Source organism: Lipophrys pholis, assembly GCF_963383615.2.
Source record: "Lipophrys pholis genome assembly, chromosome: 11".
Lineage (NCBI taxonomy): Eukaryota > Metazoa > Chordata > Actinopteri > Blenniiformes > Blenniidae > Lipophrys > Lipophrys pholis.
The window spans coordinates 13,687,846-13,759,934 of record NC_137631.1 but is presented as its reverse complement, the minus strand read 5'-3'; the positions used below and the strand labels follow the sequence as shown (position 1 = coordinate 13,759,934).

Below are 72,089 nucleotides of genomic sequence, written 5' to 3'. Positions count from 1 at the left end.
CTCACAACCTCACTGATCAACCTGTTCCTGCGGGAAGTGGAGATTTCCATGTGAATGGGGATAACAAGGGGTCAGCGCAGCAGGAGGGCCCGGTCAAGTTAGGCTCCCCGGTGGACGACGGGATATTCTGGAGCCAATGGCTGGAAGACCTCCTCCCTCTGGGATTCTCGGAGGAGTATGCACGAGCGTGGCGGAGGAAAGCGAGGACCTGCCGGGTGGTGAAGCTGGAGCCAGGATGCGGCAGGATATCCAATCAGCTCGCCACGTTCTCCGACGGGACCAAAGCGTGCGTGCGTTACGGGATAAACGCTGACCAAGTGCAAGGAGAAACTTTGACTTATTACCTTGCCACTTTGCTTGGCATCACGAATCTGCCCCCTCTGATACTGTCCCAGCTGAGCGGCGACAGTGAGCAGTGGGCAGACGTGAGGACGCGAATAGACGGCTTACAGTGGAGCGACCGAGCCGTGGTGTCTCTCACCGAGTGGATCTCCAACCTGACCGGGGTGGTCACCCCCGCGCCCCTCAGGCAGGACAGCAGCGGGCTGCATCCTGTGCTGGACGAGCTGCGGAACAAGACGACGGCGGAGCTGCTGGAGCTCATGCAGTGGAGCGACCTGATCGTATTCGACTACCTGACGGCGAACTTCGACCGGCTCGTCAGCAATTTGTTCAGCCTGCAGTGGGACTCCCGGGTGATGGAGAGGGACACCAACAACCTGCTCAGGACGCCGCGCGGGGACCTCGTGTTCATCGACAACGAGGCGGGACTGGTGCACGGCTTTCGGGTGCTGAACATGTGGGAGAAGTACCACAGTTCCGTCCTGAACTCGGTGTGCGTGTTCAGGAAAAGGACCACGCAGCGCGTCGCGGAGCTGCACAGGCGCAGAGACTCCAGGCACAGACTGCTGGAGCTCTACAGAGACAGCGAGCCTTTGTCTCAAGAATCGGGATTTCTTTCAGACGAGCACGCGGGTGTTCTCCAGGACAGGATAGACAGATTATACAAACACATTTTGCATTGCAAAGGAAAGTACAGCCAGCTGTGAACAGTCAGCGCGCGCAGGTGATGGATTCGTTGTCTGCATAGCATAATGAGCTTTGCAAACGCGATTGGCACACCTGTGCTAAGCTGCTGCGCATTACACAGAACTGTCTTCAATATCCAGCTGAACTACCTCCTGTGAATAGAATGTGTTGCCTACTTTATAAATAGGACACATGTTTAAAAGCTTCCTGCTGACATTTTCACTGTAGGTCCCTCTAAGAGGAAACATTAAGGCCAGTTTATCCGTTTTCACTTCAGACCGCTGATGTTCACCTGAGTAAATGTTAAAAAATAGGCTATATTTGTGACTGTAGGGTATCATAATGCACCCCTTTATGTGTGTATGGATTCTTGCCTTGTTTTCAGTAATCCCAATGATAAACTCCTAAGCCTTAACATAAGTTGATACTGTATTTCTGTTGACACCTGGCTTGCTTTTTTTTGTTTTTATAAGGACAATTGTTTGCACATAGTGTCACAGCCAGCACCTGCACTCTTTTACTTGTGTTTGGACTGCATTTTCAGCCTTAAAGTCATACCCATTGTGCATTTGGTTGATGTAAATATTGTCAGCTGAACTGTTTTGCAAATTCGATGCTGAAACTAATTTAATGTGCATTGTAACATTCCAGAATCTTGTTTTCCTTTTGATAAAGACACTCGAATTTATTTTAACCGTTGCCAGACTATGTGTGTTGTTCATAACTGTCTTATTAGAGCGCATCAAATATTTACCTAGTTTGTGCCGAAGCCTCCTTAGCCACTGTACTTGTCTATTCAATGCGTCCATTGTGCTGTAGAGATATCTTGTACTGGCACACTGTTTCCCAGGAGCCATTCTGTCAGCCACAGGCATGCTACAACAGAAACCTCTAATCCTTTTTATAATCTCACCAGAATGATAAACTGAAGGAAATGACCTACAATATTTGAAATAATTTGAAAAGGGTTTTTTTACTTCTCCCATACTATACTGTAAGCAGAGCATTTGTCACACACTGTAAATGATCAACCTATGGCCAACGCTGGGTTGCTTATTGGTTCAAGATGTTCAGCTAAAAAAGTAACAAGGGTGCAATTGGATGCATGTGCAGCTGAGAGGCCAAAGCAGCAATTAATGGGAACCTTGCTCTCTGAGGAATCCTTTGTTTACAGTTTTTTGCTGGTTGAATTTATAACTATGAAATGTTTGAAAGAGAAAAATTACAGGTATAACAATTCAGGCAGCCTTGAGGCCAGGTGTATTATTTAGCTCTAGATGTCAGGTTTTCCACTCACGTCATCACATCAGTCTTTAATTTGACCTTTATGGATGCATCTTTTTCTCAGTCGTTCCAGTTCTGTGTCTAATTTTTGGTTCTTGACTTATGAGCACATCAGAGAGAATGTCAATGATCAAACTTTTGAAGAAGTAATTCTTTCCAGCCTTTTGCTACCCTACACCTCATCTGGTTTCTTTTACAACCTTTTTTAATACGTAGCCAACTTCTACGCACACTAACTGCACAGCTTTAAGAAGCATGCAAGTGCATCTTCAAACGTTTCATTCTTCTTCTTCTTCTTCTTCTTCTTCTTATTATTATTATTATTATTATTATTGTTATTATTATTATTATTGTATGGAGTGTGTGTCAGTGACTTGTGCTTCTCTTGCAGGCAGCAAAGGTGTGAGTATGTGTAAGTGGAGGCTTATTTTCCAGCCTATGTGCTTCAGCTGTAATAGGGACTTTGGGATCAATAAGTGCATAGGCGAAAACAGGTCATGTTAATGTGCTGGGTGCAGGGTTATTATACGAACATGTGTGTTTCGGGTGGGCGGGGGGGATTGGAGGGACTGTGCTTGCAGCTGGGCATGGTCCTCTAAGCATGCCAGACACCGCAGGGAGATTTACAACGGGCTGCACACACCAGGGATTAAAAACAATGCTGAACTGAGGTCTGCATGTCTTAACCAGACTCACAACCTTTCTTTCTTTCCTGCCTCGCTCGATTTGTCCCCTCCATATTTCACCCACATCTCGTCCTTCCTGGCCTGCATCTGTCCTCATTGTTAGCATCACTGTCTACTTCATTTATTGCCTAAATGGAAAAATGAAAGTTTCATTTTACTAATTAGTTTTTTGGGGAAAACCTTCACTCAAGAAAGCCATCTTTTATCCATGGACTCAACAGCTGTAATCACACAAACGTTGGATATCAAAAAGGCGATTATATCACGTTTTTAACTGTTCACATATGTTCTTTCTCAACTCTACCCGCCTGAAATATATCAGCTCACAACAAACTCCTTCAAGCTCTTTTTTACCCGCTCAGTATACACTAAACCCTCATGCACACCACTGTGGGACGTGGTGTAATGATTACAACTTGCCCCAGCATGTGGTGTCAGTTCAGGAGGTTATTATGGAGTATAGCACAATCAGTTATGCCGTTATACTTGTCAGTGTACTGCTGTTCCATCCAGATGTGGTTGCTTTCTGTGTCAGCGTACGCTGAATCAGAGGCTCAGACGGCCATAAAGCCGGGGGCCTATTGCAGGCTGGAGCACAGACCCCAGGTACTCAAACTGATCTTCCTCTCCTTTGTGCACATTGCAAACATTCCAGAGGAGCTGAGGGAGGATCATCTCCATGGACACACAGACGCTTCCCAGGCACACAAGAAAAAAAGAGTCCCAGCTGTGTACATAAACCGTTGTCAGCTTTGCCTTGGACTGTTTTTAATCATTTTGTATAGATTAAAAAAATAAATAAAAGAAAAAAAGCAGTGAATGGGGATAATTAGTAGGCGGAATTAAAAAAAAATGTTTCAAGTTGCAGCAACATTTTATTTGCTAAACCTTTTGGTAAATGCAAGTCAGTGTAGGACTTTAGCTGTAAGTAAAATGATCACTCCAGTGCTTTACTAATCAATAAAAAAAGGTACAGCTCGCAGCTTATTAGAAAAGTTCTTAGATAAATTCGGACTGGAAACCGCAATCTCCCTAAAGTCTTCATTGTGTCACCGCTAAAATCAAATTTAAACTTTTCGGTTTATCCAATCTCGACACTAATCACCATCTGGAACTCTTTTGTCCAGGAACATGACCTTTTTAAAATTTCTTTTAACTGTTAGGCAAAGTTTTAGTAACACACAAAGATCACACAGAAAGTGATCCTTCAAAATGTGTGTTTTTAACCTTGGTTTTATCATGTAAGTTTAAGAAACTGTCACATATTTAGAGTTAGTATTCAGACTCATACAGGTTATGCAGTGGTTTGCAGCCTCAATGCTGAGCTGAGCCAACAGGATCATAGCTATCGCCTGATTTTGATCAAAAAGCCTCAGCGTGTGTTCATTTTCTCATGTTAACCTGGGCAAGGAAAAAAAAACCTTACCCCTATTAAAATGCTCAAATAAAAAAATTGAAGAAGCATATTAAATGTCTTTAAGAAAAGATCTATGCACAATTGTGAACCTGAGTAAGATGCTTCACTTCATTTCATGATTTCAAGTGAACAACACTGAATGTTTTGGCTCAAATAGTAAAAAAAAAAAAAAGGAAAAGAGAATTTGGTGCTTTGCCAGACACCAGGTGACAAGCTGACCAAGACTTTCCCAGGGGGTTTGCCATGTGCGAGTGGACGGACATAACTAGCATTCTTTCAGGGCTGCGCAGTCCAAAGAACTTCCTGCGCATGACTGAATGATTTCATTATGAAACACGGGAAGAGTCACTTAGTCACAGCTGAGTGGCTCCGGGCCATGATAGATAAACTGGGGAGGGGCTGGGGCAACGACTGGAGGGGCTTTCCCTGTGTGAGGGCTGGACATCCAAACTTCTGTGGGCCCAGGGGGGGTGTCTGGCACAAAGCTGGTCTTTGTCCAAACCACTGTTGTAAGCATGAGTTTAGCCCCTTTGTGTATCCCTGCTCAGGACAAAGTTAAAGGTGGTGAGTTAGAGGCAGACAAGAAGACAGTCATGCATTACCTAATTAAAATTTTACTATTTCCTCTACTCATTCTTGTCTTACATTAAAACTTTAATTTACTTTAACAATAAGCAAATAAGTATGAAAAAGACAAAAGCTAGACCAGTGGCAAAGTGGTTAGAACTGTCAGTCAGAATATCCAGTTTGAGTCCATTCATCTGGGCCCTTCTGTGTTTATAGAGTCTATATCCTCTATCTGTGCATTAAAGGATTATTTTCCTCAGGCTTTCTCATTAAGTCCAAAAATGTATATGGTTGATTTACCGGTGTCTCACAAGCCAAAGCGTTATGGAAGATGAATGGATTGGAATAGAAGGCGAAGGGGAAGGAGTAAGGCTAAGGTAGATTCATGTAGAAAGGTTTTCATTTTGAATAAAATATGTGATTCTAAACAACCAATAAACTTACACCTCTGCTTTCAATGGCTTTTGTGAAGAACTATTAAAGCAAATCACATACAGGGGAAAAAAACCAAACATTTCTATTTATTCATACTCACATACTTTCAAAGAGCTCTGACTCATGTGTGTTTGTGGTCTTTATTATTTATTTTTAGTCAGTCATTAGTCATAAACTAAAGAAAATTAGTCTAGTTTTTAAGACTTTCTTTGTTTTCTTCCCTTGAAGCGATGACACAACCTACACAATGTATATACAGACAAAAATAGAGATCCCCATATAATCCCTTAAACTGTTTTAGAAACAGGAACTCTTTAATCTCAATTTGGATTTTCTCTATTTTCCCTTAACACGATTTTCTTCATGCCAGTCAAACCATACATAAAAATAAATCCTGATTAATTTCGGCACTTAATTCCATCCTATTTGTCATGCTTTGTCCCTCTAGGTCTGTCTGCAAAATGTCACATCACCGCCTTCGGTGAGTGGAAAAGCATTGTATGATTTCACATATTTAACGTTTGAAATGATAAACATTTACATGTTGATATCTTTTGGGCGGCGGGTCTCTACTATCGGGGTGCATGAGATGATTTTTAATTCTATGATGCAATGAATAAACAAAGTGCAAATGATTGCCATCTGCTAACCAGGAGCACTTTACGATGGAACATTTCCTCTATTTCATGACTAAAAGTTACTAATGAAAATTAAGAATTGCCCAACGTAGCATATATTCAATTAGACTATCACAATGTATGCATTAATGTTCAGTTTTATTGATGCAACCCAGGAATTCTCAGGCATGACATAATCTCCCTTGTTTGGTCCTTGTTAAGAAAAGTCTTGCCTTTCGCCTTCTCACTTTAACTGAATTGCCGTGCAGCTTTTGACTGACATGCTTGATGGATTTTGATTCTCCCTTGGGTGATGCCTGTTGATGCCTCACGAGAGCCAGGGGACCTGTTTCAAGCATGTGCCGTTTCACTCATTTGCATCTGGGTTCATCTCTATGTAAATTAGAATTAGTATGCTCATGGAAATGTCTGGGTTTTTTTTTTTTTCAGCCTTCTGTTGGAAAAAGAAAATAACTGATCACATTCATGCAGAGATAATCTATCATTTTGCTGCTGAATGTTTCTTTCTCATGGCCACCTGCACCTAGCTCAGATTGTGGCCGTAATCAAGATATTTCTATGCAAATGGCATGAGTGGGGATGTTATGAATCAACCCCAGCTCCAGTCAAAGAGCTGATTGGTCCAAATTGGGCAGCAGTGCATTATGTCTGCCTAACTATAATGAGGATGTGACTTTTATAAGTCTGGCAGGGTGTATGCAAATACTGCACCACAACAAACACCAGTGTTCTTTAGATTCTGAACCAAAAAAAAAAACTTAATCCTGGGCAACATTCTTGTTGGTCTACCTTTTTAGTTTATTGCATATTGTTTAATTTGTGACAATGTTGAAAATGCATTATTCTTTCTATGCCTGTGGTGGAGATTCGATACACAGAAGGGCAAGAGGACGTGTGATACTTGATGAAAAAATACCTGCTGAAACAGCACATTCCTTCCTGCTGGCCGATCACTTGAATGTTAGTGTTGGCTGGAGGCTGTACCCTGTCAGAGTCCTGCGTGTGGTCGCTCACAGCATTCATTCTGAATTATAGCACCCCTTGGCTGTGCCAGTGTGCCGTAATTTGATCATTTCTATGTAAATTGCACTTTATGCCGCCATAGTAGGCTGTTGTACCAGGCAAACGCTCCGGCTCGCCTCGTCCCATAATGGTACACTGTTACACTGAAATGATTAAAGCTAACGGTGAGAAAATGTCATGACGGTCAATCAGTTGCATCGATAGGGTGACTTGAGTATAGACAGGAGAGGGGCGCGCTCAGGCATGCATTGTTGAAGACAAAAGAGGAAGGCATTTTGGGAAGCATCCAGGCGCTGGCCCTCTCGCTGTAGGATGGGGGGAGAGGGAAGAGCTCACTGGAGATAAAGATTAGGTATAGGGGTTTATGGCTGACTCTGCAGTATCATTGTCATCTCTACAAGACTGGACATGCCTTAGTGAAGGAGAGATGGGACAGCCTCGTACATGAGCCGGAAGAAAAGGAGAATGTATGAAAATGGTGACGGTTATTTGCACATAACCTGATGGAGTTAGATCTCATGACCGTTCGACCTCAAGGTTTACTAACTTGAGATTGGGTGGAAAACTTGGCAGCATTGCAGAACCGGCAATTTCAGCTCACACAAACATTATCATCCCCTCTCTGTCCTTGACAGTAATATCACTTGATGGCATCCTTACCTTGAATTATCCTAAAGAAATCACTTTCCTGAAAACTAGGAAAAAAGCTCTCATTTTAAACCAAAAGCCACAGGCTTGGCAGTATTTTCTTGCCTTTTCAGAAAAAAAAGTTTTTTTGTCCTTTTAATTTAGTTACATTATACTCTAAACAATTTATAGCTTGAACATTCTTTAATGGACAATACTTACAGTGAAGAACATAACTTCCCAAGAACCATAATGTTTCCTGGAATAGAAGGTAAATATATTTCTGTTGTATTTTATCTTTTAAGCAGGTCATCCGACAGGATTTCTAAGGTTTAATTTATCAGGACAGAGCACGTTTACTGAACGCATCTACTTAAACAGTTTTATAAAAACCTTAGATCTCTGTACGACTAAATGGAAATGAACTTAACAGTCACATTCACCCATTCATGCATCTACGTGTGGCATCAGTGGTACAATCTCTGTGTTTTGCAGCTTGTTCTGGTAGAACATGGGGTTCACTTTACCACATGGACTGAAGGGGGGGTGATCAGGATTTAACCACTAATCTTGGAATTGGAAGACACCCCACTCAGCCACATTCACCATGATGTCGTAATGCACAACAAGTAAAGTGATGCTCAGCTTTATGCAGCTTTGTTTGCACTATATCAGCCACAATATTATATTGTTATGTATATGTATTAAAAAAAAAAAAAAAAACATTTTGAAATGTTGCACTATTGACTGTGCTTTGATTTTCTTTTTTCCTGATACTTTAACATATAAACTTTTTTTTAAATAAAGACATTTCTTTCCTTTCACACCTGACTCATCTCAAATAACGAAACTCAGGCATGCAGGCCTCCCACGCCAGCAGCAACAGTAATTATACACTGGCAGGACTGCAGGGTGAGGCTTAGTGTCGAGCGCTTTGTGACACCCTCACATTACCCTGACCAAAGAGAGAACAATGCAGGGTGTAGTGGTTCACTTCCTTCCACACTCAGAGGCAATCCAAGCTGTAAAGCTCTGTATTTTAACCTTATACTCTGCATAACACGCATCCTTTGGCAACAAACGTGAAATGACAAATTCAAAGAGGTTTCAATATCCTTTCAGTGGAAAAGAGCACTTGACAGACAAGACAGGGTTACAGGAAATTCAGACAGCAGTATCATTTTGCGAATCGGCGAAGGTGAAGTCACAACAAAAACAAAGAGGTTTTGATGTAGAGATGTGACAGCTGTCCTCGACTTGGTTACATAACATCTTTTTCCCCCCCTATTTTTTTCCATTAATTTATGACTACTCTTCCTCAATCTATGTTTCCCATGTATTGGGCTCGTACACATATTGCCATTGTGAGATCCTGTGAGCGTTGATTGATTGCATGCAGGGTCTAATCATTTGGGCTGGTTAGAAAGACATCTTCCACATAATCAATGACAGTGAACGCGCAACTAAATCTTCTTTGAGGTGTACGGTCCTCTGTGATATCACCCTGTCTACAATGAGGGGAATATCTATTTTCTCTCATTTTGACTCGGTTCGTTTTTTTTTCTCACCCCTTCGATTTTTGAACCATTTAATTTATTGTATATCATTTATCCTTTAAGAGGGGAAAAGAGGGGAATTTATTGGACACTTGGGAATTGAAATATATCATTGAGATCAGCTACTGTATATGAGGCCGTTTTAATGGCAAGATTTACTGCCTCCCATCAGGAAATGGAGAGCTACAGAGATTGGCTGTGATATGGTCTAAGACAGAAAACCTGCATTTCCTGCAAGGGCAAAGACAGCGCAGCAAAGAGATTTATTAATTTGTGTGTTGACTTTTATGTTTCCACTGTAATTGCCTCTTCTCGTGGAGGTAAGAGGGAACAATATGGTCATGTCATCTGGATTCTGTCAATTCAAACCTGACACACACAAGGTCATTCAGTGAGATGACGAGGAGACATCTTGCTCAAGAGGGAGATAAATACACACATTTTAAAGATGACTGAGTCATCACAGCCTATTTTGAAATATGGGGAATGGTTGGGAGTGATCTTCCCATAAAACTAGCCGCCAAAGAAGTCGTATGAGTTCAAACAAGTTGGATATTTGTCAAGACAATTCTCAGTCATTCTTAATTATTACCTACAATAACTCGGCACAGGAGGTCTGTCGAGTCTCCTGCAGTTGTTCACGCAGTTCTCATGGGACTTTGTTTTACAGTATCCTCCCTCCAAAGCATTCAGTTTAGTTTCTTGATCTGTGTCCTGCAATGTTCTTTAACCAACTAGAGGGGGGTTTCATTCAGATAAATAAAAGACAGAATTATGTTTTAATACTAATACCAGTCATTACTTCTTACAATGTTTTAAAAAAAAAAAAAAATAAAAATTATTCATTGTATTAATGAATACACAAGGTCATCAACTGGTCAATGCGTCTTTTATGCTGCTTTGTACGAGTTCACGTTGGAAGCACAAAGAGGCAGACACACCTACAGGCAATTTTAGAGTTTCCAATTATCCTCAAACGTATGCTCATGAACGTTAGGAGGAAAACCGGAATACCTGATGAATACTCTTGTAGAGATTGTGCAAACTCCTCATGGAAAGGTCACCAAGCCTAAGCCTGGGATATTGTTGCATTGAAGCAAAAGTACCAGCTACTACTTGCCTCCATTATGCAGCATGTTGTTAGACCTTCACTGCAAAACACAGTTTTTTAAAAAAAATTTTAATGAAACATCCTTTTTGGAGTATTTTTTTTATCTTCAGGTGCAGAACATACTTCTCTTTCTGAGTCATTTATCATCCTACCCAGTATGTATCTAATTATCTTTTGTATGTCTTTATTTTAAAATTAAATGTTTTAACTAATTCGTAAATGCGTCGCTGCACTTGAATTGAACGAATTAAAGCTACAGCGTTTTAGCAGTTGAAATTGAAGGTCTGTTTGTCTTCAGGAAATCAAGTGCTCATTGTTTCTGCAAGCAATTGTGAGTGGTACTTTACCTCAGTTGATATTCTGTGCTGCATGTTTTGGAAGTGAGAATGGGAATTTGACAGGCGTAAAAACAGCAACTCAAGCAGTGGAAGGAGTCATTGTGAAAAATATTTTCTTTGCTGTTTTCTGAAAATTCATCGTCTAAACAATTAACTGGGGAAAGCAGCGGGAACAAAAGGGAGGCCCTCCACTAATTACAACATTACTGCCGCTGAGCACTCAACACACTTTACCGCATGCGCTAAGAATATGAGGGAAGTCTAAAAGAGAGCTTAAGACAATGCACCTGATTCACAGATGAAAAATAAATCATCGCCCTCAGTGAGACAAACTGAGGCGACAAGGACAGGCAAGTGAGTCATTCCGAGCATGCAGAGGTGGAAAAAATATGAGCTTGATGCACAGGAACAACGGAGTCAGCACATGTGCTATGACCTCGGCCATGTTTTGTTTTTATAACCCTTAGCCTTTTCAAAGGCAGCCCTCTCTCTGACGTCCCTCAGTTCATTGCAGCGTATTTCCATCTGAAGTTGCCGTTGGGTATGTTGATCCTGCGTTAGACGTACTAGTAAAAACAGTAGTGGCATGTGCAGGCTTATATTCCCTGCTTGTTCAATGATTCCAAGACATATTGCCCACTCCGAAGATAGTTGTGCACCAGAACCAATCAATCAGCCTTGTTTGCTGTCAGCATGTTGCCTTCATTGGTGTAAGTATGCCTCGGCTCCCCGCTCCCGCCTTCTCCTTGTCCCCCTTCACCCCTCCCAGGTGTTCCCATAACTCACCGGGCCTCAAATCCCACTCGGGCATTCCTGAACTTCAGAGGCACATCGGCAGATGAGAGCCTGGATTTATGGCTCGCTGATGGACACTGAAGGGGGGAGTGGAGCGGAAAGGGGAGGGCGATAGGGTCCACTTCAAAGAGGAGGAAGCGTTTGTTGTTGTTCTCTCCTACAGTCAGCGGTGCGCGCATGTGCCCAGTTCTGTCTTATCCTCTGTACCTCTGACAGCTGGAGCGCTCGCTCGCTGCTTTACACACAGTTATCTCGCATTTCATTAATTTTTTTTCATATCTCATACGACCGGATGTAAGCATTGGTTTGCACCTTTTGAAGTTTGTCTCTCACACATTGACAGACACACAACTATGCAAACATGATTTTTCTCTTTTTATTTGTCATAATATCAAAGGTGACCCATCAAAGCCTGCCTCCAAGCTTTTTTTTTTATTACAGCGCCTGGATAAATTATTCCTCTTGAACTTAAATGCCACCTTGTGTGGTGCTGTGAGAATTTGTTTGTTTGACTTTGCATATGATGTAACGGGTCACACAGTAATGTGTCGGTGTGTTTGTATATGCCAGTGAGGCGCCCACCGCTCCCAACCGGCTAGTGTTACTTCGCAGGGGCCCTCGGTGTGTGAAGCTGATGGATGTGTGGAGCGCTGTCATTTCTCTGAGCGGATGTGTAATGAACCCCGCTTTGCTTCTGTAACATTTGGCCTGATTGATTACAAACAAAGACCATTTAACATACCGGGACAGCGCCTCTTAACAATGCAACATAGCATCGCAGATGAGATTACACATATAGCGTGAGTAAAGACGCCCTGTTTTTTGTCCACGGCGGGTTGCTTTTTAAATTAAAGCTGCACTGTTATCAAGCTTTTCTCCCACCCACATGAGAGTAACCACCCAAGATGAGAATAAAGCTTGTGATGATTCATGAACATCTAGTTCTTAAAAAATCAATTGAAAGTGTATTTATTGTCGCTGCCTTAAAAGTTCAAATCGTCTCTCTTTTATTGTGTTTTCTACTTCCCTCGGCCTTTTCACTTGCTAAGATTTTCCTCTTTTGAGTTTCCCCAACACGGCGCATTGCGAAGGTGGAAAGCTGATGTAACTCGTGGCTGTTATTTCCAGTAACCAGGGCGATTCCAAAGGCCCCGGTCCTCCCGCTGCTTAATCAGACCACTGTTTATTCACTCTCCCTTTTCACATGGTGTGGCCTGCCAACGAAAAGCACACAGGCATTGATAAAAAAAAAAAAAAAAAAAAAAGTCAAACCGGTGTCTTTATCCTCGCCCGCATTCAAGTTTCAAGTAAACTTTCAATTTGAACAGTTTCGCAGACAAACGGTATCATGTATTTTCAGTTCCTATTGTGTGTGTGTGTGTGTGTGTGTGTGTGTGTGTGTGTGTGTGTGTGTGTGTGTGTGTGTGTGTGTGTGTGTGTGTGTGTGTGTGTGTGTGTGTGTGTGTGTGTGTGTGTGTGTGTGTGTGTGTGTGTGTGTGTGTGTGCCCTCGCATTGTTATCCATCTCTACCCCATGCAGCGAGGTTCTCCAACCTGCTTCATTTCAGCCAGGCAGGGGAGCAGCCACAGCCTGATGGTGGATGTGTGCGCGCGTTGTGAGTGTTTTGCTGGCCCTGAAGTGACACAGAGAGGGTATAAATAGAGCAGGCCCACAGATCACTGTGCCAGACAGAATGTGGCATCTGCTGTGCTGGGAGTGCAAAGTGTTTGAGAGCCTCTAAACTCCTCTCCATTTCTTTTCCCTCCCCTCCCCTCTCTCTCTCTTTCTCTCATCTTTCTTCTCCCTCTGTAGGCCTGTTGGTCGAATGCCTTCCTCTCTCTCTCTTTTTCCTGTTGTCATCTTCTCTCCTCTTCCGACTCGTCCCATCTCTCCCCTGGTGCCATTCCCTCAGTTTCCCCCTTCTTCTATCTTATTCTCCCTCTTGCCCCCCCCCCCCATCCTCAAATATTGCTACACATCTGCTGCCATGTGTTGAGCATTGCAAGGCAGTCCCGTTTTCAATTTAGGGTATAAGATCCTATTTCTAAACACACAGAGGAACCAGAGACGGAAGAGAGAGAGAGAAAGACAGAGAGAGAGAAAGAGAGAGAGAGCGAGAGAGGAGGAAAATATCAGTGGCCCTGCAGTCGTTAACATCAAAGCCCTGACTTCATATTTACTGTGGATAAAAGATTATTCTGCTGTGATGTTACACATGTTCCATGTGGAGAAAAAAAATAAATAAATAAATTTAATCCCACGGGATTATGTATTGCACTAGCAAGGCAATCTTGAGCAAGATGAGTAACTCTGTAAGCGCAGGAGATAAAAGCAAAGTCATTGTGATTCTCTGCAGGTTATTTCCCACCCAGAGCCGATTATCAGTCCAACTGATTTAGTGATTCATTTCCATGCTCTCAGTAAAGCCATTACGAAGTGACGGTAACCCCACGGCCCTGCTTTGTCACATGATGCAACATACTGTATACTGTTATGCAGCAATACTACAGAGTGCATTCATACTTTACTCCCACATTCTGCCTTTACACGCACGCACACACGCACACACGCACACACGCACACACAGGAAAGAAATTTAATTAGGAGTAGCTTCATTGTGACGCTATTGTACTTGAGAGATTCGTTCATATTGCATTTTATTCATTTATTTCTCAGAAGCCCACAACTTAATCTCATAATCTCCTTTTGCAGCGACTGGTGTTGGGTTCCTTCAAAGACAGGAGACAAAACAGACTGCACACACAGCCACACACATGACCGTACACATTTGCAGTGTCAGCCAAATTATTAAGCCGCTTAACAGTTGCTAACTTTTCATTTTTCACGTGATTCATTCTTTCTTTATTCTTGAGCTTTTTTTTTTTTTTTTTTCTGCATCCTGTACCCTTCCTCTCAACTGTTTCCACAAAATTACAGGTGGTCTTCTTCGTTTGTTTGCTGACTCGGCACAACGTCAACCCTCAGGCGGTCCAGTAATTGTTTTGAGGCCCGATGTTGGACAGCGGCTGTGGGATACTTACAGCGAGAGAGTTCAAGAGAGGAGCTGCCATCATGAAGATGGGGGACTGTCCAAGCGTCAGTCAGAGACCAGCGGCAGGTCATCCTTTCATCCCTTTGTTTGCTCCCAGGCAGTGTTCTAGCCTGTGAAGACGAAATTCAATCTTCATCCTTTCACTCACCGTTTTCTCTCTCCCCCTCACATCACTCCACCCTTTAAACTAAAGCAATTCTCTGCTTCTAACCTGCTCTTCCCTTCTTCTTCTTCTTCTTCTTCTTCTCACACTCCTTCACTTTCTCCCTTTCCTATTCTTTCTCATCATTCTGTCAGTCACCTCAGCGCCACACACACAAAAGTCCCCCCCTTCATTTTTTTCTGGCCCCGGGCGTCGTTGTCTGAGCGAACATTGTGTGAATCTCTCTCGCTTTTAAATCTGTAATTACCTCAGTGATTGAGCCAGTCTCAGTCCCTCAGCCTCTACCTTTCCTCCTTTTTCCTTCCGATCAGGCAAAGGAGTGGGATTTATGTTGCCACCTTTTGACTGGCAGGTGCAGTGTTACTGTACTTTGAGATTAATGCTCGACTTTGATTTGAGGAACCAAATTAAACGAGACCAGCTTCAACATGAAAGGATAATGAGAGGTCTGTGATGTAAAAAGCTTTGCTTTAAAGACTGGTTGTCAGGTTCCGTGGGAAATATGTTTCCTATTTCTTTTCCAAACAAAAAGTGCATGGAAACCCTTAAATCATCATTGGGACATTTTATCAACAGATTCATAGAAGGCCACCTGCTTTGGCAGCCAATTGAAATCCCTTTTTTTTTTTTTTTTTTTTGCTTTTTTTTTGCTTTTGCTTGATAAAACAGGCCAATTTTCAACTGTTGAAATTTGACTTTTTCTTTTTCTCATATTCTCTGTCTATCTCACCAAACACATTCACCTTGGAGGTGTCTGTAATTTTGGAAGCTGAGCCCCAGACAATCGAGCGTGAGCCACAGAGGACGCCATCCAGGGATCTGGATGGTTTGAAGGCTTCTGGCGTGACGATTCATCCTGAGAACCTTCCAGGGCCACATCGGTGCCAGGATGCCATACGTCCAGGGGCACAGAGGAGCATTGTGACCCGGCGCCTACGTTTCTAGGCCTGCTGAGAGGGACGACAGAGCAGCACACAGTGTGTCATTGTTGTACAGCGCCAGCGATCTGCTCCGTATCCTCGGCTATGATGTCACAGCAAACTGTGGTCCAGCTGTGGCCAAGCATGCATGACTGTTGTAAAAGGTCGTTAATCTCTGCGTCGTACCGTCGTTCGTTCGGACGTCCCTGCACGCGCTCTGTATTTCGAGTTAGTTTCACGGCGCAGGCACTTTTTTTTTTTTGATGTCGCAAACTTGCACTCGGTTTTAAAGTTTGAAGTGATCAGAAATCACAAGTGGCATGACTCAGTTGCGAGTACACACTTGTTTGGCGTTGATGAGGCGCAGATGTAGTCAGAAAAGGAGCATGTTGTGAGTGAAGCCAAGACACAGCAAACCTTGAACAAACCACCCATTGTGTTTGGCTCACTGTTTTTCTCCCGCTTGGCCTAAAAGAAGAGTTCCTCAGTTCATATCCAAAAGGTTTAAACCAGATTAAAGCAAAAAAAAAAAAAAAAAAAAGATTTCAGTAAACAGTGGATTTTCTATTAGTCACAGACGGAAAAAAATTTCACTGTTTAAACATTTGGTTTGATATGTTATTGTGGTAATCCAACATTGAGTGACTAACTAACCCAAAAAAACAAGTAATTTTTTTTCTATTGCGTCATTGTGGAGGTCTGCATGCTTTCATCTGTACAACTGTACTGTGCACCCAAGGTTTGTGTTTAAATGTGTGACAGCTGGTGGTGTCTGCAAAGTCATACGCCATCAGTTGTTTTCACAAGAAATCTGAATCAGCTCAACTAAATAAAAGTCACCCTACTGGTCCAGTTCATTGCGTTCCTATATTTTGGACTCCTGCGCTGGACTATCACATTTGAGATTCCTTGAGAACTTTTTCTAATTACATGCACCTCTGTTCTCACAGGCCATTACCAAAAACCCCAATAACAAGTTCAAGGTTGGTCAGCTTTTCAGATTGAAATTTTCTTTTATAAAAAATGATGATGATTATAGACAAATCATCTTCTATATTCCACAACTGACATTTCCAAGTGAGGAGTGGAGATGAAACTGGCCCATGTCCAATGCATGTCAACAAAAATATATCATCAGCAAAGATACGGATGGCCAATAGCTCTGCAAATTCAGGATCTTAAAAATAATTTTGAGAAGGAAAATCTGATAGAATGAACGGGAAATATGTGTTGCTGGTTGTGCCTGTAACATAAAACAGACATTAAAAAAAGAAATTTCTATATATCCTATTTCCAAGATAGTATTATGAAGTCAGTATTTGTGTTGAGCACACAGTGTTAGCAAACATGTAAGGCCTGTGTGTTTTGGGGATACAGCCGGCAAACAAGACTAGACCAGCTAGACCAGCTACAAAATGTTGTTTCTCTGGTGCTGATGGCTGTTATTCGCTTTGCTAATTATTTCTTCTGCGATAGGGTTTATTATGCTATACATCATTTTCAAAATGAAACATTTTCACAAAATCACTCTAAAAAAACAAGAAAGAAAATAATTGTCTCCATTTGTTTCCCACTTTTTATAACTACCAGCTGCTCAAATTCAGCTCTAAATAAAAAAAAAACAACCAACAACCAAATATTAAAAACAAAGCCAATCTGTACATACTGCCTGAACTTCTCCTCCAAGCGTGACCAGTGAATGAAAAGCCCACTGATGTATGATACATTGAAAATTGCTTCAGGAATACGCGTCTAACCTTAATTGCTTCCTCGCGCAGAGCTGTGCAGTGAGAATTCAAAGTCATCATATTGGGTGGGGTGTGTGTGTGTGTGTGTGTGTCTGATGATTCTGAACAACATTATTAGCGTCGCCCCTCGAGCCAAAGTTGGACCAGTCGGAAAACTGCTGGGTGCACATCGCTGCTCCAGGACTGCTGGTGTGAGACAGTTACTGTGATCCCAGCATGTGTGTAAGAAGCTGATAAGAGCCGGGTTAGGTGATGAGAATGTACGCCAAGGCAATGTCGCTTTACCAGTTTATCAGCTTTGTGTGTCCAGTCCCCGCATGAGATTCATTGCACATGTGCACACAAGATACATGTGTATCCAGAGATACACTGTATAAATAGAGGATGAAAAAAAATAATAATAATCAAAGTATGCAAAGTGCTGACTGTGTGAATGTCTGTGAAGAATTTCCTCTGATATCCTAATAACGGATACATGAATAATAGAATAATGTTTTTTTAATCATCCAAGGGCAAATTATTACTATTAAAACATTTATGATCATAGTTTAAGTTTTTTTTTTTTTCATTGTTAACATGCACAAATCCAGACATTAACTATTAAATACTTTAGAAACACCATGGATTTTGTCTCACTCTTACCACATGCCAGATCGACCGTGGTTTAAAAAAATTGCGAATGTGAGACCCAACTCTCATGGGATCAACCAATCCATCATGTATTGTTGGTAGGACACATGTGCGAGGCAGCGCTCTCATGAGAAGAAAAAAAATTGCATATTGATAGAAAGAAGCTGCAGCCACCGTTGTATTTGTGAGAGAGCGGCGGAGCGCTGGGAAGACATTTTGTAGCACTTAGCACCTCACAGGAGGTAGCAAAAGATTATTTGTAATGTAGCACCATCTTTGAAAGGCTGCATGGTTCAGAATTGGAAATGAACCGAAAAAGTATTTGCTTCTTTTTGTTTTTTTTAGTTTGTTTTGTTTTATCACCTCAACAGCCCCACAGAGAGCGAAGAGCAGCACAATTATCTCTATTCGGGGAAAAAAAAGGAGTCTTCAATCCAAAGGTGTGGATTTTAGGTACAAAACAACATGAGCATGCATGTAATTGCAGTTGTGAATTGACAAGAATAGATTTCTATTTGCACAAGGGAGGGCTCACCAGTCTTGGCTGTGTCAGCATGTATTTTGTTCAAGGTGGTTACAGTGCCAATGCAAGTCAACGTAGGTTAATTGAACTATCGCTAATGAATTAAAGCTGCATATCACAGTGGAACATGATAAGATTTAACAATCCTATCTATAGACCCTATATAAGTATGTAAAGGGTCACAGGGCACAAGGTCTTCTCCCATAAATCAGAATATCCCTGATTCTCGTCTGGGCCTCTGGTTTCTATGTGGATTAAACCCCATGCACTGGAAAACATGCAAACTCCACACTCTGGTTTCCTCCAACAGTCCAAAAACATGCATTTGAGGGTGTTTGGTAACGTTGTGCGACTGTTGCTGATTAGGCATATGCTAAATATTATTAGACTGTAGCAGATGCACTACATTGCTCTTTATAGTATAAAGACCATGGTTTCTCATTGCATATTAGAACCAATTCACAATATACTTCAACCTTATCAATGTTGGCATATTAATGTTGATTGAAAAATGTATTGGATGTTTCAAGACAAATATCTGTCCTTTATGTGTTCTGTCCTCATGCACACCTTGTGTGTGTTTGGTTTTTTTCCTCTCCGTACCTGTATCTCACTCCTCACTGCACGTCTGATCCAACTGGACAGCTGTCCTTTGCCTGACATGACCTATAAAGACATGAACAAGCACCCAGGGAGAGGAAAGGAAGGCAGAGAGAGAGAGATACTACACCAGTGATATATTTAAAACTACAGCATATACCTCAGATGGCGCACCATGCCTATAGGCTCATCACATTTTTATTTGTTATGCAGTTTTGTTTTTTGACAGGTTTCAGAACTAGTCAGTATGAAGAAAAAAAATAAAACAGCATATTGATTTTGAGTCATTATTGCCAGCAATGACAGGTTGAGAGTCGCAGGAAAGTCAAGAGCATCCAGAAAATGGCCCCCAGGGCAAATGAGTAGCTCAGAGAAGGAGTGAAATATCAAAAGGGGGGAGTTGGGGTGAGAGAAAGAGGGAGAGAGAGAGACCAACACACTTCAAGAAGTACCCCCCTGACAGACTGGTATTGCATCGAAGGACATTCCCTCTTGCGACCAACGACTGACCTCATGCCAATAAAACAAAGGTAAAAGTGAGACATTAGGTAAGTGTTTTCTGTCTGTCTGCTCGTCTGCCAAGGCTCCCTCCTTCACTCTTGGCTGGCATTTGTGAGTGCTTGATGTTCTTTGTGTTGCCAGCATCCATGCACAAGCTTTTCCGAGCCGCAGAAACACAGTTTAGGTAAACACATTTAGCTCCCATTGCGCGTCACATTTTGTTTCCCCACGATTCCTCAGGAGAGGAAAAACACACCAGCGTCCCAGTGGCCACATATTGTATTTATATTGAGTGCTCGTTCTAATGAATTGTAAGTCAATGAGGCTTTTAATTGTTTTCCCTTTTATGCAGAATGCAAGATGACGCAATGTGCAGCAGAGTTTAACCCGTTGGGAGATATTAAACCAATTCATACATCCATTTAACTTACAGAGAACATGTATAGGCAACGCTATTTGTACTTTCAATTGCAAATCATCTGCAAATCTAATCACATTCACGCATCTCGTATGAGTAAATGCCCTCTGGTAACATTTTTCAGCCAATGCGAGTCTATATGCCAAGGCAAAATCGAGTTAGTGTTGTCACTGACACGATCCTCAAGTTTGTATTCTTACAATGAATCTTTTCTGGTGGCAGCCTCTCCGTGACAGCTCGGAAACTTTGGCAAAAACCAGCTGCATCATCCATGCTGAGTGGCGGCTGGAGGCTTTCTTGGAACGTGCTTTATAGTTATTTATGGCGTGCCATTCAAATCAGACAAACAGTCAACAATGATTTGCCAAATACTGTTCGTGTGAAGCCCAGCTCAATAGCCATTTCAGATCTCTCTACAGAGAACAGCTTGTTTTTCCTCATCTCTGTGTATCTCTCCCCAGACCTCTAATCCGCCTCCATTGTCTCTCCATGCTGCTTTATGAAGGGTAAGGACACAAACACAAGGGGAAAGCAGACATCATAATTAGAAACTCCCCATTAACACTCGTGGTAAAATTCACAATATGTTTACTTGTCGCATTGCACCTCCTATAGTAGTAAAATCAATACATTTGGTCACGCGGTTATTCCCTTTGTTCACATTGCTTACAAAAGTATGCACGGGTAACGATATGCACTTGTCCTACCGTTATTAGAATGGTCACTGGGAGAATAAGATTATCTTTTCTGCACAGTTTTGCTCACTTTACCTAATGTTTCCAAGATGATATACAGACATAGAGGGGTTTTCCTCATCCCGAGAAGCTCTTAGAGGAGGGACAGGCAACTGTGATCAGGGCTGTAAAAAAGTCCTCCTCACTCTAAGAGTTCCAAACGGGTACCAAGCACATCTACCACAAGGATTTATGACCATTTTGAAAGTTAAATTCATCAAAGAACTAACTGTATGTCTCTTATCCTCATCAACCTGCAAATATCATATATTTGATCATTTTTTAAACCTTAAACAAAACCTCTGGAGTATAGACATTTTGGATGATTTCAATTGATACCAGGTTCAAATTTGGTTCAGATTCATTGTATTTATTTATTTATTTTTAATCAGGTCATTTGTTAAGTGTCTGGTTTTACTCTTGCCTCCATTCCCATTTAGACTCATTTTCTATGTTGTGGGTGGTGTGTTGACACGTCTCTTTTCCACTTGTTTGAGGTCAATTGTTTCGATGTCTTCTCAAACTTTCCACTCCCTGCTGTCTATACAAGTGGTGTGCTCTGCCTAGTGAGTCCCCAGTTTGTCTCATCCCCTGTCAGGTCTCTCCTGTCTGTTTGTTTGCGTCATTCCAGCCTTTTTCCCAGTCAAGTCACATCTTGTCCGTCTGCTTTTCAACCCTTTTACTCTTGTCTGGTTTTTCTGCCTGTTGCCTTACCCTTTATGCTGATCATCTGTGTACTAAAACCGATCTACACAACTATCAATTAACTGTCTGAACCAAAGTCTGAGTAGTGTGTACAGTATATGTGTCCCGCATGTTCACATTCAAGCCCTGATGGAATCAGATCTGAGTCACAGACACAACTCTTTGTTCAGCAGGATCCTTTTTAGTTAATGTGCAATACATCTGAGCTACTTTTTCAAGTCTTTAGAAAAACTTGCATTGTGATTTTCTCGATGAGGCTTTTTTCAGTTTAATGAGATGAAATCAGTACGGGGTTTTAGAGTGTCAGTAAAAGTTGCACTATTGTATTTAAAATGTTTGTGAATTTAAAGTGTTTCTGGAATGTGTTTTCATCACATTGATCCTGTTGGACTTTCACATTCTTCCGTTTCTATTTAACATGAATAAAGTGCATTTATCTCTAAAAAAATATATATATATATTGTAGCTGCTGCTCATCAAGCAACGTGTATTTCTATTGTTACAGTTTGTTCATAATTACTTGTAATGATGTCTTTGTATTCTCTGGTTTTATTTGAGCCATACATTTTAATAATGCTGGTTCGGTGAACAAAAACAAACAAGCACACATTTTTTTGTGTCAAAGGCAGGGAACCTTTATTGTTTCAAGAAGTAGAAGGAATAAAACATGAAAATCAAAGTATCAAAGTAAATGCCGGTTACATGGAAACCGGTGAGTCTGTGTTTGTTGTGCCAAGAAAATGTTTTTATTTGGAAATACTATGGGAATTGTACTTCAGTTGTTTTTGGGGCATATATATATATTTTTTTTATTGTTAGCAAACACAAAGCACATGAAACAATTCTTAATATGAGTTAGAAATAATCCGGTTGGAAGAAAACACCAGCTGTATAGAAGCCGATTCTGTGATCTGAAAATGATGAAGTCAAAAAAAATGACATTCAAAGTATAATAATGATATGCTGAGGCATAGTTATTAGACAAACTCAGACTGGAACTTACAATGATGACAATTTTCCTGATTGAGTCATGTCCCTCGCTGCAATCGTTTTATATTTCATAAATATGTCTTGCAGTGTCCTGATTGGCTGCATCCAGTGTTTTCTCAATGTTATAACAGCGTAGCTCATTATGACCCGGTAATACATCCACATATATCATTGTTGTTTTGACATTATGAAAGTCTTATTCAAGAACTATTGCTATGTATGTTGCATCCATGAAACTGGAAATTCCTAACTCGTCCTAATGACAAGAAAACTACAGAAAATTCCCTTTTTTCCTGTCTTTTTTTTTTTTTTTCAAACACCAATACACACCAACACACATATGCTAGAATCTTCTCTGTGAGGTCTATATTTTTCATGAACTATCTCAACACATTTTAAATTCCTGTTTTTAGTTGACAAATTACAAAGAGGTCAGTCGAATAAAGTCTGGAAATATTCAATTTAACGCTGATTTATAGGTAAATACGATCATACTGCACACTGCAAATAAGCCAAGCTTGGGGACAAGGTACTTCCACTTCACCCCCCCCCCCCCCACACACACACACACACCTCCTAAACTCATGCCACAGAGATGTATTATACCCAGAAGACATCTGCATCTGGAGGTGAAAATAAACAAGCTACCTGTGCAAGAGGTCCTTTTATTTCAATTTAATGACTCGAGTTACTGTCAACCATGACAATATTTGCAAGGACATAAATAAACCTAATCAGTGTTGATTTGCTCTACCGCTGTATATCATTAATTCAGGTAAACAGCTTTACTGGCTTCAAATGAAGAGTGGAGCGGAGTATGTTGATTGCGCCCATGAAAAATGTACTAAATTGTCTTAGCCAATGCAAAACAGCTTGTATTTACTGACGCTATTCAGAGGTAATTTGAACTTCTTGAACCGAAAGTGTTGACAATCAGGTGTCTGATTGCTACCTGTGAATGCAGACATTCTCAACGCCACATCGCCACAGTACTCCCAGGTGAAAACACACGGGAAAAAAGTTGATCAACAACTCGCCCTACAATTTGGGAGAGGAGATGAGTGAGCAGATGAACCGTCCATGCCAAAGTGACCGACATGACACTCTGCAACAAAAGCTGGTTGAGGAATGGGACGCCATCCCACAGTGGTGTGACACTTGGCTTGTGACCACGAGGGGGAGGTTGCCTGGCTGCTGTAATTGTGAGCCATTCCTTTCCGCTTTGTCAATGAATAAAATAACCAAGCCACAATGAGCATTAGCAGATACTATTTGACAATTTGTCGATGGGGCAACCCAAATCATCAGCTCTGCCGCTTGTTCCACAAATGCATAAAATGCATCTTCCTTCCAAGTAAAGAGGCTTTCTAATAGTATAGGATGCATTGTCAAGAAGCATCCTTATGACCGACCAACAATCCTTGTTACCAAACACATTTGAACATGTTTTTCAATGTACATGGCCGTTGTGTTGACCCACGTAAAGGTTTCACTGCACTTTTTCCGCTTTCCAGTTAATCATAAATTCAATTCGAGTTATTTACAGAAAAAAATATATATTCTGCTAACTATTCCACATCCTAGACACACACACACATAAATATGTACTATAGCAAGATACAGACAGACAGACACACACACACACACACATATGTGCTAGAGATAGATAGATAGATAGATAGATAGATAGATAGATAGATAGATAGATAGATAGATAGATAGATAGATAGATAGATAGATAGATAGATAGATAGATAGATAGATAGATAGATAGATAGATAGATAGGACGTGCCAGAATGTGCCTCGATGGGTCTCGTGTCCTCAAAATATGGTCGCATTATTTTGTGCTTGTTTTGATCATTTTTATATTTTTCTCTAAACTTCCTTTCATCATTCTCTCTTGATTTCGTGTTTTTAAAGGGTCTATTCAGAAGGCGTGTGGAGCAAATGGTTTGAGTGGCTGGTTTTCTCTCCGCAGCCTCTGTGTGTCTCTCTCACGGACTCAGAACAGGAAATAGAAAAAAGAAAAAAAAGAAAAGAGCAGACAGCAGCTGATAAAAACAAGGAAGTAAAAAACGCAGTCGGATTGGAGCTGGATCTGCTGTTTTCTAGCTGTAAAGTGAAAGCAGAGCTGTCGACAGCTCTGTAATAACGTTCACTGCACAACAGCTGAGCTCAGGAAGTTAGCCCATCGGCACAAAATCTGAAAACAAGCCCAAAGAGAGAGAGAGAGAGAGAGAGAAGAGGCTCAGACCAGTGAGTATCCGCCGTGTGTGCGTGAGAGAGAGGGTGTGAATGTGTGTGAGAGTGAGTGAGTGTGAGTCAGTCTGAGACACAGACAGCAGGAAGGGGGAGAGAAAGAGAAGGGGGACGGAAGGTTTACCTTGTGTTACTGCACCTTTTCTCTCACTTGTTGGTGTCAACTGCATAGAAACACACGATACTCCGTGTGTGTGTGTCCGTGTGTGTGTGTGTGTGTGTGTGTGTGTGTGTGTGTGTCTTCATCATGGCCTGACCTTTACACCCACACACACATAGGGGTTGAGGTTATATTGAAGGTGCAGGAAACACACTCGGCACTTCTTGTCCTGGAGTCTGTAAACAAAGTGTGTGTGTTCGCATACAAAGGCGGGCTCAGGGCTGCTGCTAATCGGGGAACTTGCAGTAGTTGTGCACCTCTTGTGCAGTCTTGTGTTAAATGCAAAACTTCAAAATCATTCTCGTATCATTTTTTTTTTTTTTTACTCATGGTAATTGTGATATATCTATGGTGTCCATGATGCACCTTTCACACAAACCAGCAGCATTAAAAAAAGAAAACTTAAGAAGACAAGCAATGTGTAATAGCAACATGCAATTACCATTTTGAGGCCGATAGAAATGAACCTCACCTCAGATTGCATAATTCCAGACTAACTGGGTTGAGTTTCCTGTCTCTCGTTTTGTCACTCCCCCCTTTGTACTGGTTGCAGACACTTTTTTGATTCATCCTAGATTAGGCAAAAGATCGATTTAATCAATTTATCGAATTTGTTGCTAAAAAAGATTTTTATTTTGTAAATTCGAGCACATTGTTGCGTAAATGGACACCCTTAACGCAACAAAAATATTCAATTTTCACTTCTAAACGAGGCTTAAACATCTGTTTCATGGACGTCGGAGTTGGATTTACGACACATCTGTGCGTATTAACAATTTTTACCAGTGTAGTAAAACAGTAACAGCAGAATAACAGGAATATATATGAAAAAAAAACTAAATTGAGCAGATCAAACTGAAATATGAAAAAGTTGCAACAACTAAGAATGAAATTTAATTTGATAAGATACCCTCACATGTTCACGTCTGTAAAGGTAGAGGAGTAGTGGTTAGAGCTGATGTCTCACAATGAGAAAATCACAAGTTTGATCCAATCAACTCCACTGTAAAGTGATGTGGGCGTTGGATGGATGGGTAATATCTGTATTTATATTGCACCTTAAAACTAAATTGACAAAGTTGTTCAACAGAAATCAACTAACAAAAAAACTAACGTCAACATATAACAGTAAGTGTAAGATGATAAAATAACAGGAATAAACAAAAGGCAAATAGAGAAGAGTCACAATCTAAAATATTAGTGTGGACTAACAGAGTGAAATTAAATTAAATAAGAAACCATTCCAGCTTAATCTGAATGAAGTTCTTCTAAAGTCAGGATGTAGTGGTTCTCTGGCACAGCGAGAATATCTGCTTATTTCTCCCCCGGCTGCCAAAGAAACATGAATTTCTGGGATACTGTCAACTCTAAATTGCCTGCAAGTGTAATTATTGTGTGTGATTAAAGTTCCAGTTCAAGAATTATTATAACGCCCCACAAGGGCAATTAGAGTCACAGCCAGTGACAGAAAAAAAACAAGAAACTTAAGACAAGAAAACCTAAAACTGGACTGATCATAACTGAGAGAATGCTGTTTTAGTCTTTTGGTTACGTTTCTGGGCATCAGGCATCCAGATGGGAGCAGCTGGATCTGGTGGTCGATCAGGCGAGCCTGTGTTTGGGGCGACCTGTCCAGGGTCACTCAGTGAGCTGGTATCAGCTTTAACTGGATGAAACAAGACTGGATCCCTATTTCAGTATCTGGTTCACGTTTTCTGTTAAGCCACACACAGCCACAGCATTTAACAGACACTTTGCACGAGCTGTGTGGACCAATCCTACAGATTTTTTGAAGAACAGTTTTGTTTTGTTTTTCTGACCTGAACTCATTTACAAATTACAATGCGAGGAAATGTAAACAAAGCAACTGAGATAACATTCAGGCAGCAGCTTACATTCATTATGGAGGTAAACTAATGGTAATCTAACATTGCTAATGCATTTCAGGTGGAGCGGATGCAACATTAATGTAACGTACTGTCACACATCTTTTCTATTGCTGTCAGATGGAATGAAATAAATAATCTCTAGGAAAAACACATTAATATTTAGAGCAAAACATATGCAATTATTCTTTTGAAGCTGGATCTGATGGCTTTGTATGATCCGTTTGTTTTACAGACATGTGACCAATGAGATGCTTTGTAATCTGCAGATGTATACATGGAGGGATTTAAGGAATCGTCTCACGTCCAGCTTTTTAATGCAGAAGCACACAATGTTACAAACAGTCATAAAGGAGGAGAAACAAATGTTGCCCCGAGTCTTAATGGTTTATTGATGGTGCCGCTCTCCAGTGGGCAGGATTTTAGCGGAATGGGAAGCAGTGCTGCTTCTTAGTAGAGAGGACAGGTTCAGCTGACGCCTAATGTGCAAGATGAATAGAGGGAGTATATCAGCAGCTGTTAAGGATTGTTTTTATGCAAGACAAAAGTAATGGGCAGCGAGCCCGATAATTGTGCCTGTTTTCGAAAAATAACAATTTACATTTCTCATTACTGTCAGACGCAGTGGAATTACACAGATATTCCCAGCTCGTGTTACAGAATGGGCGCTGGGTACTGTTTCCCTGGACTGTGCCTCCTGGAATCATCTGTTGAGGGAATATTATATCAGAGAGGATTAGACTGAGGAATCTTGGACTTTCCCTTGTGCAAATATGAGAAGTGTTCACAGAAGGTCACAGCTATTAATAGCCTGTCGTCCCCTCTTCCTGTGTGTGTCTCCTATAGGGCTTACATCCTTGATCCCGACAAGTTTTGTTTTTGTTTTTTTTCCCATCAGCCATCATGGACCACAAAGGGGACCGTCAGGAAGGAGCCATGGACCCGGAAGATGACGATCTGCCACAGATGGACGGGTCATGTGACGCATGCGAGCCTGACGAGGCCAAGCCAGCGACACAAGTGTGCAACACCTGCAGCTTTGCCTTCTGCCCCGTCCACGCCGAAACACACTCCAGCAGCATACATCATGTCCTAATGCCTTATAAATGTGAACAGGGGACACAGGCTAATGGCGTTGGCGCCAACAGAGGCCTGGGAGCCGAGGCTGAGGCAGATGAGGCAAATGCAGATGGCTCAAACCCAGGAATGGCACCACTTGGAGTGCCAGTCGCTAAAGGGGATGAGCCCGGCGGCAAAGAAGAAAGGGAACAGGCCCAAAACCATGCACACGACGGGGCAGAGGGTGCAGATGCAAAACCGGAGGCTGCAGAGGGAAAAGCAGAGGCTGGCAAAAAGGATTTTGTGACAGTTGAGAGACTGCGTTGCAAAGAGCACGGAGAGGAAGGCTCTCTGTATTGTAAACCAGACGAGAAAATCATCTGTGTGGTGTGTGCCGTGCAGGGTGAACACAGGGAACACGAGATCATTACTCTGCGCGAGGCTTACATGTGGCAGAAGGTAAGAGGCGCAGTCGCAACATGACGGGTTTATACCAGCAGTGTGTGATTTACTGGAGGCTCTATATTGTCCCATAATCACAGTGGCATGCGCCACAACATCTGTAGTTCCACAGCATAGTGTATTCGGAGCGTCACCTATCTAGTTTGCATTTCTAATTCAGTATTAAGTAGTGTGCCAATAGCTGTAGGCCCTGTAGTCTTTAAGTCAACTCACCGGGGCTCTGTAAATTCGCTGTGTAATACTTTAAACTTAACCATGTCTCATGGTCACCCGCATGATTGCAATGATGACACAATTTAACATAAAGGCTTTGTCTGGAAACTGTGAAATAGGGAATACAAGGTTTCCAATAAGCGGCCGTACTGTCCGTTTGGCTGGCCTCCATTTATGGCTTCACCCCTTTCTCCATTTTCTCAGATGGCTGAAGACTTTTAAGCTCATTTAACAGGTCCAAATGGGTCACCAGTTCTTAAGTGCAGAATTGCATTTGGACCAATAAAAGGGGTTTTGCGAAGGAGTCTTATCACCACTTTGGGTTCACTGAGGATTATTGTGCCATTTCCAGTCAGATGTCGAGCACGCTGAACCACATTTGGACCGAGTTGTTGCAATGAGGACCCATTTACAGAGACCTGATCTGATTCATAACTGGGGCTGAGTTTGGGATGAATTCATTTTGAGCAGGCAAACTTTGTTGGTGAACACAAACTAAATCAGAAGCCTGATTAGCAAATTATCCCACAAGGTCGGCTCATTTCGCAGCAGAGACCCCGTTGTTGTCCTCTGCCCCGTGGCTATACGTCTGAAAAACAAAAGTAGAACAGTACACTTGACTGACGACGGTTACATCACAGTCACATATGGATTGACAAGAGACAGAGGGTCACATGTGAGCCCACTGGCTATGGTATTTACTCCAAACCTACCCGGGCTTTAATCCTACATCTTTCATTGGTGTAATCAAGTTAAGAGCACTTTATCTGTTGGATTTACGATGATTTCCCCCGCCTGTACCTAGCTTTGAGGATGTCAGTACATAAAATTTTATATGCAAATGTACTTTTGATTGACTGAGTTTGATCATCTTCCCAAATGTTCACCACTGAATATTGTCATATCATCACGACTGAGCTGTTCCATCCTTTGTTTCAGCATTGTTTAAATATTTATTTTTGCCTAATCTCCCTGGTTTTCTTCGTATCTGTTTTCTTAAATAATAAAAAAAAGAATACACATTTACTTCGCCCTTCGGTCATGAATATTAAGTCGTAAAGAGAAAATATGTGATTCACATACTGACGTTGTCTTGGTCCTGTGCTTACTGTTTCTTTGTCTGTCCTGCCTGCAGAGCAGGGACGGTTACGACCTGGTGGGCTCCACGCAACAGATGGGTGAGAGGATCAAGCATAAGTGGACCAGTGGTGAGGTGAGTGCAAACTCACCGTGTATCCAACTCTGACTTCAACCCTCGTGTGAGATCTACTCGGAACCACCATTTTTAGAACACCTTTGCCATGTCCCTGCTGCTCTAACTTAGTAATGAGCTGCAACAAGTCCTGTCAGGTAAAATGAGAATTAGTCCACAGCTATGTTTGAAGAAAAGGGATGTGACATTCTTTCAAGGACATGCAACATGCCTTGGTTTTCATTGGATGAGTGCGCCGTTGTATTTGCTGAGGATTTCCTTTCAGACATACGTCTCATTGTGAAGATGTCATGCTCACTTACATTGTTTGCCCAAATTACTGAGTCTGACATCCTACCTCGAACACGTATTTGCTTGCTCTTTTATGCTTTGAAAAGTTCAGTGATTGTGTACATCTACTGTCTCGTCAATGACTTTTTGATTTATCCTGTTATTAACATGTACAGTGAAGTTACACCACAGTTAGTTCCTCCAGATGCTTGAAGGTTTGTTTCTATGACTTCTAGGGCCGTCTCCAGTAACGTGTGGGTCAGATTTCACTCAAAGCCACTGACATAACTCAGCCAAGCTGTTACTCAGTTACTCCCAACACATTAACACTGAAGATCCAGCTTTAATATCGCAGATGCAAATGTGTATTTGCGTTGCCCCAGTTCGGAAAACCTTGATTCTATAGGAAGTTGGGTTTTTCTCTGGGGGGGATTCCGAACCAAGATTTAAAAGAGAAAAACAAATGTTTACAATGAGCCTTGACTGATTTTTGACTCAGCCGTTACAGCTGTAAGCCGTGCAGCCGTATAGAAAGTGAGTGGTGCCGACACAGCAGTCGAGAACGAGATAAAGAGGGATTAGGAAGAGATTATGTCATAAAAGCATTCGTCAGCGAACGCGATTGGCAATTATTTCAATTCATAGATTTATCTTGCCGCCTCCTTCACAGGTCTTGCGTGTTGGTTTGAGTTTCAGAGGATATAATTCGACTTGAAGCATGGCAGCACTGTGTGGTCACTGACTCATGACATTTTGATGCGTAACTTGATGTCACTTTTTGACTCAGAGGTTGTATTTTTTTTTTTTAAAGTGAATCTGAATTAGACCGAGTGATTAATGAGCTGCTGAATACCCTCAGGTCTTTAAACTCTTGTTGAACTCGGTGAGTTGACTAAAACTTTTGGTAATCAGCCCAGGACTCAGTGGGTGGATATGCTATATTATACGCCGTGTTAAATTAGAATGGGTTTCCGATAGTTTCAGACTTCCACACAAATGAATGAGATGAACAAAATGTAAGTAATGCATTTAAACATATTGGACCGTGATTCAGCATACATGTTTAAAGATTATCTACCAAGAGGAATAAGTCGTCTTAAAATTCATGCATTTCAATCTTAATATATTTCTGCTTTTTCGGTTCTTTATTGAAATAAATCCCTCCATGCTCACACCAGAAACATTGTATGTCGTCTTACTGGAGGTGGATCAGTATTCAGTGTGCTGTTTTAATTTTCTTTTTTAGGGCTATGGAAGTGTCTCTCAACACATTCTAGTCATCAAGCAATGATTGAAACCTTGTTTCAGTTTTTATTATTTTTTTATTGAACCTTCCCACTGTTGCCATCATCCCAAGGTTCATGCTACGACTCATATGCAGTCACCTACCAAACCCGCTCAAGCTGCATTTTCAGGACAAGTCAACCTTGAAAACAGTTGCTGTATTTCCATTACGGATGCCATAGTGGGGTCATGTTGTGCCGCTGAAAATAAATCTCGACCGCGTAGAGTTGCGGGTTGTGCAGTGAGAGATGCAACGCTGAAAGGCAGGCTTGGGAACGCACAACTACGGTTTCATTTATTTACCAGTGAGAGCAGCAGCACCTGCTCCCTCTCTCTCTCTCGCGCTCTCTCTCTACCACCTCAACAGCCCCCGTTCTGCCGCGTGCTCTTGCCTTTATAACGGTGTCAGAAACCATCGGAGAGCAGTGGCACCCAGGAGCATCGCTGAATACCTGCAGAGATGTGACCCCAGCTCAGTGGCATAATGTAGAAGGTTAATTTGACTGGCCGGTGAGAGATAACACTTCTTTCTGGCAGCCAGCAGCCGTCGCGAGTTCACGTCTGTTATCGTACTGAAATATCAATGGTGCCCCAAGGACTTCCTGGACATTTAGTCTTGTGCTGTTTCACTATAGAGGTGCACTGCGCCTGGTGAAAGCCTCTTCCCTGGCTCTCTCACAGGGGCGCTACGTTTGAGACCGGGATGTGGATTTGTCGGCGTGTCCCCTCTGCACTCTCAAATGTCAGCGCCTCTTACTATGCATGACAGGCAACCGTCAGAGTGACTCCTCCAGGTGAGAGAGGTGTGTGCTTGGGTGTGTAGTGTGCGCACAACAATAGAAAGGGGAGCTCGTGGTGGAGGTCAAATTGCTTGCTATTGACTTCCTAAAAGACTTCAGAGAGGAAGAGGTCTGAGCCGTTGTCTGTGAGGAGGTGAGGGGTAGATGAGTGGATTTAACCCTTAGCTCCTGTTGCCTATTAAATCCAGCCCATCTAATTATGTACTTTGCCACGGGCACAGTGATTTTAATCTCTCAAAGCACATAATGCATTTTTCTACTAAAGGCTGGAATATAAGACAAAAAAAAAAAAAACGTTCATAAAGCTGCATACATGTTAATGTGGGACCGAAGGCGTAACCTATCACAGCAGGGTTCTAGATTGGTGTCATCCAGCGAGTCAGCTCGTGTTACCTATTGTCAGAGAGCTGGAAATAATATGTGAAGCATGTTGTGGCTTCAGACTGGGACAGCAGGTAGCTGCATATTTACCACATCTCATGTTTTATTTACCCATGGCTTATTTCTGCTGCACAGGGTGTTGTCAAAGCCACATACTGCCTGGAGAGCTGCACTCTGCAGCTTCAGAGAAAGGAGCTGCGATATTTGGAAGCAGCATAGCCGCAACCCGGTCACAAATGTGTGTATATATATGTGTGTGTGTGCGTGTGTGTGTGTGTGTGTGTGTGTGTGTGTGTGTGTGTGTGTGTGTGTGTGTGTGTGTGTGTGTGTGTGTGTGTGTGTGTGTGTGTGTGTGTGTGCAGTGGCTACACCCATTTTCCCTGCCTCTTAAAATCTACAAGAGCAGCAGACACATTAAAGCCGTCTTAGGAAGACGAGGCAGAGGAACAGACAGGAAAAGCATGAAAAGACTTGGCTGCTGCTACTGTTCATCCTGCTTTCTCTGGTCCTTCTCCACCTTATCCTTTTCTCTCTACTCTCTCCTCCCGTTGCTCTTTAAGCCCGTCTCCCCTTTTCTATCTCAGGCATTTTAATTGAATTACTCGCTATCATTCCCCAGAAAGTTTCTTGGCTGACATTGCTTCACTCTAAACCAATAAAAAGGTGCTGGATATTGAAACTCGGCTGTTATAAAACTGAAGACCATCGCTCTCATTTTTCTGCTCCTATTTGCACCCTTGCCGCTCCTTTTTATATTGCTTCACTTCACCGTTGTAGAGCTCGTGTTTTTACAAATGAACTTTCTGTGTGTCGCTCCGTCTGTTGTAGGCTAAACTGGAAAATCTAATTTCTAGGACAGATAAAAGAGAGTGTGAGACAAAGAGAGAGTGGTGTTCACTTGGAACCGGGCCACTATTGCCAAAGGCAAGGACAGTTCAAATCCATTTACTCCTAATGTTCTATTAATGCTTTTTAGGCCTTTTAAAAAGGCATCACACAAAACAGAGCTCGGCATAAGCAACAGGGTCAGCTCAGTTTTTGGAAAATCATCACAAGAAGTTAACCCTTTCAGCACTTGCAGAAACTCCCTTTGAAATTTGAAAACTGATAAGACGTTCTAATCACATCGATTTGAAAGAAAAATTCATTGTTCAGCACTTTTCATGTTGTCAAACAGCAGTATTTTTATTTTTCTATTATTTTTTTTTTTTTTACGTATCCACCAGAAAGTGTTAAATGGCTTGTGGTACGTATTCAAACACAATAATTAGCTGTTCACACTTTTGAAGTTGAATAGAAATGAAAGGCTTTGGTCCACAAAATGCATTTGTTATGATGTGCCTTTTGAAGCGACAGCGTGGTTAGAGAGGTTGAGATTAAAAGCATCGGGACGATTTGCCCGTAGATAATAATATGAGCTCTTTCTTTTTTTGTTTTTTGTTCATTTGTTTTTGTTTTTTTTTGTGCGTCCCGATGTCCCACCAACTGTTGTTGTTGTTTTCATACTGATCTATTTTTACTCCCAAGGGCTTTTTATTTTTATTTTTTTATCCATTAATGAATTGCGACAATTTCTTTGTAGTCATTTGTAAATTGCCCTGATAATGTAAGATCATTTCTTTTGGCTCGCTCACTTTCTTGTCATCACGAGAAGTGTTTAAGCAGCATTTCTGACTTTCAGTGAACCTGTCGCTCGCTCACAGTCTCAAAAAGTGACTTGCATCTGCTATCGTACAGCAACAATGCAGAAAGTGTTTGAGCCTTGACTGCAAAGAAATAATTTGGCTCACCTAATCTGTTTGAGAAAGACTCACCTTTACTTAGAAGTGAGCTTACTCAGTATGCGGGCCAAACATCCTACCTTTGTAACAGACTCGCTCATCCCTCGTCTTTACTCCGACTCTGTCCTTGCGAAGCAGCGTGCTGCCGTCTCTCCCGAGGCCTCATTTTGTGGCCTCAGCTTGCAGCAATGCAAATGAGGATTAGCACGCATGAATGCTCCTTCCTTGCGAGTGGGACAAACTCAGAGTAACTCAGGCACTGACTGAAAGGTCCAATGGCAGAGGGCTCCCGCTCTCCTGACACAAAGAACACTGATCCAGGATCACGGCCTCCATCTGCCACGGGGGCTGTGGGGAGGCAGTTAAAGGGGGGGGGGGGGGGGGGGGGGTCCTGGAGGTCCTGGAGATTGGGAAAGATAGCCAAGGAATGTGTCGAATTGATGATAACTAACGGCATGACATGACTTTCATGTCATGATCTCATGCGCTTTGTTTATGCGTCATGATTCATTACCAGGTTTTTTTCGTCTTTCATTTATGTACATTTGTTTCAAATTATTTACATATTAAATGATGGGATGTCACGTGTGTCCTTGATGACGGCTGAATATGAATGATTGGAATGGCGGATTTTGATAGCTTGATTGATAGGGTTGATTTTCCAAAGTTAAGTTATTTACAGTAGATATTTAAGGAGTTTAACTTGACATTAAATGAATTTGCCTCAACTATCAAATTTTAGTTCCAGGGGCTGATAATAAATGTCTTTTAATACCTCAATAAATTTCTGTTCTACCTATACTATATCTTCATACATTTCATCATGTCGAAGTGCGTCCAAGTTAACAAAGGAAATGTCAAACATCAGGTCTTATTTCAATCCTTGCTTGGCTATTCAGTCCTCCGTCTCACTCTGTCCTTGTGACATTGTCCTTGGACAAGACACTGAACCTCATGTTGCCCCCAATAGTCTGCGAGCACCTGGTATAAAAGCTGTCACCATTGGATATACGAGTGTGTGATTGATTGAGTGAATGGATGAATGTCACAAATCATGTAAAGCTCCCTGCTGAAGAAGTGAGATGTGCTTCGGCAGAAAAGTCCATTTCTCAACCAGACACTTTTGTCTTTTTCTCCACGTTCAAAGACACATTTTACAAGTGCGGAGAAGAAGTGGAACACGTTGCTGGTCCAACCCACTTGTAATTTATTGGCGCTGATCTATCAGACATATATTCAGGGTATTGATTTTGCTGAAGCAAAAGAGAAAACAACTCTTGGCTTTCCAATTAGAGGCTAACTAACTCTTTCTGTCTTATTTGGGGTGAACGATGTGCATGTTTTTCTTTGCTCATACAAAGCAAGTAAATTAAAAGTGTTGCTTCTTGCGCTTGGTTTAATGGGCAATTTGGAGAATCTGATTGCTTGTGCAGAAATGGCAAATACACGATAAAACTTTGGTCCCCTTGGGGGCCATGGCTCTGCCAACCTTAGTAAAGACTGATGATTCTTTGCTTCACTGGACAGGCAGAGAGAAAGGCTGTGGGCAAACAAGATAAAATAGATGGAAAGGAAGAAAGTGAAGGTCTGCTCAAGGGAAGGAGGGAGCCAGAGCAGCTGATGTTTGTAGATTGGAGCAATTATAACATATTCAGGGGCATAGATCACAACAAGGGACTTTGCTATTTTTTTCTTTTTTCTTTTTTCTTTCAGCCTCGGATAGGATCTGCGTTATTGGTGGAGCCATTTTATTGTGAAGAGCTGCAGGGAGGGGTCAGGTGTTTTAATGTAATGCTAAAGAGAGTCTCATCTGGGAACAGGAAAGAACATTAAAAAGGTATCTCGGTGTTCAGTTCAGCCTCATTGCGAGCCAAACAGATGGCTTACTGTGGTGGAAGGAGCCTCTGAGGTTTCGTTCTACAGATGGGATGTACGGCGTTCCCTCGCTGCGAAGCAGCTTCATGCTATCAATTAGCTTCTGCATGACAGAGACCTGTGCCTATTTTGAAGTAATATTCCCTCGTCATATGCGATCCAATACTGTCGCTTTTTAGCTCAATTCACACACTTTCTTTCTATTTCACATGAGTGTTCGGTACCTACAAATTCAATGTCGTCTCCTCTCATCTTTGGTTTTGATTTACATGTTTTCCCTCACTCTTCATCCGTACGATTTTATGTTTCATTGTGGGGAAACTGTTAATTCATTCTTGCTTTTTTTTTTTTGTCCTCTCTCATTTTTCAAGTTGTCAACAGATGAACTGGAGGAATACGTTAACGATCAGTTTGAGGGGCTCCGTCAGCTGGTGCTGCTCGAGGAAAAGAGGACTCTCCATCTGGTCGACCTGAAGGAAGCCTTCCTCACAGCCTCGGCCGTGGAGAAAATAGCAGAGATCACTGTGGAAACCGAGAAACTGCAGGAAGAAATGGCCAACATTACGAACCAGCTCTGTCTCCTGGAGCAGGCTGAAGCCCAGTCTCTCAGTCCTGCAGTGGCGTTGGACGCTCTCCTCACACTCACAGGAGACGCCCGCAAACCCCCGGTGAGAAGACTCCTCCCCGTTTCTTTATTGCTCTTGTCAGGCTTTTTAACCTATTGCAAGGTACAAAGTGAAGTACGGAAAGAAAGATCAAGAATCCCATTAGTACTAACGTTCAGCATGCCACAGTATTTTTGTATTGTTTTCCCTTGTCGAATGCCTGACACATTTTAAATCGAATGGAGTTAAATATATGAAACTTAGGGTGCTAAACCCAAAAGGGATTTATTTGTGTGACGTATTCACCATTTTTTTTTTATTGTGGTTGCAATAAATGATCAAAGTAGGCATTTAAATTAAACTTTGTTTTTTTTCCTCTCAGAAATTGGAGCGAGGCCTCAAGTGTGAGGTTAACACAGTTTATAAACTAACTTAATGCACGAACCAGACCGAGGTTATTTAAAGCAACATTCTATTGAAGCTTGGATGTGCTTACCAAGGCTGATTAAAAAAAGACAATCAAAATGGGGGAAAAAGAGAAGCCACCATGTGTCAATAATTAATTAATAGAAACTTTGAATCCAGAGACCTGCTGCCAGAGTCATCACTAAGAGCTACCATGTACTCTGCCATGCACTATTACTCTTCTCTACAAACAATTACAGAAAGTTTCCAGCCATCACAAATATATTTGGATGTCAGTTTCTTGCTCAGTTCTATGGCATAATATTGTTCAGTGTCACCTCAGTCCTTTTTTCATTTGCTTGTGACTTGGCAAAAAACATCAAAAAAGAACTTTCTGGTTTGTTGAGAAGCGCTCTCACAGGGTGCTCAGAGCCACTGGGGCTTGATCACAAGCGGTCCACTTTAAGGATTATCTTCCTAATGACCCAGGAACCTGCTGCAAACAGCGAAAAGCATATTGAGAGCCGGTGCCATCATGTGCTGCTTCGTTCCAACTGAAAGGACAGACCGACTCTCCTGTATTTATCCAGTCATTTATTATGTCCATGACTAGAAATACACTTTTATTTCAGTTTACTCAACTGTGTCAGTTTTGTCCAGGTAGTTCGATGCAAATGAATTCAGAAATGTTGGCAGACGCTTTAGTATGCGTGTCCTCTGGCTGTAGTATTGGCAGTGACGATCGCAGCATCTCAGTTTACTGTTGTTTTTACGTTTTCGGTTCAAGGTGATATTTTACTTTTGTCTTATTTTTTGTTACGATATCCAAATGATCCATTTTTGAATAAAAGAATACATAAAGAGGAATAATCTTATTTTATCTGGCCTTTTTACATAAATTTCAAAAATGAAGTGTAGCATTTACCCTTGAGCAAAATTACATAATATCAACATGAGGGGGACACACAATCACTTTTTTTTTTATTATTGCTCTTTTTTCTTCTTCACTATCATCATCACCACTATCATTTCAATATACTATGTGAGAAACCAATTGATATGATTCAACGCCATACTATTATTTATCAATAGGTGATTCTTTTAACACAATTCTTACTTTCTGCCTTTTTTGTTTTAATATTAATGAATCATTTAAGTTGTTTTTTTTTATTTTATTTTTTATGTCACACTTATGGGCATCTTAGATTGACCAGTTAACCCTTCAATAGCATTGCTATGAATTTGTGCCATTAAACAGACTAACATTAGTGGTATTTTACCATTTTTTCAAAAAAATAAAAAAAAGAACCCCTCTGAATGAGAGAATTCACTCACTCCATTGAGTTATACCTTAGAATTTATAAAGTACCCTAAATAGAACTTACTATTGGGCCATTATATTTAAAAATAGTCATACTGTCACCACTTATGTTCATAACTCATTACTCATTTTAATAATGATAATTTCCCCTTGTAATTTCAATCAGGTGCTCTCATTGAGAGGAAGATATGCTTCACTGAAGCAAGAGGCAAATCATAAAAACAGCCACGCTCTGTTTGTGTAGCTGGGCTATATAATCAGGTATTCCTCAGATATCATCAATTTGCATTAAAATGTTGAAAGAAACATTAGAGATAAAGGCGTTAACCACCAATGCATGATTTTTTGGGGTGATATTAAACCACAGTGCCAGGAGAAAACATGCAAACTGATCTAACACATGGATTTAATTACAATCCGAGTGGATCGGAGAAAGTCATGTCCTTGACAACTGTGCAGCAACCAACTCCTGTGAGTCCCAGTCGTGCATTGAAGAAATTGCTTTTACTGCTTATAGGCCCCAAATTAAAATGTCCAGCTGGTCTATTTGTCACCGGCTATATTTTAGTCACCACAGTGAAGAGAGGAGGCCGGCTGAGTGTTCCCTCAGATATGCCCTGTGCGACTCCAGAGGCTGAAGTAATGGTGCTCGCTGATGTGCAGATTGCTTTTTCGTGCTGAGAAATTAATCCATGGTGGCTCAGCCTCATTAAGGCTATAATTGAATGCCAATGGTTACCCTCTTCTCATGTGTTAGTTATTGCCGGGGTAAGGTTGCATTCACACCAAATCAGCCAGTGTGCAGGAAAAAAACAAAAACGCACCAGTCAAAGACAGGCCGGGATTTCTAACAGAGATTTTTATAAGCTGGACAGCTCAGTGGTTTTTAAATTTTTTTTTTGTTTAATCATTAGTATTATTTTTCATGTGCATTAGACTAGTTTTGATTCATTGCATATTGTCCTCCAAAACCATTTCTTTATATATTCCACCCAGTGCTCAGTGTTAACTTCCACTTGCAGTAACATTAACCGTCGGTACTTTTCTCTTCAGCTCTTTCAAGTACAAAGTTCTCAACAGAGCATGAAAGATGGTTTGATCATTTTTGTTTTGCTCGGTATATTTACTACAGTCACCTATGTGTTTAAAAACTTTGACTTTTATACATATTCTTTCAAAATTCCCAGATCTGGCATGCTGCCGGCCTGGCAGCCAACAACACTGCTGGAAAACACTTGAAGTTACTTACGACTTTGAGTTGCATCCATCTTAAGTTTCCAACACTTGCAGCACTCGTAGTTGTTATATTTTAGCGATTGAAGCATGAATACTTGCTTTAGCTCCCACACTGCATCACAGCTTGAATTATACTGGTGATACACTGGCACATTGAACTCTCCTCATTGTTCCTCCATTTCCATTGAACTGTATCATCCCTCATGTCTTTTGTCAGGGTTGAAAATGAGTATTTTTTATTTTTTTTTCAATCGTCTACTTCTTATTCAATTAGTTGTTGTGTTACACTTTTTATTACTTTTTTCCCCCCCTCCTTGAAATAGATCATGTTGGCATTTTAAAATGCCAACCTGAAATTGAAAGAGGTTATAGTTATGGATGTGGTTTTCTGTGCCAGCAGAGGCGAAAATATTTAATATACAGTGCACAGAAAGATTAGATTTGTGTTGATATTTTGATTAAAGTGTTGTTTCTGCTCTACAATACATCTCGCTCCTACCAGAAGCTGCAGTCGAGTAATCAATAGTGTCTTTTTGTTGTAAAAGTAATAATTTAAAGTAGAGTTTTGGATTTAAAACCCAGAAATGAGTCCATGATAGGAGCTGATTTAACAACATGAGACACAGTTGGCTGCCACTGAAATGAAACCGTTACCTTTAGCTTTGTTTGAATGACACATTCAAATACGCTAACTTTGTTTACCGATGTGCTTTTCTTTTTTTTGGTTCCTTTAACCGTAAAGCACAGGCTAATCCGCTCTGCCTGACAACTGCAGTTGTTCCCTTCAGCCCTTTAGGAAGCGGCGCCTCGATTGCAGCTCTGTAAACACATCAAGCTAAAGTACTGCAGCCATTAGCACAGAAGGCCTGGGGAACGCTGCAACTATGATGTGAAATATTTCTTACCTGCATAAAAGTAATTCTCTTACCAGCCTATCAAAGTCGAAATCCCAGGACTGAGGCAACAACTCTCGCTTCGGGTCAGTCAAACAAATTACCAGCGGATCCGCTCGTAATTTTTCTTTAATGTAGGCACTGGAACACAGTGGTGTAGTAACACACAGACACACAATAAAGAGGGTCAGCAGGGTGATAATAGCATTCCGAACATTGCCCAATGAGGAGGAGCCCCGGGGAGAATATATTAAGAGACTTTGACTCAGTTCGAGTCCATTTATTATCAAAACTCCAGCACTTCAATTCCATTATGAAAGTGCCGGCAGGTACTCATTTGGAGAAGCATTCAGTGTGTTTACGTGAATGTTCACTGATGGCTGTACGGTAATTAAAAACACACAGTGGTATGCCACAGGGAAAGAAAATAAGCCAGACCCACGAAAGCACAAAATGATCTAAGACATGTGAACTCACAGTGTCACACACACACACACACACACACACACACACACACACACACACACACACACACACACACAGTAAACAGAGACTACACAGAACCCAAGAACTTTATCAGACTGTTGGCAGAATCTATCATTTTAACAGAATGATAACTAGTTCTACATCATAATAGCCTTCCAACCAGGTCGATAAGCAGTACTTTTTCTTTTCTAATAGTTGATAAACAGCAATCAGCCACACGTTTTTTTTTAGAACTATTTCAAAGTAAGATACGCAAAAGAGGACGTATATGTTCTCCTGCACTCCTGCGTACTTGTGGACGTTGCTGAAACATGGCGTCACATAGTACTCGCTGGGTTGTATCAGGGATCTTTTTACGAGTACGAGTACTCCGTGCAGTACGGGACTGCATGGAGTACAAACCCCTATTTGTAAGTACATTGATTTTCCAGGATTACCCATCGACGTGTCGGACTAATAAATCACATACATCCCAGGTGAAAGAGTTTTGGCTGAAGAAAACATAATGTGCTGTGGAGCTGATCATTTTCAACATGTGCCTCTAAGTCGAGCACTGCTGTCGTATCTGCACCACTCAGCTGCAACTTCTCCAACGTGTATGAGTGTAATCACATTTAGAAAAGCTGAGCAGCTTACTGAATGCTGGTTGGATTGCAGCGAGTACAGATACATCAATAGTGAGGCATTTCGAGTGACTCATTGTTGTTTTTGTGTTGGGCATTAGTTCAGTTTCAAAGAATTTAACGACGATAACACTTTATCATTTCTTTTCAACATATTTGCCATTTGTGAATTTGTATCTACTTTAAACACACCACAAAGGACTCACTTAGCTTATAATGAATTTTAGTAAAAGTCTTTTATTCCGCATTATAAAAATGTAACATCACATAACACGTATATTTTATTTAGTGGCTTATTTTCCTTACAGCTCATTGAATTGCACATCTCACTCGAGCTGGGCCGTTAAAGTCATACATTTAACATAATGAAAATAGTAAACATTGTGCTCTGAAGTTGTTTTTGAAGTGCAGATGGAACAACTTTAGGGTGCATCCCTTCGTGTGTGGGGGTTTTCTCTAGCAACTTGGTGTCTCTCTGTGCTTAAAGGAGTATGTAGCCTTCCTTCATTTTGAGCTGGCATCTGAGTGAAGCAGAATAAAAAATTGATGGACAACTGGGACTATATATACTTTACTATATAGAATTACATGGTTATGAATTACTTATTTAACAGATAACGCAAAGAATTACTAATCGATGCAATAAAGAATTCTATCTATCTTTTGGCCAAGGTAAAATTGGAGAAATGAGTGTAAAATATATATGAATAGTTCTCTCAATATTCCCATTAGATTGTGCATCTGTGCTTTCACCTGTAGTTATTTATGATTGTGCTGATGTCATTAGTGATGATGGGGCAGACCTGTGCTGCACATCCATGTTACTGCAGTAAGTTAATGGAAGATGGTGAGGTTGATTTTTATTAATGGAAATCACAAACTTAAATACAAAGCCCCCATAGATTAAATTCCATACTGTCATATACCAGCATAAGTGGGAATTGTCAATGTAAACTGGAGAGTTCTGGAAACAAAAGTTTTTGAAACTACTGCAGTCCACATATGTTTTGTTATTTATAGCCGGCACTTTATATGAAAACGTCCTCAGTCTGGCGATGTTTTTTCTTGTGGGTATCTTGATGCCTGCCTCAAATTGCTATTAACTGATGGCATGCCAATAAGATAAGATAAGATAAGATATCCTTTATTTATCTCACATGTGGAGAAATTTGCAGTGGTACAACAGACAGGATAGTAAAAAAGAAAAGAAACACACATAGCAGAAACTAAAAAAACTGATAAAAATACAATATAATAAAATAGAAATAGATAAATATTAAATATTATGCACACGGTGCCTATAAGTGTGGACATGTACAGAATATGGGGCTGGATGTATTTTACATAGTAAATATGTTCTTATAGATTATTATCGTTATAGCACCACTTCTTGTCCAGTTGGAGTGGAGTGATATTGTCCGGTGGTGGTGTGCAGTGGTCTACTGGGAGCAGGCGTGGTTGAAGAGTCTGACTGCAGCAGGGAGGAAGGACCGGTGGTATCTCTCCTTCAGACACCGCGGGTGGCGAAGCCTGTCACTGAAGGAGCTGCCCAGTGATGTGACGGTACCATGTAGGGGGGTGGGAGACGGTCTCCATCAGGGATGAAAGCTCCTTCAACATCCTCCTGTCTCCCACCACCTCCACAGGGTCCATGGGGCAGCCCAGGGCAGAGCTGGCCTTCCTCACCTGTTTGTTTTTTACATCTCCTGGTCAATTGAACAGAGTGACGTTTTGAAATTTGTGGAGAAGCACCCTCACACCAACTAGTTACAAGCTTATTAAGTGAATTTTCAGTTTCATAACTTAATGGTACAAATTACCTTTTGAGTCTTGTTGGCGAGTTTGACGAGTTACATCAAGAAATCTGTGAATGTGTTTGTCCAGCTCTGAAGCTAATTAAATCTGGAGCCATAGATCAGTGAAGCAGGCGGCCGGTCAGTGATTCTCAGATTCCACTCATCAGCTCTCCTTTCATCTGTGCTGCTGCCAAGCACCGTTAGTTACAGTGTCGAAATCCCTTTCTGTTGCAGTCATCTTACTGCCGGCAGTCAAGCTGTAGGGCTACAGAATGATCTGTAGCCAATTTTGGGCCAAACAGTACTGGGGACTCCTGGAAAGAAACAACCCTCTGGGGAGCCTCTCGGAGAAGTACTTATCTCCATACCTTTTTTTTTCCTTTTTCTATTTATATTTGCACTGGCTGTAGGATTGCTTAAGTCAAAACAAGAGGTTGTTTGTATTGCGAAATAATTGTTGCATGACATTAAACAACATAAAGGGAACACAAGAAAATGTCTTGGTTTCATATGAGCCTGACTTGGCTTTCAGTCCTCATTTCTTGCATTGTTGAGATGGCTGGCGATAGTAAGAATTATAGTAGTCCAAAACCTCCCTCAGGCCTGAGAAAGCAAAGTGTATTTTTTGTTTTGGTCTTTTGTTCTCCTCTTGACATGTGTGAAATGTATCCGAGAATGAAACGTTTCTTATAGAGCTCACTGTAAACTCTGAGTTTGTGTGTGCAGGCCAGACTTGTCTTCCGTGGAATTCAGTTTTTATCTAATGATCAACTGACACAATTATGATGGGAAGTGTTTTGGCATTTGAAGGAGGAGGGCACCCTGCAGAGGTCGACGGTCCATCACAATCCCACCTACTAGCAACAAATCAGTCACCAATAGACCCTGAATCCAAGTTTGTGCCCCCCAGCCCAAACCCGGACTCAAACTGGGGATTTGCTATGAATGTGTTAACCACTACACCAGTCTGCACTACTTTTTAACCAAAAAAATTGAAGTGGTTATCTTCTAAAACTGTACGATCTACCTCAGAGTTCTGGTCTTTGCAATGCCAACGTGCACAATATACATGTTGCAAAAGACGCAATGAACTGTGAAAAACCGAATTAATTCACTCTTTGCCCTGCAAATTCCATATGAGTGAACAGTGCGATTAATCGAGATTAATTCTCAAAAATTGCGTGATGAATATAATGAAAAGCCACGGGGCAGAAGCGTAGAAATAACAAAGAGAAATGACCCAAAAAAAGGTCAGTCAATAAACTCCACAGACACAATGTGATGGAAGAAACACTGCCCAGTCACAACTGCTGTAACGTCGGGGCAAGCAACTGCTCACTGGTATGAAAAACAAATGTCAAAGCATGACGACAATAACATTGTTTACTTACGTGTTTGTATTTATTAAAAATCATATTATCGCAACACTCACATATCACATGTTTATCTAAATATCAGTAGCTCTGTGAACCCTCCATACAATTAATGGTCACAGGCAGTTGGAGCCAGTCCATCACAGAGCTAATACACAGATTTAATCACACACACACACACACACACACACACACACACACACACACACACACACACACACACACACACACACACACACACACACACACACACACACACACACACACACACACACACACACACACACACACACACACACACACGACCGCAGGCACTTTAAAGCCTGATTAAACCAACAAGCATGTCTTCAGAGTACTCGGGGAGAAAACCAACACTGATGCATAAGGAAAGCATAGAACCTTCACACAGAAATGCTCAAAGTCTTAAACTGGAGTGTTTTTATTAAGTACTGACCACTTGTCCACCACAACGCCGGACAAATAAATGACCTGATACAAATAATATTTAAATCAGATGATTATTGAATACATTACTCTGGAAGGTCTAAATAGTGTATAGTGCCGAGTGAATGTTAGACTTCAACATCTGAATTGACAAAGAAGTGTATAGTCTTTATGTCCATATTAAAGTTGAAAAATAATCCTTACTGGATGGTATATATGAAACAATGCAAACAAATAATTTCACACAGTGTATATCAACATTTTACATGCATTGTTTGTTCAAGTGTTCGATTCTAGAAGTGAGCAGATGAAGTCCAGGAATCAGAAAATAAAGCCTTATCTTTGCCCAGATCAATAGTAGATAGAAAAGTCAGCACAGGGATGAAGCTTACAGCTCACTTGGTCCTCTCTTTCCGGCTCGCTCCTTTCAAAGCCCATGAATATACATGAGCACAACTGGTGAATGAAAGAGAAAATTAATTGGTCAGATTTTAGAGCTGCACCAGCTGTGGACCAAGTTAATGTAAATTATGTTGTTTACCTTTTCTTTGTTATCCGCAACACCTGTGCAAAGATTTTAAATGTGTTTTATTCTCCCCTCTCCCTTTCTCTCCCTCTCTCTCCCCCTCTCCCTCTCCTTCTGTTTTTCATTGTTTGCAGCGCGACATTGAGGCCAGGCCAAGGTAAGACTGCCAGCGTGATTCATGTCCACCTTTTTATAGCAGGGTAGTTAAGCAGCGACCGAGAACCCTTCAGTACCAGCTCACTCACTTCTCCTAGGAACACACTTTTTTTTTTCCCCTTCTTTTTCTTAACTTCCGTCTCATTCGTTAACACTCCCACTTATCATTTCCTCCCTTAAACATGCCACACACTCCGGACAGGCGCATTAGACCTGCTGTGCCTCCAGACCTTTCCGGTCACATGCGAGTCACATCACTGCACCAGTGAGGCAATTAGTCGCTCTCATCCGAGTGTCCTCGCTGGAATCACAAGAGGTTACAGTCTGCCAGGTGTAATAAAGCGCTGCTAAGAGCACCTGACAGGCTGGATCTCAGCGCGCGCGCGTGCGTGCGTGCGTGCGTGCGTGCGTGTTCTTGCATGCATATACATGCGTCATCAGCAGGGCCAAGTCTCACCTTAAAAACAAAAAAATTAATCATAGATAGAAGAACACAATGGTAGAATTTGTCCACCTCATTTTCTCGATTTCTCCTTGGACTCTATCTATATTGTAGGAGTTTATCTCGTAGCTGCTTTTCTCTTTATTTTGTGTTTGTGCCTTTTGACCAGGCGCCATCTTTCACATTTATTCCTGCGCGCGAGTCAGACGATCTGAGATGAGTAGTTGTGTCCCAAGTCTCACCCTCATTGATCTGTTGACATGAAAATCTCCGTGGCCTCTTCACACAGAGCAGGAGTGCTCCTAGCACCACCTGGTGTCTCGGCCAATCTCTTTAGCTCTCTCCAAAGGCTTTCAACTCAAAGTACTCCTCCCTTCCCACAGACAAACATGTAACACGCCTGCAGCAAACCCGAGCACATCTGTCCTCAGAGAACGAATAATTTGCTAGTCTGTGAGATTCTTCCCAATGAAGGCTGAATACAAAAATAACCGTGTGTGCTATATAATTGTCTTTTGGTAGACAACATTTCCTGAGAAAAGCCATTGAATTTATTAATTCTGCTGTTGCTTGTTTGAAATGTTCTTAATTTCCTCTCTGGAGTGTAAAATATCTTGATTTTAATAAGCAAAAAAATAAATAAAAATGAAATGACCAGAGCTGTTGCATGATGCCAACATATAATATATTATTGATTTGTCAGCCAGTATTTTAACGACACAGCTCTGCAGCAGATGGCAGTAAGCATGGACCCAAGGGTGAGCTGAAGCTAATAGGTTGACCTTGGTCAAGTTTAACCTCTACATCGCGACACTCACTACTTGTGTAATCACTTCCAAACTCCCCTATATTTCCCGAGAATGCTGCGTGTGCAAAACTGTGGCCAGTGGAAAATGATCCACATATTGCAGAGAAGGGCAGGTGGTGAAAGGTTAGTGGGAAAAGGCCATGAGAAAAGTACGTTTTGTGCAGCTTCAGTCGAGTTTTTCTTCAAGTCGGAGCTTTTAGAGATTTCCCTTTTAGAAGGTCTGAAGGTGAAGCAAACAAAAAGGTTGGGCAGTAAGAGGAGTAATTGGTTCAATTGGTAAAGGAAGCGGGGAAAAGAGAGGAAGAAAGAGAGATTGCAGAGGATCAAGCGAGGAGTGGATGTTTAGGGTTATGTGCAATGGGATCCAGACAGCAAATTGATTATGGAGCAGAAACACTAATCCGCTGTCTGAGCCCCATATCGCAGCCGTAGACAGAGCATCCCCACAGGACCACAATCCTGCACCCACACGCATCTTTCCCGGACTTGCTCATCAATACGAACCCCTCCTGTTTCTCCCCAAGCCTCTTAACATAGGTACTCCATGCCTGCCAAGATTGGTCCTCCTCTGAATATAAATCTTGCTTTCCTCTCCTCCACCCAGACGTTCCACTGCTTCCTCTATTGTGATGCATTGCAAATTTCACTTTCATTCTGTGGCTTTAATCTGTGCACTGCTTGTGCACCCCTCACCCCCGGCCTTTTTAGTTTTTACATGCTTGTGCATGTATTTACCTTGTGTTTGCATGTTGTACACTGTGCCACGTTATGGTACAATGTACAAGCTCTTTGTTTGTGTATTAGTGTTTGTTGGTCGGTTTGATTACTCTGAGTTGGCAAACCAGCACATTATTTATCGTACCAATCTAATCTAGCTGGTCCCGTCCTTGTAAATCATGGCCTGCGTGTGTGCGTGTGTGTGCGCACTGCATGTGCATGTAACAGCGAACCCAGAAGGGGCAGTGCAGTATAGTTGCATGTTTTAGAATATTTTGTCATTTAATGTGTATTTATGTTTTTACCTTGAAATTTCATTTACATACAGAAATTCAGTCTGTATGTAAATCTAATATCAAAGGAAAAACATAAATAAAACACAGCATTTCAATTCGTAGCGTGGATATTTTACCTTTCTCATTAGTTATATGTGTCGTTTTGCAGTATGAGGTTTCCGTGATCACAACAAAAGTGTGTTATTACTCATCGTGCTATTGATCAGTGGAGAGACAAAGGGAAGGAATCATTCACCACTACAATGTTTTTATTTCTAAATTCCATGTTGTCTCCTGGTGTTGAGCTTTACTGTATTTACACAAAGTGATTTTAGTTGTGAATCTTAAACTTGTCGCTGTGTTTACCCATTCATTTTTTTTAATATTTTCAATAAATAGGTTAAAGAATTTTGCTCTCTGAGACTAATTGTCTTTCATTGAGGGATTTAAACATCTTAATTTTTATGTTATTGCTTAATTTAACAGAAAAGTAATATTCATATGTGGCTCAAACGCAGTCATTCTTCATTGATTCACCTTTTTAGCCAGTACATGATTATACATAGATTGTCCCCAAAAGGTTCAAAATGGTGCCAAATCCTGTGAAGCTGGCAGAACAGCTGCAGCAGAGCATCGCAGGCAGATAAGGTAGAACACCACAAAGAGTTCTCCAATCAGCAGCCTCAATTCCCTGTCCGCACTTCACAAGAACCTTCAGAGCGCAGACTGGGAATGCCAGCCGTCTGCGTATCCCACGGATGAACCAGTGAATTGATGGTCCTCGTCGTAGCGACGGACGAACGCCATTTATTTTTCATTGTCGTTTTGTTTACACAAACTGTTAAACATGCAACAACTTGAGAATCAGGTTCTCAACAGCATTATTGTACGTTTAACTGACATACTGGGCTGTTTTCTTTGTTTCCTCTCGTGTTTGTGTGTCGTATCATTGTCACCATATGAAGAATACCAAACAAACATGTGAAGCCCTAAACCAAAGACATTTCACTCCAAATCAAAAGTAAACTTCACCTCATGTTGTCATTCGCTTGTTACTTTCGGCTGGATGTTCAATCACCATATAAAGCGACTGCGATTCAAAAAAGAGAAGAAAAAAACCCCCACTAATCCTTTGTAAGAGCTTCCCTATCGCAATCTCTGACATTTGTGTATGTTGCTTTTCTGAACCCTTTAGCACACTGTCTTGTCTCTGCCGTGTCCTCTGGGCACCAACTTTGAATGTGGCAATTATCCGTGCTATATGTGTGCACTGTATTGAATGGATTCTTCACTGAGCCGCAAGATCAAATAATTAAATTACAAAGAATTCATCCCGACAGCTGCATTATTTGATGTTTTTAACTCCCTTTCAAAGAAAGAAATTGTTTTCATAAATACATAGCACTGTGTTTCTGCATGTAAACTTTAAAACTCGCTTATATATTCTCAGTTATTCTCAGACACTGCAGCTTATTGTGTACTTAATAGTATATATTTAAATCAGATGAGGAAAAGAAATAAAAAAAAGTTTGAATTTGTGAGCCCCTCAGGGTTCGATGTAGAAAAACATGTCAGCCCAGGGGCAAAACGACAGAATGATACAAGGGTGCAGGGAGGAAAGACAGAAAGTGCATACATAACAGATGAGGATGGTAGAATAAGAAAAACCACCGTGACGCAAGGAAAGTGGATGCCTTATTTGACATAAACCCAATCTGATAGACTATTTCTATACAAACACCCTAAAACTAAGCGACTTTGGATTTGAATGTGGTTTTCTCCCTCGGTTTTAGTCAAAACCTTCGATCAATAATTCCCAAATAAAAGCTAATACAATACAATGCAATCCAAACAAGGTTACATTTGTGCAACATGTGGCTACCTTGCGTGGTAAGAGCATTTGAGGTCTCTTAAGCATATAAATCACGCAGCGTAATCTCATAGAAAAGGTAAATCTTGCTGGGAAGCGCCGCACGTCTAATTACAATGCGAGGTCCCTCCGTTCATTGCTCCAATCACTCACGTCTCGCCTGTATCTCAGGAGCTCCTGTCCCTTGCTTCACACACTTTATCATGCACGCATGGGCCACACAGAGCCGGAAAGGAGCAAGGTTACGTCTGTATTTCCTCCCCTAATCTTTTCAATTTGACAGTTCGTACAGAGACATCACACTGTATCGCCACATTAATTTACAACAATACATCAATAATGCCTGCCACACCTGCTTCAGTCTGTGTTTTGGAATAGATCCGCAGCTCACATGTTTCAAAGCCTTTGGCAACAGATTTAAAAGTTATCAGGCCAATTAAAAGATCGTAACGGGATCGGATGAAGTTAAATTTGGATCAACATGAAGTAGCCTCAGAAATGACGAGGTAAGTAGTGCAGTGGGGCAAAAGATGAGGGGAAATGACTGGTGTTGAAACCAAAAGTAAATACAGATGGCATTTAATCACACTAAATAATTGAAATTAGACCTGTGTGATTGGTATGGGCGTGCTAGGTTTTTACATAATGACATATGGAAGTGTTAATCGTGTTAATTTAATGACCTGTCCGCACAGGAGGCTTTGGTTCACACATGTTGCTCTCTACAGTGTCTATAGCGTCCGTCTGTCAGTCATTCAATACGACTGAAGACACTGGATTGGATCTTCTGAAACGAAAGCACTGCCTTGGCAGTGTGTTTCCTGGGATCTTGTCAATATTTGCAGTGTTATTTCTTTTTTTTAAGTTGTATTGTGTTCTGTCTTTTCAAACCTCGACTTGTATTCTGTCATTATTGCATGCTCACTGACAGAAGAGCGCAACCGGAAAATGGCTCACCGTCGTCTTGAGTCAAAGCTGCCAGAGACCACCCACATTCATGGCATGCATTCACATGAACACACGAAGCAAGAAAAGGGGAGCCGACAGGGAAGCAAAGCGGGTACTTTGGGACGCAGCTTATCTGTCTGAGCTTCTCGTCCTTCACTGGGTCAAATGGATGAGTTGAGCGAAGCAAGGCGGTGTCAGGGGAGCGTGGCCAGAGGACATGGGACAGAGCTCACAGATGAAGGAGGGGGCATGCGTTCCCTGTAATGAAATATTTACATCACCTCCTACAAAAGGAGTGTCCACATGTGTATGCATGTCTTTGTACTAGTGTATGCACATTTTTTATCACTCTTGTATCTCTTTATACACTGGTTTTCTAATGTGGACAAAGACCAAATCCCTATTAGGGTGATGCTTAGAATTTGGGGTGAGGAACAATTTTAAGGTTACAAACTTACAGCCTCATAGAGGTTCCGCTCTCGCTTGTGGGATTACCTGGAAAAGTGTAGGGATTACAAGGAAAACAAGGAGTTGTTTACATTGAAGGAGTCTTATCCAGTCTTTTTACTGGTCTGGCCCATTCGCAATAAAACTGGGCTCTGTGTGACTGCTGAATTAAAATGACTTTCACACACTGCGAGTGAAGTAAATTTAACCAAGTTGGCTGCTGCCCAAATAAACACTGACCAGGAATTTAAAAAAGCACAAGGAAGAAGAGAATCCGGTTGATTGATTGGCCGGGACTGAAAAGGCAAATCCATCCACTTCATCCTGTCCAAAAAAACAAACATTGAAATGATTTAAAAACAGAGTTTTTCCATGTGTGTGTGGCTACAAGCAACTTCAAAATGTAGTCATTTCTCCACAACTGCTCACATTTTTGTCACTTGTTTTTCTCAGCTTCCTCGGGCTAGCGAGTACTATGAGCTTGGTTGTTTTGGGGTTTTTTTCTACTCAGAATGTAGCTCTACCTCTCTTATGTATGTTAATTTCCTGCATTTGCTCCGCTGGATGGTCCACCGGCGATTCCCGCCGTGAATGAACATTCACTTACAAGTGAGCTGAGACGTGTTTGGTGCAGAGGAGCTTTCCCTCCTGCATGTGCAAGTGCACAATATGATGAAGTGAATTCTCGTTCACTGGAAGCCCGGCGTGAAAGTGTCCTCGGGTGAGGCAAGAAGTAGTTCTGGTCAAGTCACGAGGGACAGATATCTTAGGGGACACAACTGTGTGTGTGTGTGAGTAAGATAGTAAGAGGCTCAGCTGCATGGTACGACTAAACAGAAAACATCTTCCTGAACCTCCTTGGTGTTTTGCTCCTTTAACCACCCCCACCCTTCATCTGCCTCCTTTCCTCTCTATCATCTTGTCCTCTCCCTCTGTCTCTTTAGGCCATCGCTATTCCGCGAGGGTGGATCCCAGGTCCCAAATAAATGCAAAGCACACACGAACCAAACTGACAAATAGAGAGACATGCATTTAGATGATAAGCGACTATAGAGCATGCATAATTCATGCCACATGCACAATGTTCTTCCAATTTTTTAGATGTCATTCATTTGTGTTGGGAGCGTGGGGCCACATGTGCGTGCGCGTTTCATGAAAATACTGTCTGCACCAGCATGAGTCACATCAAACGGGGATATGTGAAGAAGAGTTAAAAGAAGAAAACAAGTGTGTCTGTTTTTGTGTGTCCCCACTGTTTGCCTTGCCTTTTGTGAATGACTAATGGAAGTTATGCGTTTCTCCTGAAATTTCTCTTGAATATAAATGAGCTGATTTGCCATGAAAAAAGGAAAAATGTTAAGTTAGAGTTGAAGTTGCTGTAGCACTGCCCATCTATTTTACTGTTGCACATAAAGCCACCGACATGATGGCGGACTAATTGAATCGTCTTTTAGAGTTGCGGGAATCATGAATATGAACCACCTGTCAAAACCCGAAAGAGACACGACAGGCAGGAGAAAGTATATTTTTTGCGGCGCAGACATGACATCTGCGAATGTATTTTCAAGCAGAAAATCCGTCTTTTGATATCCGACTCGACTGCGGCAAGGCTCGCAACTCGATAAGGTTGATGTGCTTCAAATTTACGAGCTTCACCTAAAGTGGAGAGTATGGCTACCAGATCCTTGTAGTTGTTTTTTTTTGGTCCAGTGTAGCTGTGCACGTGCCGAGGATGCAGTGTGTTTCGGAGTGCCTCTTTTATTGATCTGCTGTGTAGATAGATATGAGAGCTCTGCCAAGTGCAGTGTGCGTGTGATCCCGGTTTGCATTAAGTGTCGGTATATAGTGCATCCAAGGCTATAGCGCACTAGGTTCGGGTTACTGCGGTGAGTGTGTGTGTTAATGCTCCCAACCTGTAGTGCTTATAAATTATGGATTGTGAATCCACGGTTGTAAACTGTAGGCTTTCCACGCACCTTTCCTCCCTTTTTTTTCCCTCCACTATTTTTGATGCGTGCGTGCATCAAAAGTGCAAAGCGATTTTACACCTCGAGAAATAAAGAAATGTCCGTCACCTTTGTGCTGCTGGCTATAGAAGGATAGTAAGAATGAAATATTTAGCAATTTATCAAGAGGCACCACGGAACTCTTTAAAGATTTATATTTGTTGAACTTTAGCTGCAAGTATTAAAAGAAGCAAGCTTTAACACTATGTAATGGCTTGGGATGGCTCGCAGTTTCGACTTTACAAATCAGGCTAATCCTTATATCCAAGGGAAATTAGTCAACTTTAAACATTAACGTCCTTGCAGGATCTCCACTAACACAAACGTGCAAAAGATTAAAATGGCATCAAACAGAAACTGTAAAGGTGTGGTTGCACTGAGTAATGGAATTTGAGAATAGAATACACTAAATACAGTGTGTTAAAACATTATGATGAAGTGAGCCTCAGGTCTTGTCTTAGCATTTCAACCCCAAGATAACGGGTGACATCTGAAAAAGATAGACGTTCATGGGAGGCCCACGGAGCAACGACAAAGCCATGATAAATGGAAGAAAGCGGGGCAAATCCTATTTCTGGAGACTCCGGTGCACGGAACAGTAACAATAGGTTCGTTGGGTAAACTTCGCCAAGCTTACTGGAAGGAGCATTTTATCGCTTCCAGCAGGCCATACGTTGTTGTATCTGACTCCACAAATACCCTTCCTGATAACCTTGTACTATCTAGCTCGGTGTTGAACATTAGATTGAGTCAGTGAGACTGAGAAACCGTGCTCATTTTTCTTCAGGACTCGCCCCCCCCTTTTACTGTTCCTGTTATAGTAAATTGAGGCAGAACATGTCATCTTTATGTCATATCATAAAATGTGCTGATGCGTTCGTATCTGTTCTATTATTTATGAATACAGAACAGTGTTTCTGTTTTCTTCACTCTTTTCTACCAGCCTGTCTCATTAATTCTTTTTTTTTTCTGCCCCCCCGCTCATTAAATTATCCATCTAGACATCTCTCGCTGTCCCATCTAATAATCACTCTGTCATAGAAGCTTCCACTGTTTGTGCCTACTGTGAAGAGAAAGGCTGCGAGGAATTAGCGTCAGAAATAGAAAAAAAATAAATCCAAATGGGCTAATTACAGCTCATTATCCCAACTGAAATCAGATATAGGGAATAGGAAATAGTGTGTACGTATGTGTCATCCCGGTTGTCTCTGCCGGTGTGTGTGTTCATGCGACAAGTGACAAAACCAAAGAAAGTGAGAGGAAGCTGACTGAAGAAGTGGAGTGATGGCGTGTCAATAGACGGGAAATGTTGGATTGAAGCTTTGAAGATGCACATCTGCATATTCCCATGACAGGATACAGCCGGTCCAGTAGCAGTATAATGATCGTCTATCGAAGGGTTAATATTAGCTCCATTTTCCATAGAGGCGAGCTCATGGGCACCAAAGATAGTAATACACATTTAACTCTATTTCAAGAAAGTTACCACATTTGGAAACAAATATGTTTATGACCAACAAAGTATGCATAATTAAATTGTTGTCCTAAACTTTGACAATTTTGTAACTTAAATTTTTGATATTTGTAAATCTATGTGTGTTCAGTAGTTTAGCTTGACTTCATCATGGATGGTGAAAGAAATACTTGATTCATGTATCCATGAACCTTTGAACTGTGAAAATGCAAATGTATTATCATTTTCAAACACCCAATGCATCGAGTCAGTAATATTTCTGATCCTTTTTTAGCAAACGATACAACAATACATTATATTACAGGAAAATTGTGTGTATTTTACAAAAAAAAAAAATCATTCAATTTTTTCTCAAACACAATATGAAATTTGTATGTGTTCTTGTTTTATTTTTTTTAATCCGATTTAATGCATTTGAGAGTGTTGATTTTAGAAAATTGTCTGGGATTGAAATATTCAATGTCCATGTTTCTCACCCTGTCAAGGGTGAAGAAACTCAACAAATGTTCACAATTGCTGAATTGGTATTAGTGCTGGAAATCAGAGTCAAGTTTTTAACAGTAAAAACTGAGAGGCAGCCCACATTAGGAAATAAACATCTGGATGCTAGTTTAAAAATGCTCACCCGGACTATATTAACATGCCGGTGCACGTTTATTTCAAGTTCACAAATTGTCTGTTTGTTGCATTAATCTGCAACTGAGGCAGTTGTGAGTTTTCCGAGTGAACATTTTCAATATTTGCACAGATTGAAGCGTTACCTGATTTGCCTATATTACACAGGAAAAATCTACTTATTTAAAGCTGAACTGCAACATTATCTGTGGTATCTGGTGAAAAGTGAAGGTGACCACCAAAGAAACTGCAACCTGGCGGCACCGCGACTGTTTGGTACACAATCCCAGTAAGAAAATGAACAAAAAAAAACAGAAACCTGCATCCAGTGATATCTACACCAAGGAGACGCACATCACTGTGACTAAAATAGCTCTTGCAGTAGCATGGCTTGTAATCTTTTTAGACAGCCACATCCTCATTTAGACAATCTGTGCACGCTGGTGTCCTTTTGAACAGCTCATCCTGTCTGCCCATTCAACATCTGGACTGCAGGGATCAGAAAATGTCAACGCTGTCAACTGAATGTGCCACCGCTAGAAACTGACAATCAGCCAGCTGTTAATTGGTCTACTGTTGATGTTGCGAGTTGGTGGCAGTTTGCGGCTGCTTTCTGCTTTTGAAATTGACGATATTTGGCTGGGGTATGGCATGACAGACATACTGTACTGGAAATGACTTGGGGTAATTAGAGCTTCCTCTTGCTGCCGTCTTGGTTTCGCCCGAGAATTTGACCAAATTACAAACAAAAGTAAGTTCTCTGGAAGCTTTACACACCTTCGTGGAATGGGTAATTAGTGGAGACAGAAAAAGAAGACGAAAACTCCCTGCGCTGCAGGAGACAGGAAGATGCCTTCATGCACAGATGCTTTCCTGATACTAGTGACCTATCTCCTTTAGCCACACACACACACACACACATGCACGTGCATATGGAGTTGGCCTTGGGGTGGATTACAGGTCTGATTCCGGCTTGGTGGAGATGCAGGAGGACGATAACGGCAGGCTGAACCAGGAGGCGATGAATCAGCGCCTTATCAAACCTCTGGCTCTCGGTATGAACTGTCAACACAGAAACCACAGTCGCACATGTACTCGCCCAACACCGAAACGCAGCGCAACAACCTCCCAGCACACGCAGGACGTGTGTATACCTCTTCCGCTCCACACTCCTCCTCCCGATCAGGTGTTCACAGCAAGGGGAAAGAGGAGTGTGCAAAGGTTGGCATGTTTAATTCAGCAGCTTCCCTACAAGCCCTGTCACCATGTAGATTTATAGTATTGGGGAGAGAGGGATGAGGAGATGTTGGGGATTTAACTACCCTGGGATTCTAATGGGAGATTTAGAATGCACTTTACAAAATCACCTTAATCCACCACCCTTCTGTGAAGGGACGGATGTGAACAAAAAATTAATAGCTTTTTCTGAGATTAGTACTATTTGCACATCTATGTTTTCCCTTTCAAACCAGATATTTGCTTACAGCTCTCCTTATATATATATATATATATATATATAATCCATTAACAGTCACTTGCGTTCCATTTGTGTGATTGAAATATATTGTCTGGAGAAGCACTCTGTCTTAATTGACCTCTGATTTCAGATGAAGAAAGTTCCAAACTTTTCAGCCTTGTATTTTACAAGGTCCGTGGAATAAGATCTAGTTTTTTGGGGGGGGTTTTTGGTGATGAAATGTGACACTATAAAATAGCCTATAGTTGCATGTCACCTTCAGGAAAAGGCAGGTTTTTATGAGTGATGTCTTACAGGAGGCATTATTAATCAGAAAACTTTATTGGTCTGGCTGCACATGGGAGTTTTTAAGGTCCACAACTGTATATCACAGCGTTGCAATGTTATATTTAAGTCTGCAGTAGCAAAAAAAAAAAAAATAATCATTTCAGTCTATTTTTGTGGAGGGGCATCAATCCAAATCCAAAATTTAAATATTGTCATTGTGACACAGACTTTTCATTTGGATAATCACCTTTAGAGTTGATTTGGTGCTAGAGATCATCTCTGTTAATCTCTTTGTTTGTTGCACAAAAGGATTGTTGTGCTGCACCCGCCTGAAGGGCCTTTAATTCCACTGTGTGTTTAAGATTCTGCGGAGGAAATGCAGGAGGGATGGATGGGGGCGTATAAGACTTTTATCAGGCGAGATGAGACTTGTGACAGTCTGGAGCCCAGGTTTTCTGGGATGACTGTCTGGGTGTCCTTCACACTGAGGGCTTGGATGACAAGGCTTGGATGCAGGGGAGGGGAACTTTTCATGTGACAGAAGGCTTTTCCTAATAGCCAGTCTGTTCTCCAACTCTGTCTGTTTCCCTCTGTCCCACAGATATTCTTTTTTTTTTTTTTTTTTCCCCACTTTCATTTTCTCTCCGCCTCTTCTCTGGCCATATGGGCTCGTGACATCCCTTCATAACTGATAGAGGAGGAGTCTATCATTGCGCCAACTGTGGCGTAAACAAGCTTTTAATTTCAGGACCTCTCCAGAGCGATGCAGATTCCAGGACAGCTCGTCGGGGCACCTGAGCAGCTCACTGATTGAGGAGGCGTCAGTGTTCTGCTGTTCGAGAACGGGCTTGTTTGAAAAAGGCAACAGGGGGCAGCTTTGCCAGCCTCCCAAATGTGTGGGCACTGCTGTGACCAGTCAGTCTTCATAACGGCTGTCTCCCCCTGGGACGGAGCCAGCTCAGCGGTCACAGGGCAGACTCTGCCAATCAGGCATGGAAGGACTCCCTGCAGGAGCCCGGGATCGATCGTGCCCATGGAGATGACAGAGGGCATGCAGGGACAGGGAGTGGAAGACTTTGGCAGGGAGCATGGGCAAATGAAGTGAACAACTGGAGGGAAAAACAAACGAGCTGTTGAATAGCTGACGCAGGGCATTATGAATATAAAATTACAGCCACGCCAAGAGTCATAAACGAGGAAGGAGGGAAGTATAAAAATACTCAAAGTCTTAAGTAAAAGAGAGAGTGGGGGACAGTAGGCTCTCACTATTCATTACCTGTAAGCTGAGGCTGTGTGCTTTCCGAAGGACAGATAAAAGTTTATCTCGCCAATGTGTTTTTCCCTCCCTCTTTCACTCCTGTGAACTTCAGATTCAAACTTCAAAAGGAGCATTAGATACTACAGAAATTTCAATTTGAGCCAAAGACATAGCCTGCATTTAAAGTTTGCATGTTTTTAAAAAACATGAAGGAGACGGAAGTTTTGCTCTGCTGGGCAAGTATCACTTATCCCCAGACTTGGGGCCTGTCTGATTATGCGAGCTGCATCCAGGGTTGATGTTTTTCTGCTGAACCTAAAAGAAAGTGCACGTTGCTGTTGTGAAATCAAAATAGCCTTCCTCAGGCAATGTCAGGATGTCGTTCACCGAGGTGAGTTATATCGTCTAAAGAGCAACACACACAGCAAATTAGAGAAAGGTTCAGAACCCACCATTCCATTAGTGTCAATGCTATTCCAGATACCATCTAGACTTAGTGTGTGGATCCTTTGGAAAGTTCTGCGTTCTGCCATCAGATCGCTATTAGATGCAGTTCAATCTACGTATCGACAAATAACGTTTTTCATCTCAGACGTCACACTATTTCCCATTTTTATTGAACATATCCATATATCCAAACTTTTATAGTGGTCAGATCAGATCTTCCTCTGCATATTCATGTGCTATGACAGTCTTGTCTGTTCTTACACGTAAATGTGTGAGAATTGCACGATCCCTATTGCATCAACTTAGCTTGTTCACAACCTTCTGCAATCTTGTTTAGTTTAGTCTTGTTTAGTTGAAGTGGAAAGGGTGGGAAAGTTGTTTCCCTTCTTTGCAAAGTATACACAATTTGCACTTTAAGTAACACTTAAAGTGTTTTTCCCACCAAGTCAGAAGTTTGTTTTCTATTACAACTGCAGCAGTGGTGTTTAATCATTGTGGAAGAAGCAGCGAGGCTGCCTGTTTAGTAAGCAGTTTTTCTTTTTGACGATTAAAAACGTCCCAATGACAGGCTTTAAGAGTTAACATTTTGCAACTTTAACTAAACATCCTGACCACATGTGGTGATAAAGAATTTGGGGTGTTGATCTTCCAGCAAATAGTGGACATATCGCTTTAGAATAACTGATATTGTCATAGTGATGCCATTGAAAACGTCATGGACTCAACTCACACAGCCACACACACACAATAGTGTTGATGGCGTCTCTGTAAGGAGCTCACACACCATTTTGAGGTTCAGTCTTTTGCCTAAAGCCACTTTGACACATGTTGAGGGTGGGATGAATTTATTAAACCCTCAACCTTAAGATTAGAAGACGACAAAACTCTGCTAACCCAGACACAGCCACGATGATATTGTCCTTTTATGCACAACACGCAGAGTTCCGCATTGAATCTCCTCAACTGACCTTGCTGTGTTTTGGAAGATTATACTTGAATGTGTTTTCTTTCTTTCCCTTTATCAGTTATATGCTTAGGCCGATTCCTTTTCGTTAGCAACCTGCTTTTTACACCTTTTAGTTTTCACTTCATGCACTTAGATGGTCAACGAAGGAAATTAGTCAAGCCCTCTTTATTTTTGGACCCACGAGTTAGGCTCATTGGAACATGCTGATAATTAGACAGTAAGTTGTTAGTTCTGTAGCTTAACAGATGATGTCCTTGTGTAAACTGAGCTTAGGTTGACATTCATCAAACTATGAGTTTCCTTTCTCCATTAATAGCAGTTTCCATTCAGCTGCACATGGGGTTGATAACTGCCACAGTTTGCACTGGATGCTCATCTTCCTGCAGCAGTGTTTTGAACCTGGGTCCCACTCAGGGTCGGGACAAAACCTTGACACATCACGCCACCAGAGGGGAGCTCCATACTTGGTTTTTTTTTATCTCCTTTACACTGAAAGACTTTGATGTAGTGTCACCAGAATAACCTAGCTAATCACTCTGGACCAGGATATCCTTTTTATGAAACCTCCTGGGTGTCTTTGGTTTAATGGAAATGAGTTTTTTGGTGTTTTAAAAATAAATGGCTGCCTTCTTAACCATGACATTGAATAATAGAAAAAGGTACAGTATAACATCCTGAAGATCAAACCTCTTGTTAGTAGATGACATCCTGCATTATCTGTCCTCTCTCCCCCCCCCCCTTTGTTATACATTGGGGAACCATTAAGGTGATTCCATTATCTCCTCTTTGCTCTCCTCTACGGGATCTGCTTAGCGTCATTCATTCCCATTTAATTTGTGACCAGGGGTATAATGGGTGTAGAAAATGGGAAGGAGAGAAAGCCTGTGCCAATAGAAGTGTAATATCCCAGGTAATGGGTGATTGTTGATTTATTAAAGACCCCTCAGTGGAGAAAAGCTTCTAAGAGCGTATTCAAGCTCGACGCATGGCTCTACACCTCAATCAGTTAACAATAGGGATGCTTGTCTTCATGGTCAGGTCAGTTCAAATTTCACAAACACTAATGAGCAGTTTTATGTTTGTTGGCTGCTTTGATAGGATTGCTGCGGTTCTCCTCAATTAATTCCTCAATTGCCCCGGTCGCCAGAGAAATTGTAAAATCACTAAATGAGCCAATGTAAGATAGAGTCTTTACAGTGGTGTAATGCTCTTATCTGAGCGGCTCTGCGTTAATTCCTCTGTATGATTAACGGCAGGTACCTGCGACAAAGCGAGCAAAAATTTACTTTATGGAGGGATAACAGTATTCAGACAGCTCCTTAACACACCTGCTGAGGCACAAATGAACCTGTATGAATATTCTGATTGGCTGAGCATCAGTACAGTATTTCAGTCGGCATCATTGCCTTTTTCCACCTCACTGTGCACAGTCTGTACACAGCAGAAGGCGTCCTTAGCATAACGCATGCATCATGTAGTAAGTTGCCTGCGCGCAGTCTTGGCTGGAGCGGTGCACACCACAGTTTCTGATGTACATTTTAAAATAATCGCTTGCATGAACATGAGTGGGAACTGGGTCTTCTTGAGGCGATACATCTAGTGGATGATGAGATGGATTTATGTTTGCCTCTTACATTTTGTTCTGATGAATAAGCAGCGGTGCACACAGAGGGTCATATTAAAACAGCCTCAGGCACTCTGTCCCCTGTACCATGATGCATCGCCTGTTGTTGTGCCTTGTCTCTTCACTTCCTCTGCGAACTGATTAAGTCTTTGGAACAGCATGGAAACACCACAGGGTGTTCTATTGTTTTTCAGGAGAAACAGTCCCAGTGAACAGTATGAATAGACCAGTGACTCTGAAAGAGGCAGACTGTCACTGTTTGGGGTAATTACACCATCAGTTCAGGCCATGTATCACATGACAGCAGGCTCTCTTTGATCAGGAAGTTTTACTCTTTTCAATGAATTCTTTTGTTAATTATAAGGCAGTGTTACGACCCGGCTCTGCTCGGAGAAGGATGTAGGAAATATCAAGCACCGGGTGAGTTTGAGTGAAGTGAGGGTTTTCTTAGTAGGTCTCAGGTTTACAATAATCAAACCAAAGACGCAATAATAATGCAACAAAGGGAGGACCAAACGGGTAATGCCCAATACTGACTATACAGTGTTTGATTAATACAACAAAAAGGCAGCTTCTCCTCTCGAAGGCTGTTAACTAATGTTTCAACTAATGCAAATTCAACAAGTGGCAAAAGGGAAACAAACAAAACACCTAATTAACTCAATACAAAAGAGCTGGTACCTTCACCAAACTGCTGGACAAAGGTTCAGGTTGACTAAAGCTTAACTAAAATCCCCACTCTGAAAGATCACAAACTAGTTTAGACACACGGCAAGGTTCTCCGAGGCAGACTGAGCGGACCTTCCACATCAGCCGCCCTGCAGAGGCTGCTGGAGCTGTTAAATGGCCTCAGCTGGTGGGCGGAGCCGAGCCAATCAGCCGTCATCTTCCAATCGAAGTGCTCCACATCAGGACAGGAGGAGGAGGAAGTCAGTGAGGGTACCTCCTGTCAAACAGCACACACACAAAGAGGCGGAGGCGAGGCCATACAGCCTGTGTGCTGGAACAGCAGTCAATGGCTCATTCCATGTATGTGAAAATAGCACAGTAGTGAAAATATTAGGAGGAGTAAAGTCGACTTCTCTTGGCACGATCACAATGTCGCTTCAGTTCTCAATTTATAACAGTTTTGTCTTTCACTGCAGGTACCATGGGTGTAGACAGTCATATTTCCTGGGGGAAAGGAGTCTATTCAGCCCAATAAATCATGATGTAAACAATGTCAGCACCGCCACAAGAACAGTTCAACAGGGGTTACAGCACATATGCAAGCTGTGTAAAAATTTATGGATTTGTCATTAAAATATCCTGGGAGTTTTGACTCCCGTAGATTATTCTCTCATCTCGTGGAAGAAGAGCAGCGTTGGGGTTGTTTTTCTTTGTCTCAAGGCAAATCACTAACGCCATGATTTTCTAAGTGTCTGCACACTGTGGATGTATTATAACGTCAGGAAAACCCCTGGCATGAGTGCCACTTCTGCCGACGGAGGAATGTTTCTGAGCATTTTTCCGATGAACACAAATCAAAACCGAAAACCAACAATTTTTATGGCAAACAAAGAGGAAACACGATCCAGCCACCTACAACATGCCGCCTGTTTGGGTGGTGTTATGGCAAAGTGTCACATAATCCAATTGGCGAGCGTTTTTTTATGCATCTCAGCATTTCAATTGCTGTGCATCAAGCACAAATCCAGCGTCGGTGGTTTGGACATGCAACAGTTAAAATATTATTGCAGTCCAAGCCGTGATTCTTCATTTCTTCACCTCCAACACCTGCGCAGCTGGCGGCTCCCGTGCCCACATAGCAACCTCACACCATGGAGTCTTGCTATGGTTCCCACTCTTCAATAACACTTTTCACACTTTTTATTTCTGCGATGGCAGCACACAAACTCTGGCAATCCTATAATGCCTTATAAACAATATCGACACTGGAGACATAAATGTTGTTATGGACAGCAAAAAACCTCTTGTGTTCAAAAGTAATCTCTATAAGAGAAAGTGTAATACAAGTCTGAACATTTTCCTTGCCCGTTTTTCCGAGTATCTTGGGTAGGTTATTCTAAAACATTCTAACACACACCTTGTAAAGGCAAAAAATGTTGACGTAGCTCTGCTTTCAAGTTGAGGAAGTGAATTATAATGGTGGTATTGGTATACATTCTAGAGTCAGGGCAATGTCTTTCTGACTCTATCTGGCGGGTAAAATGTGAGCAGATGTGTTTTGAATGAGCAGCACTAATGTGAGACGCCTTTACCAGCATAGGGGATAAAGAGCAGCCGCTGCACCATGATAAGAATGTTGACGTGGTCAGTGTAGAGTAGATATTAGAAAACATGGAGCTGATCCAATGATAGTCTGTAGTAGTCACACACTCAAATTCACACTTTGTAGACATTCTAGAGTCACTAATTAAACTCAAATGCACATTTTTGGACTGTGGAAAGAAACCGGAGCACTCAGGAAACACCCATGCTTGTGCAAGGAGAACGCGATGCCACTGTGTGATACATAGCTGAAATAAAGTCCAAACCACAACTTGAGCAAAAACATTTCTACAAGCAAAGGCTTGGGGTGTGAAACTTGTTTTTGTTTTTGTTTTTTTTAATCATTAAAAATGCAAAGGGCCGGACTATTACGTTTTTCTTCCCAATAACTCACAAGCTAGAAACTGTCTTCTTGTGGAAATGTGAACCATGCAGGCAGCAAAAGCTTCGATTGGTCCACATTATTAGGTTTGTATGTATATTATACAATCATGCTGCCAGTTTAAAATTGGAACGACAGGGTTTCAGTCATTAATTTCAGCCGCAAATTTTAATCCTTAAAACTCATGGACCTAATTAGGGTCAAGGTTACTCCCTTGATTTGTATTCTGCTTTTCTGTGTCATTTCTTTGTCCTCCTTGTACTTTCTTCACATTTCTCTTCATTACAGTACATCTTCATATATCTGTCCAACTCCAGCCAGCAGGATCAGCAGTGCCAAGCTTTTGGGAGATCACACGGGTGCACCTAATAAAAGCTGCGAGCAGGGGTTAGTTCTATATTGCACGTCTCCAGTCAAGGCTGTCAGTTGAAAGGAATGACTCCATGGAGGGGAGATGGGGAAGATGGCAGTTTAGAGAGTGAGAGAAGAATGTAAATCTCCCCAAAACAATGGTCAATTATACCCTGCACCATCAGAGATGCTAAATTATTCATAGCAGGAAACAATATTGCATTTTATTTTTAAACTAATCAGCACAATCAATCCTCCATGCACCTTTGCAACGTTCATCCCGGACTGGGCTTCCTTCCTTTTCCAAGTTGCGAGTGTTCACTGAATTCATCTACCCTCCTACAAACCTACTTAATCTGTTTGTCCATATCAAAATCATCTCTTGTCAAATAGCTGTTTGTAGTACTTAATCATCCCGCAGAAGCGACAAGTTTTACTTCATTAAGCAGTGGCAGAAGGCATGGCTTTGCTGGAGAGTGAGGGTAAGAGTGAGTCCTCTTGGGCTCTATCAATAACCATTAAGGATCCTCTCTCATTAGACCAAACCTCATAGGTCCCTGGGGCTTGAGAAATGGGCTGAGCCATTTTATGTGATGAAGTATGCTTAGATGGCAGCAGCACTGTTTGGAAATGCAAATTGCAATAGTTATTTTCCCCTCCAGACGATTGCCATGAGGACTATGTACACAGCCTCATTCTCATCCAACCTCTTTGCTTAATCAAGAAGAACCTCACTCCCATCGCAGCCGTTCGGCAATTTGCTCTTCAGCACCTCCCTTTTTCATCTCTCCATATTTTTCCACGCATCCACACCTCTCAGGCCCATTCAGCGCAAACAAGCCACTGCAGTATGATTATTCATACAGCAATGAGGGCCGGATCAGGCTGGCGGAGGCTGCCACAGTGTGACGGCTGCATTTCGGGATGATGACTGAGTTCTGTAGATCCTCTGTCAAAAGCAATGAGTTCAAACTTAATCAGGACAGGTACCTGATCTCCCAGGAGCTCCACCGGGTTGAAACCAACACGGGACTGAATTGAGAGAGACGGAAGTGAAAATTCTCAGCAACATCACACTCTTCCCCTCTTTTTCATGTTTTGCTCACTATCGGTCAGAGGTTTCCCCCCCCCCCATCAGCAATGACTTAATTTAATGGCTATTGGAGAAGCTGACCGGAGACATTAGTAAAATTACCTTTGATCTAGTCTCCCTGTCTCTTTCTTCAAAATGTTTGAATGCCATGCGGGTTCTCTGTCCATCACCCGGCAGTGTTTCCAGGATGTTGCATGGAATCGCAGAAGGACTCTGTAGCGGGCCTCAGCTCGCTCTTTTTCCACAGGCCATGGTCACATCAAGGGGAGGAGGCAGTGATCAGTCCTGATCAATAAAACATCGACTGCATTAAAGCCTATGAATAAGTCATAGACGGAAAAAACCTTGTCGGCAGAACACACACACACACACGCATACACACGCACGCACACGCACAAACACACACACGCACACACACACACACGCACGCACGCACGCACGCACGCACGCACGCACACACAGATCTTTTACCGAGGCCAGGGAAGATGAACAGACAGAAAAGGAGAACAAAGCAAAAGCTTTAACTTGTAGGGGATTTATCACCCACCCACTGACATTTTGCTGTATGTTGAGGCTCAGCCGCCTCTCCCTCTCTCTCTCTCTCTCTCTCTCTCTCTTAATGGCCTTTTTCCTGCGGGTGGAATAAATAAGTTATTACATCCATGTGTCCTAAGGCTTAGCGAAGACCGTCTGAATATAAATAGTTCATTTGCCTCCGTAGTGTAGGCCTCACTTTGTGCCATATGAATATATTTGTAATTACGTTTTTTTATTTATTTTATTTTTTTTAGAGCAGGGTGACTGTTTTGGTTGACTGGAGATGCAAGATGAAATTGCCTCACACAAATAAGTCTGCCAACGTTTCACCCCAAACACCATCTCAGACAGGAAGAGAGCCGTGTGAGAGCACGGGGGCTCAGCTCAACGCAGACTTATGTGTGCCGCGCTGACAACAAAGCGTGAACAGCCCGTGTAATGCTGTAGACACTTTTGAATGTAGAGTAAAATGGGTGTAGTGGATGAAAGTGTGAGATATTGCTCTGCCAAGAATGAGAATGAACAACACTCCTGAATAATCTTCTCAATTGTATACTTAAAGAGAAATGGTATAACTATACAGCAACTAACCGCGTGCGTGCGTGCGTGTGTGCGTGCGTGCACTTCATGCCAAGGACTGTGTTTGTATGCATGCTGTAGCTACTTTGTTAATACCTCAGATGCTGGTTTCATTCTGGAGCAACTTTGCAGAAGTTTGAAGGGGGGACAGGCTCACACGTGAATGCTACCTGGTATTTACCTGTGTGTCATGTGCGCGTGCCGCGCTTCGATGAGATGCCCTGTTTGAGTTTGCTTTGTGATGATGTGCTCCTCCAGGATGTGCAGAGAGAAAGGAGAGGAAGCTTTGTTTCTGCCAACTGAAGTGTGTCAGGCAGGAATACTGAGGGAGCAGAGGAGCTCAGAGAAACATGGCTGCCTATTAATAAATGTGATAAACCCCCCCCCCCCCCCCCCACCCCACCCCACCCCACCCCTTAAAGATTGCACGCCATGTGCTTGGGCGGAAACACAGACGCGGTGGAACGGCGTTAAAACAAATGTGAGAAAGAAGCTTCAGAGAAGCAGAGATGGAAGAATATGTGTCCTTGGCAGAGTGATGCTGGGTAGGAATCGTGGAATACTATCAGATAGCACCACAGACTCAGGTTTGTTTTTTATGCCGTTAATTACCTGCTTGTTTGAAGGTTTTTCTCAGAGAAAAGACTGTTGTTCTGGGATATATTCAACTTTCATAACTGTCGATATTAGATGTTACAATATAAATTAATAAATTGCAGCTCTTATTTTTTTTTGTACTACTAGGAGCAGTTTACATCGCATTTACATAATGTACGTTTAGTTTGTTCATTGTGACGAAGAAAAAAAAAATCACCTGTCGCTGATTCAATTCCTTTTGGTAAATTAAATTTGAGTCGCATCAATATCACGGCCATTTCTCTTTTTTAATTCCACCTTGACATGGCTGTGTTGCTGTTGCATGCAGAACACTCTCCCTTGCTCGCTGTGCTCGTCAGGTGAATCATTAATTTGTTTTATTAACTGCCCTGTTGAACACTTTGTGTGAGATGACTTTGCATGATGATTCAAATTAAATGCTCTCTTGTTGCTTGCCCTGATCCACTGTCCCTTCAAATGTAATAACCAACCAACAAGGCCTAAAACACTGCTGCCACTGTGTATGGCCTCAGAGGCTGATAATATATACTGTTATTGCCTAATGTTTAATTAATTCTAATGCCAAGCTCTCACAGCGTTCAACCTGCCGTTGCGATTCTCTTTGTATTCCAGTTTTTTTTTTCCTCTTTGAAACTGTACAACGCGATGTCAGAATCATCCATCCACTTCTTCATTGCTGCTTTGACACTTGAGTGCAAGTATAAGTGCAAACTAAGTGTTCAAGTTCAGAGGAAGTGATTGTTTCTAAACTACACTTTTTAACTGTGAGACCAAATAGCAGGGCTTTTCTGAAGTGCCTTGAATCCCATTGAATTAAACAGCAAACCCAGACAGTGAATAAGTGCGTGTTTAGAAAAAACATGCTGACATGAAGTGTTTTGGAAATGAATGGAAGAGTGTAGATTTCTGTGAGTGAAATCATCAGAAGAAAGATGGGGGGGGGGGGAGAACATGCAGGAGAGTTGCTTCTGCGGGAGCAGCAGTGTTCTGTCACCTTTACGACATTGTCCAATTAGAGCATATGATTAGTGTAGACTGTCTCCGGTGAAATTGAATCTATCAGCCAGGCTCGGATTACTACAGGTCTCCGCAATTTAGCTATCACTTTGTCTCTGTCAGTGCAGAGCTGCTAATATAAAACCGACAGAATGGATGATTTCTACTTAAGGCGTAGCTTGATTGAAGCTGATTGCATTTCACAAAAGTTTATTATATTTCCATTGTGTGTGTGTGTGTGTGTGTGTGTGTGTGTGTGTGTGTGTGTGTGTGTGTGTGTGTGTGTGTGTGTGTGTGTGTGTGTGTGTGTGTGTGTGTGTGTGTGTGTGTGTGTGTGTGTGTGTGTGTGACGGAGGGAGTGTGCGGGTGGCTGCGTTTGTGTGGCTGGATGCAGGTGTTTGTGAAAGGCAGAAGAAGAAGAGAGGAGCAGGAGGGCAGACGCTGATCTATCTGTGTTTTTTATCTCTTCCAGGCTGCCAGAGCCGAGGGCTGACCCTGTGAATCCGCGGGACTTTGAAGACAATGATTCTGGACCGTCCATGGACCACGCCCCCTGATACAAGCAGACCTAACGCTCGATCCATCCACCCATCCGTCACTGTCTGCTTCAGCCAGCCGTCTGTCAGCCCTGTTGCACTGTCAGGCCGTCTCCTCCTTACCCCCCACCCCCCACCCCCCACCCCCATCCCCCCAGTGCCTCCGGCAGTTAGCTGACCTTGAAGATGGCTGCCGTGACAAATATGGATGGTCACGTCTTTTCTACGCTCCAACTTTTTTTAATTCCTCACTAGCTACTAACTTTCTTTAATTGAAGCACACGAGTTATGTGCAATCAATTACCATCAGGCTCAATTTCCACAGCCAGTCAGATCCTTGGCTTACTGGTGAGCCTGGCTGACTCAGAGAGGAGTCTGGGTAGGCAGCCGAGCGGAGCATCTGTTAAGCCCAGCAGATGTCAGGAAACGGGAATTTCTGTGACACTGCGCCCGCTTCACTCTTCATTTGTTTGCTGTATCATTCTTGGTTCTGCCACTTTGACAAACACTCTGGACACACACTCAGACATGGAAGGGGAGCATTTCTCACACGCCACAATGCCTTACATTGTCAAGGGGATGTATTACGAATGAGCCCTGGGTGTTTTATTTGATTGTGAAGAGAGGAAGAAAAAAAAATGAAAAAGACATTTATGTCTCTTGTGCTTTCCATCGTCTGTTGCCCCCGCCTCCCCTCGTTCATCGCCCTACCTCTGGCTCCTGGATTGGTGAGCACTTCCTCGTGTGCTTTTCATATCTATTATCAAACGCGGGGGACATCTTGACATGTATTGATGGGTGAATGTTGCTGAGTCTTTGTTAGGTAAAAATCGAACTGCAATTTGACTGTGCAAAAGAGCACACTCCCGCAGTATCAGCTCTCTATGTGCTGCAATGTAAAGGCTCATTACTCCCGGTCAATCTGCAGCCTATGACGGATTACCGTCCACACAATTGCACGCACTTTCTACCTTGACCCTCTCAGCTGTAGTTTCCATTCATGATGTACTGCCACAGGTCCGTCTAGATCAGCAGTTTGTTTTTAATGTGATTGATTCTGTTGCCTTAAATTCAGACCTGAGAGGCGTTTCACCCATGATACAGTTTTGATAACGACATGACTTTACTGCTGTAGCGCTGCACTAAGATGCACTAAGAGTTGTCGATGTACCCAAGGGAAATGCTGGAGTGTCAACAGCCTTTTGAAAAAAACAAAAGCAAAACTGCAAGTGCTTATTCTTTGTTCTTGTGTAACAACAGGCACGAGTCTGATCTTTTCTCTTGTTTTTATTCGTCTATTTCTGTCTTAAATCTATAAATAAACGGCCTTTTTACTAGATTAGATGTTGATGGCATTCATGTCTCCATTGTGGAAATCTTTTTTGTTTCATTTGTCACCTGCAAAACGCTCAAAGCACCTGAAGTGTATTTTCTGTATCACCAGCAAGCCTCACAGCCTCGTAGGTTTTCTTGATGGATGAAGGCAGGAAAAGTGATGAAGCACCTTAAAGATGGATTTCAGGAATATAGGAGCATCCCTAGTTTTCCCTCTATTTAAATTCAAAGCGGCTATCATTCAGATAGCACTGGGAATAGGAGGTTTGGGAACGAGGGAGGTGATGGAGCGTTGGAGCTCCTTAGCGTCTCGGCTCCCCCTACAGATGCGTTTAAATGCAGGCTGGTTTCCTGCCTTACGGACCCAGACAAGCCAGAGCCCTCTTTGATCAGCTCATAGCCTCAATCTGAAAGCCTTTGTCTTCATGCGCAGTTCATTTTTTTCCTCCCCACATTGGATCGCTCTCCGTTTCAGAAAACGCAGCACATATGAGCTTCACACCTGCTATCCCAAGACAAGCTGCTTCATCAAGTACAAAATGCCATCTCAGCATATGATAGAGGTATTGACTCAAAGAAGCATTCTGATATCGACTTGGAAAAAGTCATTAAGCCACTGGCCACCAGTAACATCTAGTCTTATGTTCCACAGTGGGTTTAACATTGATCCTGATCGTTTACGGAGCCTCAGCTGACCGACTAAGCCGCAGATCACTTAAACATTTAAGAGATTCTGTGTTTTTATGTGTGTCTGCGGCTAAACAGATATCAAGTCAGCGTTTGCCTCACCGGAAACACACTATATACCGTTCCACGGTTTTCAGCAGATAATGATTATCCCTTTATGTGTGTTGCTTATGTTTTGTGGGAGTAGCAGCAGCAGGAGCGGGACAATGTGCCTGTTGTCAGGGGAGGAAATGGAGAGGAGAAGATTGTCTGATCTAATTTTGCCGGGGAGACCACAAGGTTCCTTTTGTCCACACCCAATTACACCTGCTCCTCCAGGTTCACTTCACTGAGCATGTTCACACAGAGACACAAAGATGTGCAAATAAACAGACAAGAGACAGAACCCTGAGACCCCCCACTTTCTTGACGGAGGGGGCGAAAAAAGAAGAAAAAGAAAACTACTTGTGTATTTGTATTGACATGAATTAATTGCTTCATGGGTTGTGAGATTGAATTAGCTACGTGACATGCTTGCTAGTGGTGATGCGGCTTTGATTGCTGCCCTTAATAGAGCTTGTTCCTCTGCCATCATTTCAAAAGACAGTTGGACTCTTCAGGGTTTTTTATATATATATATAGAGAGAGAGAGAGAGAGAGAGAGAGAGAGAGAGAGAGAGAGAGAGAGAGAGAGGGCGCATATGTGTAAACCCTGCTTGTGAATGTTTAAGTGTGTATTCTAAGCATTTGTGAGGAGGTGCATGAGCCTGTGAAAACCATGGGAATATATTGCTCGCCTCACAGTTATTCATCTTTCCTCTTCTCAAACATCCAAAAACAAGGAAATAGGCATCGGGCATCCTTTTCTAGTGTTTTCTTTTGGTTCAAGCACTCACTGCACCCACAGATGATTGTTGCAGTACCTGTCATCATTCATAGCGCGAATTCAGATGTGGTGTCACCTTCAAATTTAATGTTTTCAGTCCCTGTGGTGACTTACTGAGATTTCCAATCTGCGTCACGCATTTCGCAACTCAGCTTCAGAAAAAGTGTTGACATTAAATTATTGTATTGTCTAAGATAAC

At 41.9% G+C, this 72,089-nt stretch overlaps 2 protein-coding genes across 4 annotated transcripts in view; both read left to right on the top strand.

Moving 5' to 3' along the window:
- The window catches only part of fjx1 (four-jointed box kinase 1), a 2,313-nt gene extending 591 nt beyond the window's left edge, over positions 1–1,722 (top strand). Inside the window, exon 1 of the mRNA XM_080474586.1 lies at positions 1–1,722. This exon is cut by the window's left edge and continues 591 nt beyond it. Within this exon, the coding sequence (XP_080330712.1) occupies positions 1–1,049 (1,049 nt within the window). The 3' untranslated portion in view covers positions 1,050–1,722.
- Positions 1,723–24,521: 22,799 nt separating this feature from the next.
- On the top strand, positions 24,522–70,368 carry trim44 (tripartite motif containing 44). 3 transcript variants are annotated; one of them, XM_080475980.1, is made up of 7 exons: positions 24,532–24,747; positions 27,695–27,816; positions 27,913–28,314; positions 29,666–29,743; positions 36,506–36,802; positions 45,977–45,999; positions 68,940–70,368. In XM_080475980.1, the coding sequence occupies exons 2-7, from the start codon at positions 27,700–27,702 to the stop codon at positions 69,022–69,024; spliced, it is 1,002 nt and encodes a 333-aa protein (XP_080332106.1). In that variant the 5' UTR covers positions 24,532–24,747; positions 27,695–27,699; the 3' UTR covers positions 69,025–70,368. The 3 variants fall into 3 exon arrangements, with proteins under 3 accessions (XP_080332104.1, XP_080332105.1, XP_080332106.1); XM_080475978.1 differs by having other exon boundaries at positions 24,522–24,747; positions 27,695–28,314; XM_080475979.1 differs by having other exon boundaries at positions 24,529–24,747; positions 27,643–28,314.
- Positions 70,369–72,089: the final 1,721 nt, after the last annotated feature.

What these genes read in the sequence shown, in the direction of transcription:
- trim44 (XM_080475978.1), top strand. Translation starts at nt 27,700, where the DNA reads ATGGACCACAAAGGGGACCGTCAGGAAGGAGCCATGGACCCGGAAGAT. An exon ending in ATAAGTGGACCAGTGGTGAG is followed by an intron (nt 29,744 to 36,505) that starts GTGAGTGCAAAC and finishes TCATTTTTCAAG; the next exon opens with TTGTCAACAGATGAACTGGA. An exon ending in GAGACGCCCGCAAACCCCCG is followed by an intron (nt 36,803 to 45,976) that starts GTGAGAAGACTC and finishes CATTGTTTGCAG; the next exon opens with CGCGACATTGAGGCCAGGCC.